Raw genomic sequence first — 72,089 nt, 5'->3', positions numbered from 1 at the left:
AAATTTCAGTTATAGATTTAGAACGGACTACCTAATTGTATACGCTGCTTAGACTAGTCTACTTTCGTTCGTGTAACAATGTTTGTCGGCGCACGCAGACATTTCGGTCAATTGTTAATTGTCAATAACTAAAAACTAGAACAGAAAACACAATTTTTTAATTCTTGATTTTCCCTTTATTTTAGCTTCAAGAATCATCCCTTAAAGTTTTTTATAGCTGTAGCCGAACACTCTGCATAATAATTTGATCCTCGACGAAATCTAGTTTATTTTCAATTTCAAAGTTTGAGTTAGGTTCATTTTAAATATTAATGCTTAAAATTATTGATATTTAGTACTTTACTTTAAAAATTAATGATTTTACATAGTAATAATAATTTAAAAGTTAGTTATAATGTTTTTTAAATTAGTATTAATTATAACATTTGATAACAATGACTGGCTTATCTTAAGCATATCATCAATTTCTCTTCGAGACTATTACTCAATCTCATAAATATATTGTCTTCTGTTAAATCTCTCTGCACTCTTTTCAACAGATCATTAAAGTAGATATTGACATATTATTGAGATATGTATAATTTTATGTGCTAGACTAGATTAGCTGCATAGTAGTGATACATGTATGTGAATATCAGTGTGTGGAAGTATGTGTGTACGCGACGTCTCGAAAACAAAGAAATGTAAACGGTTCAGTCGGTTTAGGTAGGGTATGGAAGAAAGTGCTGAAATGCGTGCAAGTGTGTATCGATGAATATCTTTGAAATAGTTTATCAAATAAATATATAACTATTCTAATATAAATTCTAGGTGTAAATTTAGTATTCCTATACCATTATTTCGGCTATTAAGATCCAAAATTCTCAACACATATGAAAATAATTAAAGTTTTGTTTCATCTCTTTTTAATTGATACATGAGAATCTGATAGGAATCCAATTGATACAGTACTGTACCAAATATCTTCTGTTGATCCTTTTTCTACGACGGTAACACCGAAACCTGATGAAAAATGTATTTACATCCATTTTTCCGACTGTAAATAGTAGAATAGACGAACAGACAAAAGAAGTAAGCATTTGCGTGAGAGATGGATTTTCAGTAAAGATATGGAATTATATGAACGCTGCTTTCGGCTCCGTAAAATTACCGAGTCGGTCAGAAAACCGTATCGTCCGAACAAGCTGCAAAAGTTATAAAGATAAAGTACGTGAGTGAGCTTTAAAAACGATATAGTAATGGAAAAAGAACACTGCATAGAGATCCCTTGTGTCCTTGTCTAATAACGCATGCACATTCATATCCTAAATAAGGAAGTGTAATACCGATCAACGAGCGGCATCAGTCTTCAGTCTGTATGCCTGATTAGACGTGTCAAAAGGGTGTTCTATGCAGCGTTCTCTTTCTTTTTCTATATCGCATTCACTTACAGAATAGTATGACTCGCGCAATCCATCTTCAAATCTATTAGGTCATCCCATAAGTTCGTGCCGACTTTTGTGTATACATTTCATGTGTCGATTTATAAACATACGGCAATAAGGGACCAATGCACTAACCAACAATGACCAATGACCAACAGGCTAGAGCAGATTTTCGTGGGTATAAGATCGTTATATAGTGAACACAGTGACTTCTAACAGTAAAAAAACATGAGTGAAATGCGTATCCATTTTCGACATCTCATGTTATATGAATTTCGGAAAGGAAGTTCTGTAACAATTGCCACGAAAAACATATGTGCTGTTTACGGAGAAAATGCGCTTTTATCTCGCACCTGTAGGAAGTGGTTCAAACGTTTTAGAGCCGGGAATTTCTGTTTAGAAGACGAGGAACTCTCCGGGCGTACTCCTCAGACAGACGAAGATAAAATTCGGGATCTTGTTGAAAAATCACGAAGTTTGACAGTTCAAGAGATATCAAATGTTCTGAAAATACCTAAGACAACGATTCATAGGTCTTTAAAAAAATGGGAATGGTGTCAAAGTTGAACGTTTGGGTGCCCCATGAACTTACGGAACGGAAGCGTTACAAAAAACTTGTCTGAATTTAATTGGAAAATTTTACCACATCCCCCATATTCCCCAGACATTACCCCATCTGATTACCACTTGTTCAGAGCATTACAACACTTTTTAGTAGGTAAAAAATTTGAAAATATTGACATTCTCAGACGAATTCTCTCGAGACGGAATAATGGCCGTACCAGAAAAATGAGAAGAAGTTGTACAACGAGAGGGGGATTACATTTTTTCATGAAACTGAAAGGTATGTAAATAATCTTAACATATATAACCGCTCGAAAAACGGCACAAACTTATGGGATGACCTAATACATGATTCAACCAATTCGGAATTTATTAATGTCAGCAACTGTCAGCAGCACGATAGACTTTCTTTCGAGAGTTTAACAAATGAAAATGTTTCGTAACGACATATTGGTATCTGTGTACATATGTATGATGTACACATATATAATCAAGCTGAACATAATTCCTATGTTCGCCGTAGCAAATCGCAGAGGACAAAGCACGAAACACTTTGACCTTTTTCCAGGTCACTATTTCAGAACCTACCAACAAATTCCGCTGCTGAGTAATGTGCATAAATAGTTTTTCTCCTCCTCGTCCGCAAAAAAGTGCGGTCGCAAGAGTTAGGTTTTGGACGTTTAACCTTGAAGTGTGCTTTTATGGGCTAGATTTAGAACCTTCTCGTGGTGACAAATCATTTTCGAACACCCTGCATGACGCTTTAATATTTTATTTCTTCAACAAAGACAAACAACATTTTAGTACCCATATTCTTCTACAAGAATATAACAAGAATAAAATATTTAAGAATAAAAACGTTACTAAATACTTTTGTTAAACTTGTAATATACCAACTTATGCAACATGTATGAGATATGTAATATGATGTAAGTGTTACATGAATTATGGCGGTTCTGTTAAGTAAAAATTAATCACATGTGATTCGTACTTGGCTAGATATTTCATCGTTGTTTTAATGTGCACTGTTGTCATTTCATCGATTACATCCTTATAGTGGGCTTGTTACTAAATTTATATTGAAACTGATGCTAATATTAGACAGCGAAAAAAGGAGCATTTCTAACTCTCCATAATATGGCGCGTAGATTATATTATATCATATGAAACGTAGATTTCTCGAATGTCAATCTAAGGTAGAGGAATTGTGTAACGTGTTATAAAAATGTAAAATGAACCTTGAATATGAAACTTAAAATCGAATCAATTTCCATGATTTTACATCGTATCAGTTTCTGCTGATATGTGTCACTTATGACATAAATATTAAGAATCTATAACAGTAAATAATATAAAAATAACATTAGTATATGTACCTGAGCTGTAATATGTAACTAAAAAGAGGAATTATTTAATTTGATTTAGTAATAGAAATAAAAAGAAAGCAAGGCGATGATATAATATACGATATAATGTTGATCATAATTTCCAACTTGCTATCACGTCAATAACATTTACTTCTGTTGTTCTGTAGCCTGGCAGAAAAAGATTGTTAAAAACATGATGATTGTTAAAACAAACAGATAATGAATGAATTTAAAAACACATACATATATTGGAATATTGTGATTTACAAATGATCACGCGACTGGTTATTTCATGTACTACGAAAGTTCGTATAATGAAGGTGGCCATGGGGTTCGAGCATCGGAAATATTGCGTTTTCTGGTCAGAGATCGGAAACAACAAACAGAATCTGTGACCAGTTGAAAATTTTTCACCGACAGAGAAGCAAAAAATAGATTCTGTTATCGGAAACAGCAATAATCCCGTGGTTGACGTGCATTCATCCACGCGTGCATACATATGAGACAGAAAACGCGTGTGCAAACGCGGCCATGGCTGCGGTGTGCGGTGGTGGATTACGAATGGAGCAGTCTAGATCTGTCATTCAGTTTAATCGTTTCCTATGCACTTCGCCGTACCCATTGTCGACCAGAGCTCTATAATAATTTAATGCCAGATATAATAAGTTACTTGCTGTCTGGCCGGCTGCCAAGCTTACCCTATTCATTCCTCTATGAAAGCTGAAAAGCGGCCGTCGCTGCCGCCGAACAGATGGAGCGTTAACTTATGGAGCAGTGCACGCCGTGCCGCTCGCGGTCATGCTGTTCCACTGAATTTAAGCCGACTCCTCACCCGATCTTAATTGGTCAGCCTCGCTAATTGAGACGATCATTATAGGCCATTAACGCGCGATCAACTAACTATTAGCATTTTTCTGGCCGGCATGGCAGAGAAACAATAACGTCGATTATCGCTAGGATCCAAACGGTTTTCGGTTCGTAGGTTTTTAAGGAAGTTGCCGTATTCTACTGTCCAAGCTGGACCGTAAAGTATCTTGAGTTTGATGTAGATTCTAATCAGTAGAGTTAGTATGTCAGTAGCTAGGCGAGAATTAACTTGTGCTTTGAATATTTATAGAGAGATAGATGAGATATCGAAACACGAAATTAGGCTATTAAAAATGAATGCGTGATGCACTTATGTTACTTATGGTACAAGTATAAATGTATGATTGTCTGGCTGGCAAGTTTAAGATCTGTTATTTTCTTTTCTTTGTCTAATAACAAATGATTTAAAAAAAAGAACAGGAAATAAATATAATCAAATTTCTTCCCTTTCTTAATTATTTATACTAGCCAGCATTCTGCAATGCTGTTATTAAGGACTCTATAATCTCAAGTAAGTTCCTAATCACTGATATCAGCAGAGTATGGAATACGAAACTTCTAAGTAGCTCATTAATACTTCTAAATATTAATTGTGGTTAATTCAACCTGCATTCATTTATAAAATTCCGTAATAATTGATTCCGTAACTGATTAATTTTTCAAAATGTATGTTATTTTGACAACGTTCGGAGAATGCTTGGTTCAACCATGGAACAGCTTGAGTAGCTTTTAATACATGACAGTATCCGGAATGCATCTTCGCATTAGACGGCAAACGGTCGGAATTAATATCAAGAATCTGGAAATTTGTCGGCAAGAGCGTAAAACATTTTAATTACAGCAATTTAAATTCAATAATTTTGGTATTTTGCTCGAACCGGAGGGACTGCACAGCTGTTCTACGAATTAGCATACTAAACTTCATCACCAACAACTCGACAAAGACGTGCCAAGACGGCACAACTAATTTCGAAGATAGAATAAAGCTGGAAGCGTGCGTGCTCACAGTTCGTTCTTAGCCACCTTCGGAAATTACAACTTAAGGTAAACTATCCTTCTTATTACTATCTATTCTTGCTTGGATTCCACGTTCTAATAAAAAATCTTTCACTATATAACTGGATAACGCTGCTAAAACAAATTCGAAGCTATAACATTGGCTGGGCAATTCGAAACTATTATAAAACATTATAATACGGCTGAGTATGTCACGTTTCGCATCGAGACACGTCGGTTCAGAAAATTTTTTCGTCGGATTTATTTAAAAACTCTACAATTGCACGAAATGAAACGAGTTCACGTTACAGGAGAAATTCCATGAAATTTGGTCAAAGAGATTTCGATGTAATCATTTATGAGCCTCTAAATGTTTTGTACGCATCAGGCTATAATTAACATATAAATATATAGCGTCAAATAAATTATACCGAAGAATTGCAATTCTCGACATTTCGTTACAATATTAAAATTTGTTAACCCCAGGGATAGCGAACAAACAAAAACGGAGTATATAAAGAGAATAAAAGACAGTGAAACAAACAATGTAATGGCGAATAAAGGTGGGACAGAGAAGGAGAGAGAAATAACTTGGGAAATTCGTATTGAATTTCAGTGCAATTGTTTTATTTTACTCAATGTACCTGCATATATTACATCAGAAAACGTGTCTGACCTTTCAAACAATCTTTGTATTATTAGTACGGTTTTACAGATCACGTGGAAATGAAAAAGTAATTCTGGAAGGGAGGTCGTTGCTACATATGTGCGCGCTTTATCCGCAACCACGAAGATGCCACGGATTTTCTTCTTCCTCTTTCCCGTCTTCTCTTTCCAAGGATTAGTGGAACGCTCGAGGTGTAATAAACGACACTACTTAATGAGTTACCTTTTCATGGGCCCCTGTATATTCCTTTAGAAGCGATAGTAAAAGGTTCGACGGTCCAGCCATCCAGAACTTATCCCCAACTTCCATTTTATTCCTATCACTTTTCGCGCCGAGACTCTGATTTTGTTGTAAGGAATCGTAATTCTGATTTGAAAGCAAAGATTATAGTTTTTAGACAAATTTTGGTTATGTCATAACGGATTCAAAGTTTAGAGTTTCAAGACAACAATTTTAAGTAACTTCACATGACTAAATGAAAATATATATTAACTTAATGGAAAATACATTTCCATCTATAAATCACCGGCATCAATGTCATTCGCGGAATCCCCTTTCATGTGCATATTCATATATGCTTTTCTTTATACACTCTCACATCGTTTCCTATTTCTTTTAATACCTCAACTTTTCTATTTATATATGAAATTGTAAGATCTGCGAATTTTAGTTTTCTATTAAAAAATAAAACTGTTGCCGAAACTATAAATCGTTAGGTGTAATAAACAACATACAGAATACTAATTTACCGAAAATAGTACAACTGACTATAATCAGAAAAATTATTTACATACATTGGTTATAGATAATATATTAGGAAATGTAATAATCCTTTCTTGTAATAATTATTTCTTTATTTAATTTATATTCGAGGAAATCACGTCTGTATTACAGATTGAACTCTTCAAAAATTAATAAAATGAAAAGAATATCGACGTCCACTCATACTAAACAAATGGTTGCTATGTCATCCACCATTTATCTTACAGTCTATGTTCAAAGATCTTTGAACACATTCTTATAATTTATGCTAATTAAATATCATGTCGCTTGAGCGACAAATACAATACTTAAATACGTGACTCTATACGCATTAAAACTTCGCGAGATGTGAAAAATTAAAAGAAAATCTTGCAATATGTAGCCCAGGGGTACAACATTTACAAGGAAATAGCGCATAATGCTTACCTTTCAGTAAATGCAATTAAAACTATTTATATTGTACTTCGGGAAAATAAAACTTATAAGATTCGTTAACTGATTTATGCGGGAACGAAAAAGCAGAAAGAAAAGAAGAAGCAGGAGAAAAAAATAGAAAATAAGAGTCTCCAACCATGCAGACTGCCACATGGGGCAAAACTTTATTCCGATTTAATGGGATTATCAATATAATTTTACTGACATTTCAAGTCGTATAACTCTCAACTATCTGATCCGTAACAATCACTTAGACTTTAAAAACCAAAACCATGAAACGTATCATGTAAAATTGGCCAATTCGTTCGGGATTGGAGGAACCATCGTCTAATAACATAGCATTCAGTGACATTTTCTTTGTTAGAAACATAGTTTTACACCCAAATTGAGATAATTATCCAAGCATATACGACGAGCATAATTTCAGTTATAGTTCCCATAAAAATAACATTCAAACATTATTTTAAATTTTTCTCCTATTTTTCTGTTCGATGTAACAGGACATTTCTAGGATATTTCATTTCATAGGATAGTTCATTTCCACCTGGAAAGAGGGGAAATACCATAGCTTTAAAAAAAGACCATTTTTATTTCTATCGCCACTTTTAGTCCGGTCAAAATAGACATTTCAAAGAACAAAAATTCCTACAAAGCTAATTTTTGGCAGATACCTTGAGTACACCTGTAAAAATAAAGTGCTAAAAGTCCCCATTGATTCCATGTATGCTAAAAAAGTTATTCAAGGTCAAAGTCAAAATTTTCGGATTTTAAAAATTTTTTTTGAAAACGGTAAGTTTTATTGAAAATATAGCCCAGACAAAAATTGTAGATCATAAAATTATCTACAAAAATGTTCCTCATATCTTTTTTCCTAAGAATGACCATTCCTAAGATATCGCCATTCTAAAAGTTGAAGGAGTTACATTCTACATATGTACACATTTCCGCACCACCTATGAGATAGTATACTTGGCGCTTTTTTTTCCACGATCTGTTATGACGGAGTTTTATGGGAAAATACTGTAATTACTGCATGATGATTAGTGATATTGATATTGTGATATAGGTGATTATTTTAATCTGTAGTTCTACTTTATGTTAATATTTTAATCTGATTCATACTCTTCAAATTCGACTTCAACAGTCATGTCTTCTTCGATTTCTTCTTCTTCCTCTTCTTCTTGCTGGATTTCCATAAATTGTTCAACTGAAGATGAATCAGCTGTCCCTTCATCGATATCACACGAATCTTCGTCTATAGGATTCGATTGAACATTCGAGCAAGACTGGCTTTGGTAATTAGTACACGCTGGTGAACACGACAACCCTACTCTTCTACAGCCACAATTGGCACTATAACCTTTTTTACAATTGCAAAAAATAGTGTTTAGGAGTTTTTCCGGAGCAGGTGGGAGGATAGATTAAATCGGTTCCAAAATATTGTCTGTTAATTTCCAACCCCAGTCTTCGGGGTTTAGTTGATTACCTAGCCATGCCTGAACTTGATAGAATGCTCGATACAAGTGTTGATGAGCAGAAGCCGATGTTGGAGGAAGACAAGATAGTTGTACTTGTTTCTTGTTCCGTGTATTTTTTACGGAAGTTAAATATCTATACTTGACTATACATTCAATTTTCTTTGGAGCTCCATAAACAGCAAGGAGAAAGCGAATTCCTTTTGTGATTATCGTTTATGGAGAAAAGTCAATTTCTTCAAATACTTTACCGCAACCAGTTAAATCCTTTTCTTCAAATAATTTTAATACTAATGCTTTACTTCTTCTGAACATTGCTGATATAGTATCGCAGCCGGTTATCGCATGTAAAAATAAAATATGGTTTTGGTATTTTGGATAAGCAGATAAACTTTTTGAAGAGTATATTTTTGTTTGTTGTATCACCTCTTTCGATACTTGCATCGATCAAAGTTTTCATTCCACGACCAACTGTAACAGTTTTACCTTCCGTCAAAAGTTTATTGCAATTAAAGCACAATTGTGACATTTTTTTTTAATATTAATGGGTACAAACTGTAATAGTAGACGCTAGCAATAAATACATGTATTCACTCGAAAGGAACGTTCATAACACTAAAAGTATTTCGCTTACTTTAGAAAAGCAGAGCATCTCCACGTGAACAATTATAGAGTAGCCAGATGTTGATCAAGGCCACGCGGGTATATAGAAAGGATTGGCTAAGGGACTGAGCTTCTTTTGAGTGTATTTTTTCAAAATTGTACAGTTTAAACATATAAGAGATACAAATAGGCATTTTTACTTATATTAAATGCCTGACTATGTATATATCTGGTATTTCTGTGCATATCATGTAGAATGTAACTCCTTCAACTTTTAGAATGGCGATATCTTAGGAATGGTCATTCTTAGGAAAAAAGATATGAGGAACATTTTTGTAGATAATTTTATGATCTACAATTTTTGTCTGGGCTATATTTTCAATAAAACTTACCGTTTTTAAGAAAAATTTAAAAAATCTGAAAATTTTGACTTTGACCTTGAATAACTTTTTTAGCACACATGGAATCAATGGGGACTTTTAGCACTTTATTTTTACAGGTGTACCCAAGGTATCTGTCAAAATTTAGTACTATTGGAATTTTTGTTCTTTGATCACTATTTCTATGTCTATTTTGGCCGGACTATTTTGGCTCCCTCTGCTTCATCCTATCGAAATTAATTGTGTATGAAATGAAATAAATAGGCGACAAGTTACTTTACACTTCTATGCCTAAAGAAGAAGGTAACGAAAAATGCAGCATGATTACAGTAATTAAATGAAAATTTTATTCATTTAGCCGCGTGAAACGAGAAATATCCGACATTCATAAAACCACGTGCTGCCCCAAAATTAATGTACATGAATTAATCACTGCAAAATCCTGCTTAATAGAATACGGTATAAAAACGAAAGTAGTAAGCTTAAATCGGTGCTATCAATGCCTAAATTATCAATGTTAAATAATTGTATTTATATAACACGTGTAGGATAAATTATTCAGTAGGAAAGTGTAGAGTATTTCACAATATCTTTATCAAGCACGGTTATTCAATGAATGGAGATAATAATATTGCATCGTTAAAAATACTGAAAAATTGTATTAATATGATGACAAGGATATAATAAATTATTTATTATTTAAGTTATTTATGGTTAGTTGAATATAAAGTAGTTTACACATTGTCTCTTTCATCGTTATTTAATGGACTCCGGAGTGGAAGTCGAAAGAGCGTCGGAGAGGGATTAAAAGTGAATAAAGGGTAAACCGTATTTATCCGACTAGCGGAGAATCCCCAAAGGCTATCGCGATATCACGCGTATCAATAACGATTTCATGAGCAACTTTATTCTCGCCGTACAGTTTTATCGGGAGTGCAATTAATGTTGTCAATGTATAACGACCAGCGGAGCAGAACATTACCGGAGCCTATCCTTTGTGCATCAGCATCTTTCGTTTTTGAAGGCTTATCAAATTCTCGCGAGGTTTACACGCATTACGAATTATGATCTTAATTGATTCTTAATTGAGCACCAAAAGAAACATTTAAAGAGAAGGACAATTTGATACGATATCTAAATAATACCATTGTACCTTTTTCAAAGAAATTTAGTTCGAAATGCAAGATACTTTGATTTTTAAATATCCCATTAATTCTTATATCTATAAATCTACATAACATAACTGACGATCACTAGTATTGAAAGATGTGGTCTCTTACATTAGTCTGAAAGCAGCAAGTCCATCTAACTTTCTTCGGGTCTGTTTTATATCCCGACGAAAGCAGTAAATACGTTATACGCTTATTTGGGATTCAAGTAAGTCAACACTTTGTATAAATGCAATACTTCCCGCAAAAAATTTAACCGGTGGCATTTCATCGTCGAAAAATATTAGTACATATATTCAATGTAGAAATAGAGAGACATAGGCAACTAGAATAAATATTGTCGAAATATTGGTCAAATACTTCGCAAATTATATAAATATATGTTCTGTTATATAATTTTTTAACAATAATCATAATTTATATATATATAATAGAATATATAGATTTTTTTGAAACCCGTTTCATTTTTTTTCAAAGATTAATTGTCAGTCTTATCCTTCAAACAAAAAAGATAAGTTAAAAATTTTTGTAAATAGCAAACTTCGCCTTTTTACGTATTTATTCCTTTTTTAAACTATTATCTATAATCAAAATCAAAATATTTCTCAGTTTTTACTAATAAAATAACCTAATAAATTAATAAAATGGTCACATTCTTTAGAGTTTCATATTTAAGTAATAATAGGTATGAACGATAACTAAGAAATCATAACCTCGACATTTTTCCGCTCGAGATGCGTACGCGTACTAGCAATATGTGGTAAATAAATGTTAGCGCTACGTCTGTGACTGACTATTACTTGTTACTACGTGGCTGGAACAAGCAATGGTTATTAAAAATTACACTTTCATATCATATCAACGTGAAACAATAATTGCTTTTAAGGGAAAACTTTCCTATGTCTAAAGGTATTGGCTTTGTAAAAATATGAAGCGAATAATTTCGAAATAATAGTAACGTTTGAAAATTTTAATTGGCGTTACTTATATATTTGGTGATGTAAGTTATATTATTCAAAATACATACTATATGTTTCACTTCAATGATTATAGGATATAAATACGAGTAAAAGAATAATATATTAGAATCATTTACTTTTTGTAGAATTGTAAATTACGAAGGAATTTGTTAAAATACAATCCAAAATATAAATATGACAAAATATTTTTTTGCTAGAATGCCAATATTATAAAATATATTTGTTTAATAAGTTATTAGAGAATTAAATTCTCCTTCAATTGGGAACAACATCCATAAGAAAAGCAAATTTCTGGACTTAATTAGATACATATACGCATTATTAGATATACAGCATTAATTATATAGATATCATTATTTCATAGCGGTACACGGCAAATAAATACATTTTTCTAACAAATGATTTCATTATTTCTGGTAGGATAACAATAATTCGATATAAATATGCATGATATATAGCTGATATAGCTATTTAACAAACCTATTAAGGATCTATATCTATCTTCTACCATTATACTTAATTATAATGCGATAAAGCAACATCAGTGAAAAATTAGCATAACCCGTCCGCCGCTAATACGACCAGCCAACCAACAGGCATCGAAGGGAAAACGTCGTGGCGGCTGTATTGAGCCAGCAAGAAGGGTAAGATCGTTTCTCGGAACTGAGTGTATGCTTATACGTATACGTATGTGTCACCTTAGGTGTCGTCGTCGCATCAGCGTGGCGTCGCGACGTCTTGCATACTGTTGCAATTGCGCACAACCTTCGGTATATAATTGGGATGAATATTGAGAAGTTGGCAGTGAAGTTGTAAGTAAACTTGAATACCTCGGGGCGAGCCCGCTCCGCTTGAGAGCAGAGACGTGTTGCGGACAGATCTCCTCTGCTCTCCTCACGTAAACCACTCCTGATTCACCTAGCGTCTACTGCCTTCTGCAAAACTATACGAATATTCCAGATTATCTAGCCCAGAAATGAAATAGTATTCGCAGGCATCAATATTCTTGCCTCTATTCTTTATGGGGATTGTGATTATATAAAATAGAGATCAAACCTACTTTACCTGCTACATTTTCCTTGTTCACCGGTTGAATATCATAAGATTTTCTATAATTGAATTAGTAAGAAGGAGGGAATCGTTACACAATTTGAAGAATTGGTCTGGTAGGCATTGAAGTATTTGGTGCTATTTTTTAAACAAGTCTATTATGAATAAATTGTCCTCTAAATTATTCTATGAAAAATAAATTCAGGAAATTCTCTGACTAAATATACAATTTTATGGAAAATTGAAAAACAGTATATGTATCAGTTTAATGAGAAAAGGGAGGGCAATTTGAATACTCGGGAATTTTCTATAAGTATAATGTATTTATTAATGAAATCCTTCTTTCTCTTCTTACTATCAACATAATTACTCGAACATGATTATTTACATTTCCTCGATATAGATTTCTTATTTTTCTTATTTTTCTTTTTCTCCACTTTCTCATTTTTTTATTTTATCTTCCTTCTTCCTCAGTTTTTGCAAAGGCAAATACAAAATATTTATACTTTACAAACTGAAACTAAATTGGTCATTAAGATAAGATTATATTTATTGATCACTAAGATTTCGTTTCCTACGAAACGATATATATTGTCGTTCAGTCTAATAGTTCTTTTTCCTTTCTTTATATCTTTATCGTTATTTTATTTTATTTTGTTTTTTTTTTTCTATTTTATCGGATGACAACAATATTCTGGATTGCCCGATTCTCTGAAATTAAAGTAAAAAGTTTACCCTCTATACGTGCTTTTCCGCTGCACGTTTTCAAAAATTACAGAATGAAATATATACAATCCTGTATGATTCATCAACGAATTTCATTATGGTAATTTACGATACTCTAGAAGAATTTATTTTAAATGGCATGCAGTCGCTACAAAAAGTTTTCGACCAAAGCATAATTTTATTATATCTTCATATTAAGATACATATAGTGTTGTCAATGTTGTATCTATGTCGTAGGAGTACGGTATCTAATGTTACGAATGTATAAATGAAATTACAAGTTGAATATGAAGTAGAAACAAAAATTAAAAATGAAATACAAAATACAAATAAAAATGAAAGTTATAACTGGAATAGAAAATAGAAGCAAGATTATAAGTAAAAATTACAATTTGACCGAATGTTATTAGTAACCTCGATTGGTTAAAAAACCGTTGAAACTAATTTTTGAGATAAAAACAAAAAATAATACACGAGAAACTATTGTAAAAGGATTCTAACTTCCGACAAATGATCCATTTAAATAACACAAATGAAATATATTTCTAGTGATGGATGATTTAGAAACTTTATTGAAAATAGTAAAATCATGTTTACATTGATTAAAATTTTTTCATAATAATAATAATATTTGAACAAAAGTTCACGAAAGATTAATACAGAAAAAACCGGAGAAAAGAATTGGTGCATGCAATGGATGAAATAAAATTAGGTGGGGTGGTACTAGGATAATATATAATAAATTGGGATAGCGTTATCAGAAAAAGTTAAATGTAGCCCCTTCTTAGTTGACAAGGGGATTAAATCATGTCATTGTATTGAACTTACGTCGATCATCAATATCATAATTATATAGCACTGAATTAAAATATTAAATTCCATAACTATTACTGCTAGAATATTATACCAAACACATACATTATTTGATTTAAAGTTTTCGATCACCAATCTTCACACACCTTCGTCTGTTTCAAAATAACAATCAGTATATTAAATATTGGAGAAAACAAATAATTTTCTCCTATCCAAATATGTTGAAACAATTATATTCCAATAATTTATGATCCAAGTATTTATCGTCCATAGTAAAAGCAAAGTCAACATAAGCGATGTTGTTTGCATTGAGAAAGTAGCTCTATTCAAGATAAACGAAGTATGAATACAAATTCAACTCGAGCACGTTATTGGTCTCAATTCGTAATATATGTTTGCGTGTTTTTGAATCAAAGCATTTGAGTTAAGTGTATCTATTATAGTTGTACACATTCGGTTAACTTTATATGCATATATTGTATTTATTCGACGTTTTAAATTTCCATCATCGATTTTATTTAAACCTTTGTATCGCTTATGCGTTTGCATACTTATCATTTTTTATTTGTATACTTTCATTTCTTTATTTGTGTACTTATTGTATACTTATTTGTATAACTTATACTACACAAATTTTCAACATGCATACGATGAATTCTTTAAACACGTTACATTGAACAGTGAATAAAATTGAACAGATTTTCATCGAACCTATCATTTAGTTTTTAGATATTCAAAATATATTTACAAAGAAATGTTTAAGGCGGATCCCTATATGTTATAAGAAATCTTATAATAATATATTTGTCAAAATTCGTTATGGATAAAATTTGTGAAAGGAAGAAATGGAAAACGATTGTGATACAAACAGCTTATACAACATATCAGGTCTGTAAATATGAAACCGGAATTTGCCTATAAATGGCCCTAGCTGATAATGTAGTTATCACTAAACTGCGTCGTTGATGCCAAAAGTCTTTGTTGACATCTCACAAACATTTTCGACTCAAAACAATACAAGTTTCATACAACAGCATAGTTTGTAATAGCGTTGAACATGTCGAATTTTGTGCCTGGAAACTACGATTTGCGCACAACATTGATTTTCTGTTACCATTTGAAGAAAACTGCTGCAGAATCGCATCAAATGCTTGTTGAAGCTTACGGTGAGCATGTTCTTGGTAAATCACAGTGCTTTGAGTGGTTTAAAAAATTCAGAAGTGGCAATTTTGACGTGAGGAACGAAGAACGTGGAACGTGGAACGTGATCTATTATGAACTGTTAAAACCTGGCGAAACCGTTAATACTGAGCGCTACTGACAACAAATGATCGATTTGAATCAAGCTTTGCGTGAAAAACGACCAGAACATCAAAAAAGGCAACACAAAGTAATTTTGCTTCATGATAATGCACCATCACTTACAGCAAAACCGGTCAAGGAAACGATTGAAGCGTTCAGTTGGGAAATACTTTCACACGCGGCTTACTCAACAGACTTGGCTCCGTCCGATTACTATTTATTTGCATCGATGGGACACGCACTTTCTGACCAGCACTTCACTTCTTACGAAAATGTACGAAAATGGCTCGATGACTGGTTTGCCTCAAAAGGGCGACAGTTTTTTTGGCGTGGCATCCACCAATTACCAGACAGGTGGGAAAAATGTATAGCTAGCGATGGGCAATACTTCGAATAAAATATTTTTAATCATTTTCATACAATAAACGTGTATTTTCTATACAAAAATTCCGGTTTCATATTTACATACCTGGTAATTTGTACGAACGAGGTACGAACAATGCGTGAAAAATTGATAGTGATCTTGCTGCTTGAAAGCAGAGACATGTTGCGGATAACTGCTGCTCTGCTTTTACTCAACTTACCCATGTTATTCACCTATCGAAGATCTCGTGCGAAACTATGCGAATATTCCCGATCATTTGACGGTCTGATGGAATTACTTCGCCGCGCATTTTGCGTACTTCGCGCATGGCATACTTGGAACAATAACGAATAAAGTCAACTAATTTCCTTATTCCATTTTCCATTCTTTTATCTTACTTTCTTCCTCTTTCTCTATGCTCCTATTTTTCTCTATTTTTTCCTCATTTTTCCTTTTATTCCGCTTTCAGTTATGTTTCAACACGAATATGTATAAATACAAGACATAAGTACATATACTCGTATAATATCGCATATACACAGTCTAACGGAGTGTAATATTGAATACTTCACCGAATAATAATTTTGTGGCGCGGCAGGTTATCGATGACGTGTTTCGCGTATGTGTATGCACAGCTTGTATATTACAGAAGGCTGGGCACAATTTATGCGATGAAATCAATTACGTGAATGAGAAGTGAACCGTTCGTGATACGGGGAATATTAGGGAACATTAGACTATTGTATGATTAAATTAAATGAACCAAGATGTCGGTAGCATTCTAATCCTTTAACAGTTAAAACTATGTAATTTTCTTCAAGTTAGTACCTGACAATAATGAATCAATATATGTAAAGATGTTAATACTATTTATCGGACAATATGCTTAATAAATGGTGGAAAATTTCCCTCTTTGTTTTTTTTCTAATGTCACTTACAACATAAAGAGATATAAACTAATTGTTAAAAATCAAGCAGTATATCATTTTTTGTCAATAATGTGTATATACATAATGCGCGTGTGTCTATTGCTCAGTTTCTGCGTAAAATTAATAAGTAAAAAGGTATTATAAAATATTAACAAGTATAAATTAACAAATATACTTAAAACCCAGCTACCTATAAGCGAGTTCTTGATTTCAGAGAACCATATTTCCTACAGCTGTTGTACTGTTAAACGACGAGACTACTAACAGACGAGATATAGAGTTGACATGACATGCAATGCTTTTTCATAGCGGTAGATTTTGGTAAAAATTTTTAATCCTTGAACACTGATGATATCTAATAAAAAAGCTTTCTTCAGCTTTATGCAAAACTCGTGTCTAGAATGCACCAAGTTTCCAAGTATAAAGCGGTATATAAACCCAAAGCGAGGTGGTGAAGAGTATACTTACTCAATATTCACATACCGGAAATTTCTATTTAGTTATCAAAGCGTTTTTTTTCGGTGCTTAACTGAACTTGTTGCTGAATTTCAAGCCTGCTATACGATAGAAGTCACCCGTCTCCAATTCGCTTCATGTGTTATCAAGTGCTCCCAGAACAATCGCAATCAATAAACTTTAACTACAGGAATTGGACACCGCAATTCACGGAAATAATTGAAAGTTACAGAGATACATAATACTTGTAAAGATAAAGAAAGATTTTAAATAACCACGCGAACAGAGTGATATTTTAATTTGTAATGAAACATTATGTGGATATTAAAGAACTTGAAAGTAAACATATGATTTTGCGATAGGTATAATGAATTCTAGTTACAGAATAATTTTCTAAGTGAAAAATTGAAATAAGAAAGAATTCGTTTTTAAATATATACTTAAAGTCATGAATTTGTATTATTTTAATAAAATTGATTTTTATTATATTATATTTATTCAATAAAATTGATTTTTGATTTAATTGATTTTTACTAATTTTAATAAAATATCTCCTCCATATAATTGGAAACAAGATGTATGTAATCATTTCCTCCGAAGGTAAATATTTATTTTTGTATTCTAAATTTATAAATTTGATCAGTATTTTTGATGATAATGTCAATATTCCCCGAGAGATTCAAGCTAAAATACATCTACCAGAAAAATCGACAGTACCACTCAAGTTTCTGTCACAAAAATATATAATAAATAAATATATAATAAATTTTACGAAAAATGAAAATATTCACGATTTCATGAGCTGAATAAATGCTGTTTAGTGTAAATTTGTTCCTTTCGATGGACAATGTTAATCTCATGGTTCAATTGCTTGCGATGTGTGACTCTGACATCGGTTATAATATCAAGTACTTATAGTTGCAGAGAGTTAACTCTACCTCGTGAGTGAGTAATTACTAACTAGACTGCCCAATTCCGCGCAATTTTCCGACACGTGAAAGTTTATGAAAATTTCAAAGAAGATACGTATACGTCACTCTTCTGCCTTCACGATAGAACTTATCCTTTTTCTCTATTGGCCCTGTAGCGGCACGCGACAGCAAACTTTCCAACGGTTTCTGTCCCGTAGCTCACTACACAAAGACCCTTTCCTTCGGACAAGATGATTGCCGGATGTCGATACATTCTTACAGAATATTTCAGCTAGCTCAAGGACCCGCTGCAAATCTTAGGATTTATTTAGCTAAGGTCCTCCAAAGGGACAAATAGTTTTTGTCTTAACAGTCTCTATACATACCACCCACTACGGAAAGATACTGGAAATCTGCTTTCCTCGTGTACGACGCTTCCCGCTAGCAACTTTCTCTCAAGGGTGGTTAGCATCCTTTTCCAACCACCAACTCAAAATTTGGCCAATTAATAGCGACGTCCATTTTCCTTACTTTCCGAACCAACGCTTTCCTCAACGAATCCGATGATTTCGTATCCTTAGACACACCTAATCATAGTTTTCCTAAACAGCATCGTCGTGACGGAAAGTCAGTCGTTAGACGCCTGTCCAAATTGTTAGTTGGTAGTCGGCAGTAATAACTGTAGTATCGTGAGGAAAAAACTTGGTTAGAAACTAAGCAAAACAAAGTCGCCTGTCCTTCGGTTATTAGTTTACATAGAAAAAACCTATATGGCCAAAGTCACCTAGTTCTTGCGAAGCGTTAACAGGATGGAAGAGTAGAGTTGTTAGAGTTAGCGTTGTCGAGTTGCGTTGTTAAGAGTAGAGTTGTTAGCGTTGCAGAGTTGCGTGAGTAGCCAAGTTAGAATAAGATTGTTACTATTAGTTCCATATTAAACAACCATCGTTTTCTGTCTCACTAATATCTGTATAACTAATTTAAAATAAAATTAATAGTATCAAGGAAATCGTATACCTAATATTTCCGCGATATTACATAACTGATCCGAGTTTGTCGACAACTTAGGCAATCATCATCCAACTTGAATCGCGCATCGAAGCGTATCGCGTCGAGTTCGAACTTGCAGCCGCGAACCGATAATAGTAATCGCAAGTTCTACCCATAAGTGTACACATAGAATATATATATCAATAAATATTCATTGTTAAATATATTCGAATGTTTCTTCTGCACCTACCACGTTCATCAACTCAAACTGGTGACCCCGACGTGATCTACAGTGACAGAGGTGACTGTGATAGTGCCACGGAGATTTCAATCAACGCGATTCTAAGTGTGTCGGTGCTATGGAAAACAGGAATCAAGGAAATTGTGCCAATCCGACGGTCAGCATGTTTCCGTTGCTGCCCACAAACACCAAAGGATGGTTCGTTCTGTTGGAGAAGTAATTCGACGTAGCGCAGATCATGGACGACGAGGTAAAGTTCGTGACTCTAGCTAAATGCCTCGAGGGCCGATACCTACAGCATATCGAAGACATACTCGAGAACCCCCCAGCCACCGGGATCTACGAGAAATTGAAACGCGCGCTTATTCGCGCACTAATCGATAGGGACCGCTCGGGTCAAGAAGCTGGTGGAGTGCGGTGATGGAAGCCATCCCAATTTCACCAACATCTTAGGAAACTCGCGAGTCCCTCCACCTCCGACGATTTCATCCTCTCACTGTGGAGGACCCGATTACCCGCTAGTATAAGGCGAATCCTCGCAGGTGTTGACGACTCTGACCCGGAAAGGCTATTGCAGCAAGCGGACCTCATTGCAGAGGAGTTTGGGCCGGATCACCAGCGTACCGCCCGAATAGCGACGCTAGCAGGCCCACCACCTCATAACTCTGGAACTCGCATTAAGGGCCGATATAAATCAACTAACAGCAAAAATAAATGCATTGAGTTTCGGTCATCACCCGCGTCGGCGAACGAGAAGACATAGCAGATCAAAATCGCGAGAAAGATCGCAGGACCCCGACGTTCGTTATTATCACCGAATATACGGGAATCGCGCATATAAATGCCGGTCCCCTTGCAAACGGAAGCAGGAAAACGGAACCAGCCGTCCGTAAAGGCGGCAGACGACGACGGCCTGAGATCCCGCCGCATCTTCGTTACAGGCAAGACAACGAAGATTTCCTTCCTCATAGACACCGGCGCCGACGTCAGCGTACATCCCCGCAGCAGAATACACGGACACGCCAATAAAACCGCGTACAAACTATTCGCGGCCAACGGAACGCGCATCGCAACGTATGGTACCACTGCGATTTACCTGAACCTGTACCTTAGACGAGCCTTTAAATGGAATTTCGTGATACCAAACGTTCAAACGCCTATCATCGGCGTAGATTTTTTGCACCACTATAGTTGCTCGTGGAGTCGCAAAATAAACGACTCCTCGACACACCAACTTTCAATTGTCATCAAGGGGATATGTTGCCACGACCGAAGAAGTCTCCATTAAAACCGTAATCGGCGAATCGGCCTACCACCGACTTTTGGCGAAGTTTCCGGATCTAACTCGTCCACCGGTCTTCGTCCTGACCTCGTCCGCCCTTACCATCAAATTCCGATCGCTCCCAAAGACGTCAAGAAAACCGCGATTACGACACTTTTTCGACTTTTCGAAGCAGCCAACATGATGTTTGGACTTCAAAACGCTGCACAAACGTGCGAAAGATTCGTCGACGAAATCACCCGTGGTTTAGATTTCGTGTTTGCATACATAGACCATTTCTTAATAGCCTCCGAAACCGAAGAACAACACCACGAACACTTACGGATTTTGTTTGAACGTTTAAACGATTACGGCGTAGTCATCAACCCCGTAAAGTGCGAATTTGGTGTAAACGAAATCACAATCTTGGGATACACCGTAAACGCAAACGGGATAAAGCCGCTAGCCGAACGCGTTGACGCCATTGTAGAAGTACCGCTCCCCGAGACTCTTAAAGCATTACGCAAGTACCTCGGTATGGTTAACTTCTACTGACGTTTTATACCGGGGGCCGCAAAAATTTTTCAACCTCTTAATGACCTTTTAAAAGGAGGAAAAAAGGGCAACGCGCCCATCGGGTGGTCGGAGAAATCTGAAGCTAGTTTCCGCGAGTCGAAACGCGCCCTCGCTAATGCCACAATGTTAGCGCATCCGATACCAGGCGTGCCCGTTAGCCTCGCGGTAGACACATCCAACTATGCATTAGGAGCGGTCTTGCAGCAACGCGTCAACGTCTCTTGGCAGCCATTAGGTTTCCTTACCAAATCGTTGCATTCCGCGCAGCGAAAGTATAGCAAGTACGATCACGAACTACTTGCTATATACACTGCGGTCAAGCGATTTCGACACGCCATAGAAGGGAGAAATTTCGTAATTTTCACAGATCATAAACCCCTTACGTACATGTTCAATCAAAATCCCGATAAATGTTCGCTGCGACAATTCCGATAACTGGATTACATCGGAGAATTCACCACCGACATACGATACATTAAGGAGCTAGATAATAATGTAGCCGACGTTCTGTTACGCATCGAAGCGATAGGAAAGTCAGTGGACCATCGAACTCCCGCCGCCGCGCAAGAAAACGACAACGGACTAAGCGACATCGTCAACTTCGGTATGTCCGCGTTACGGTTAAAGAAAATACGTTTCCCCGACCACGACGTAGGAATATATTGCGACGTATCAGGCGACATCGTACGACCGTACGTACCGAAATCCTTGCGGCGCGGCGTATTTAATTCGCTCCACGGACTTTCCCATCCAGGGATACGCGCCACTCAAAACCTGGTGACGACGCGTTTCGTTTGGCTGTTCATAAACAAGGACTCCCGAAATTGGACACGACCATGTATCCCGTGTCAACAATGTAAAGTCACCAGGCACGTATCTTCACCCGTCGGAACATTCGGAAAGCTAGCAGGTCTCGATTCGAGGCCGAATCGCAGATCGAGGCTGATTCGAGCACATTCACATAGACATTATCGTGATGCAATATTCACAAGGCTACCGATATTATCTAACATGTATCGAGTTTGTAACATTTGTAACATTTGTTTGTAACAATGTAACATTTTTCGCGTTGGCCCAAAGCCATTCCCATCGCTGACACAAAGGTGGCAACCATTGCTTCGGCCCTCCTTTCCACGTGGGTATCTCGTTTCAGCGTACCTTTAAAAATAACGACCGACCAAGGACGCCAGTTCGAATCAAACGTATTTAACGAATTATGCCGGTTGCTCGGCATTAGGCATTTGCGCATGACAGTCTATCACCCCGCGTCCAACGAGATGGTAGAGCGCCTGCATCTACAACTAAAAGCAGCAATCAAATGCCACGATACGAAATTGGGTAGAAATCTTACCAATAGTTTTATTAGTCATGCGAACAGCTATTAAGGAGGATCTGAACACGACGGCAGCCGAAATGGTTTATGGCACCGGCATATGATTGCCGGTAGAATTCTTTATACCAACTAAGCAACATGCCAACTCGGAATACGCAAGTCGTCTAAAAGGGCGAATAGAAAAGATCAGGCCTCACCGCGAAAAGAAACATCGCCATATGTATTTGTACGCCATGATGCGAGTGGAGGCCCCTTACAACAACCCAACGATGGACCTTACCAGGTTATACAGCGTGGAAAAAAGACTTTCAACATCAAAATAAATAACAAAAATGTAATAGTCTCCTTAGATCGACTGAAACCCGCTTTTATTGTATCCGACGACATCGAACAACAGCAACTAGAAAATAGCACAGAAATGCACGACGTGTTTATACCGCTCAAAACCACAAGTACGCAAAAAGCTGAGCGGGCACAGCAAGTGATAAGATTTACGATAGTGAGCTTGGGCTCGAGACGACAAGTCGCTGAACGTAGCCGCGGTCACGGGATGAACGTTTTTACCTAACATAATTGGGTCTGCGGATCTGGTCCGTCGTGTCTAGTAGTTGGGTGACTAATGGGTTGTGGTGGTTGTTGTGTTATATCTGCTTCTGGATTTGTGTATTTCATCTTTGACTTTCGCTGGAGAGTGGATGAGACTATTGTATAGAATAGAAGGGGTCCGAGGACACGGCCTTGGGGTATGCCCGCTTCTATTGAGAAAGTTGTGGTAATGGCGTCTGCGTGTTCAACCATGAATTGCCTATTGGTTAGGTAGGACTTTAGGATGGAGTAGTAAGTCTGTGGTAGGACTTTTTTAAATTTGTAAAGAAGCCTTTCGTGCCATACTTTGTCGAATGACTGTTGAATAACAAGAAATACCGCTGAGCAGTATTTTTTCTTTTCGAGGGTTTGGCTGATATTGCGTGTTATTCGGTGGATTTGCTCTATTGTGGAATGCTGCTTCCGAAAGCCGAATTGATGATCTGGCAGGGTTTTCAGATCCTCTAGGAGTGGAAGGAGTCGATTCGTTAGCAACTTTTCGAATAGTTTTGACAAAGTGGGTAGGATACTAATTGGGCGATAGGAGCTAGTTTCATGTATTGGTTTTCCGGGTTTAGGGATGAGCGTAATTTATGACGTTTTCCAGGTTTTGAGATAGTATTCAAGGCAAAGAATTGTGTTGAAGATTGAAGAAATGAGTGCAATCCCTTTTACAGGTAGTTCCTTAATTGCTTTGTTACTTATTTGATCATGTCCCAGTGCTTTCCTGGGGTTAAGACGATGGATTAATTCAGTAACCTCTAGAGAAGTGAAAGGTATAATGGGGGGAGATATTTGGAAGGGAGAATGCAGGTATTCTGTTATTTCCGGAGCGGTATTGGAGGAATGGGGTTTAAGAACGTTGGATAGGTAGTTGCCGAAGAGGTTGGCTTTTTCTATAGGACTTCGTGCCCATCCGCCTTGCGAACAGCGAATTGGTGGGATTATTTGGGGGGAACGCGTGAGTTTCCTGGAAGCCTTCTATAGTGAGTAGTTGGAGGCGGCAGAGGAGGACAAATTGACGAGGTACTTTTGGAAACAGTCATTTTTGTATTTTTTAATGATTTTGGTTAACTTCCTGGTTGCGTTGTTTAGCTTGCGTTTGTTGTCCGGTGTTCTATGAGTTTGCCATACTCTTCTTAGTCTTCGTTTTTCTGTAATTTTGTTTAATATGTAATGGGGATATTCGTGTTTACTGATAGAAGTCTTAGTAGGTGTTGAGGGGCGGATGGCGTTTATTATGCTCGTGTTTAAATATTCTGTGGCAGTTTTGATATCTGCCTTTGTTTTTAGTGAGATTGAGGCAGAGGTTAAGCGGTTAATGATTTCTCTGAAGAGCTGCCAGTTGGTGAGTTGGTTGTGAATAAGGCCTAATGGCCCACCTAATAGGTGGGTTCTCGATTATTGCTGAACCGACTGTTGCTATTACGGGGGAGTGGTCGGAAGAGAGTTCAGTCGAGGAGTTGATTTGGACATATCTCGGCGAGATATTTTTGGTTATGAAGAAGTCGAGTAAATCGGGGATTTTGTTAGTGTCAGTGGGCCAGTATGTGGGCTCATATATGGTGAGGTAGTTGAGATTGTTGGTGGTTATGCTTTTCAGGAGGTTTTTGCCTCTTGCTGTGACAAGTCTGCTGCCCCATTGGGTATGTTTGGCGTTATATTCTCCTCCAGCCATGAATCTATTGCCTAGGGCGTCAAGGAAGCTGTCGAAGTTCTCTTTAGCAATCGAGTGTCTGGAAGGGCAGTATACTGCTGAGGCGGTGAGTGTACCATGGCGGTCTTCTATTACTACGCTTGTGGCTTGAAGGTAGTCTTTCTGGAATAATGGAAGCTCGTAGTGCTTAATGCTGGATTTGATGATGATCCCGGTTCCGCCGTGTGCCTTTCCACTAGGGTGTTGGATGTGGTAGAAGTTGTAGCCATGTATTTTGAGGTTGTTTTTGTCGGTGAAGTGGGTTTCAGATATGAGCATTACGTCGATTTGCTGTTGTTTTAAGAATAGTTCTAGTTCAAATTTGTGCTGAGCTAGACCGTTGGCGTTCCACAGAGCTATTCGCATTGGTTTTATTTTGCTTCTGTGCATATGAATTTGTCCATGAAGAGTGTGAGTAGTGACAGCAAGTTGTTAATTTGCTCAGTTTGCTTCTCGATAAGTTTTTCGAGTCTGGTGAAGTTGTCTGTGTTTTGTGGGGAGGGAACACTATTTTCTGAGTGTACACTGTGGGTTTTCGAGTTGTTTATGTTTCCTTGTGTTGCCTGAGCATAGGATATTGATGGTGTGGTGAGTTTTTGGGGTCTAGGTTCTTGTATGGTTATGTCCTTGGGTCTCAGTTTTGGATACTTGATATTATGTAGTGTTTTATAGGCTGAGCACCCTTTGTAGTTCGTAGGATGCTGTCCTTGACAGTGAATGCACTTCGCGGGGGTTTCTGGGGATTTAGTGCATTGGTCAGTGGGGTGACTACCTGCACATTTTACGCACCGGAAGTTATGATTTCTGCGTGTGGTCGTACCTTTAGCACCTTTTTCATTGTACTATCTCTTTCTTTACAAGTGGTGGTTCGAACTTAACTATGGAGTTCATCAGCCGTTGTAGATTTCTTTGTTATTTTCTTTTTGTTTTATATCTATGAAAAATAGTGATAGTAGATTTTTTGAGATTCTATGTTTTATGTTGCTGATGTTGGTTACCTCGTGACCAAGTTTTTGAAGTTCGAACTTTAGTTCGTCTAGGTCGACTGAGTGGTGGATATTGCGTAGCACCACTCGAAATGGTCTTTCTTGCTTGAGTTGTTATGTGTGGAAGTTGGCATTCAGGTTTTTTAACAACTTCGTTAATTTTCTGTACGCGTCTGGGTTGGCCGGCAGGACTTTTACGCTGTTTTTGCTGATTTTCAATTTATATTCGTCCTTGCCGATTTCTTTTTGGATTGTCTTTGTCATTGATGGAATGTCAATGACATCATCGATGAAGATTGGCAGGAGAGGGGGAGTTTTTTGGGTATGTTGTGTATTTACCGCTTCGGTTATGTCCATAGCGTCTTCTGTTGCCTCCAGTATCGCGAACCTGTTGTGGGTGGTCACTTGCCTGGCTGGCGGGATTGTTCGCGTTTTGCTCGCATTGGTCCTGCTAGCTTCGAGTTTGCGTTTTTTCGTAAGATGGTCGTTTGCAAAGAGGGGTGTGTAGCGGCACTCGACAGCAAACTTCCCAACGGTTTCTGTCCCGTGCCTCGCTACACAAGGACTCTACCTTTCGAACAGATGATTGCCAGATGTCGATACACTCTCTCCGAATATTTACAGCGAGCCTAAGGATCCGCTATAAATCTTAGGATTCATGCAGCTAAGATTCTCTAAAGGAACAAATAGTCTTTGTCTCAATAGTCCCTACACATACCACCCACTACGGGAAATCTGCTTTTCCTCACGTACGACGCTCCTCGCTAGCAACTTTCTCTCAAGGGCAGTTGTCATCCCTTTCCAACAACCAACTCACGATTTAGCCAATTAACAACGACGTCCATTTCCCTCACTCTCTGAACTAGCACTTTTATTAACGAATCCGATGATCCCGTATCCTTAGACACACCCAAACACAGTTTTCCTAAGGAGCATCATCGCGACACAAATTCATTCTGTTCTATGGCGAGTCGCGAGGCAAATTGGAAGACGCCTATCTGAATTGTTCGTCCGCAGTCGTACGTAATAGCGAATCTGAATTCCTCGACATCTGTGCAATCGTCTCGACTTGAACCACCGCGTAAAGTATCGCGCCGAGCTTGAACTTGTAATCTTGAACCGATAATTGTACCGTGCTTTCGGCGCGCTAGTGTATACCACGAACACAAGCAAATAAACAGTTATTGTTAAACAACACCGAGTGATTCTTCTATACCTATCACGAACATCACCTCAGGTGTATTGTCCCTTTGCCACGGGGGAAGAAGAGCGGCGTTGTTGTAACTAAGCTCCGTAGAGCCCGTTTGGGATGATTGGGCCATCGTCGATCTAGTTAATTCAATATGAAATAACTAGTCGAGAGGCTGAGTGAACACTTGGCTAGGTTTGTTGGATTCGCTTTCGACAGATGGACGTCACGTGTTGTTTTGTGAACTTCACAGGGCACTGGACACACGTCTGCACGCTTCGACACTCACCGGCAAACTGTGACTAACATAGGGATGGAGTAATTCTATAGCTCTTCTTAAAAAAAAAAAAAAAAAAAAAAAAAAAATAGTTGTAGCGGTACGCGACAGTAAATATTCCGACGGTTTCTGTCCCGTGGCTCGCTACACACAAATCTTATTCTTTGGGCAAAATGAGTACCAGATGTCGAAGCATCTTCACAGTATATGTTCAGCTAGCCTGAGGAGCCGCCATAGATCTTAGGATTTAATTAAACAAAGTCCTTCAAACGGGCAAACAGCCTTTATCCTAACAGTCCCTAAATCTACCACCTACTACGGGAAGATACGGGAAATCTGCTTTTCTCACGAACGACGCGTCCCGCTAGCAACATTCTCTGAAGGGCGGTTAGCATCTTTCTTCAACCACCAACATAGAAATTAACCAATGAACAGGGACGTCAATTTCCCGCACTTTCCGAACGAAGGCTTTCCTCGATGAATCCGAAGAAGTCGTGTCTTTGGACACACCCCAACATAGTTCTCCTCTGCAGCATCATTTTTTTTTCTTTTTTATTTATTGAAATTCACAATTTGTCCAATTTGGACATTTGGTGGAATTTTTTAACAGTTATATTAACATGTTGGTGGCTACCCCCAGCGGGGTACCATCCTCGTGTTTGCTAGGTTATGTCCTTTATGAGGTCTGCTGGGTGCTTCCATTTTAGTCTTCTGTCCATGTTTATGGTTTTGTACGTTTCCGCAGCTAGCCGGTTTGGGTGTGTTGCTATTCTTGATTTGTATTTTTCTGAGTATCTGCTAATTTCTTCTTTGACCGTTGGGATTCCCAGGTCCCTCCGTATGTCTTCGTTTCTGACGTACCAAGGTCCGTTTACTATTGTTCTAAGGATTTTAGATTGTATTACCTCTATTTTGTTTATATGACTCATTGGTGCTGTCCCCCATAGTGGTATTCCGTACGTCCAGATTGGTTCTATGATCGTTTTATATATTTTTAATTTATTTTCTATACTTAATTTGGATTTTCGGCTTGTTAGCCAATGCATTTGTCTCCTTGTTTTCTGTATTTTTTCTACTATTGATTTGATATGTAGTTTCCATGTGAGTTGTGTATCTAAGTGGAGTCCTAAATATTTGACATGCTTTGCTTGTGTTATATGCGTGCCGTTCAGTAGGATGTTTGATGGTATCTTTTTTCGTAGCGTGAATGTAATGTGGTTGCATTTATTGGGGTTTGCTTTTATTTGTTTTTCTTGTAGCCAATTTTCTATTTTTGTGATATGTTCTTGTAGTATTTTGACTGCCGTTTCTGGGTTAGTATGCCTGATTAGTATAGCTGTGTCGTCCGCGAATGTTAGTACTGTGCTGTTGGTAGTTGTTGGTATGTTCACCGTGTATAATGTGTATAGTATTGGGTCTAGGACACTTCCTTGTGGTACCCCTGCCTTGATGTCTGTATTTTCGAGCTATCGCGGGGAGACGCGGTCGCGAAAATACGCGTCAATGGGAGTCGTAAATTCCCGTTACGATTGCAATAATCGACACCACGAATAGTTCGATCCCCTGATTTCGGTTAGGATAATAGGAGTGATTCAGTTAGTATAACACTGTGGTTCACAGAGTTAAAGTATGTATTTCCAACACTTAGTCTACACGATTGGATAGATATAAACAATTAACAACTTATCGCACGAAGTAATAACGCCGTTGATTAAGATACAGATAACGAAAAGAAGGATTATTCTTACATGAGAGAGTGAGAGCCACAGGAGACTCTTAGCGATATAGGAACAGTGAGAGCTATAGGGAGTATAGGAACTCTAGGCACCGTGAGAGATGATGGAACTCTAAAGTTTAGTCTGATGTGAATACGGAGGAAAGCTCGGTATGGGTGTGCCCTTTGAACGAAGAACGCGGATTCGTTGCTTACGTTTTTAGTTAGGAAAGTGAGGGCAATGATCCGCGATGCCGATTGGTTATGACCAATGTTAGGAAGGAAGAGAGGAGAAAGAAGCCTCGTACCAACTTGGGTTCTAGGCGACATTGTTTATAGGGAAACTCAGATTTTCCGTTAGGTATATCTCCGCTTTCTTCGTTAGGCAGTAGCCTAGTGGGTAGTAACCCACTTTCTCCGTAATTCTCAAGAGCACGTAATAAACCCAAGGACATTTCTAAAAACCGGCCTAAAACACTTCTAAAATTCGAGTCTTTTCTGGCAAACAGATTGACTTAAACCATATGTGCGAACAATGCAGTTAGGATTTCAACATTATGGTGGGTCCTTGGGCCTATGGAGGGTCCGAAGGACGGCACGTAGACTGTTGGCTGTCAAGCCGCATGGGATGGAGTGCACGTGTGTTGCGCGGCAGAACAATGTCTTTAACTTCAGAAAGTGTGTCCTTGATTTTTATTACGAAGGTTCTGCTGCTTAGGTAGGATTTTATATTAATAAAATGGTGTATTTGCTCCGGGAATTGTTTCCTAATTGTTTGTAGTAGACTTTCATGGTAAATTTTATCGAATGTTTTCTCTGTGTCCATAAGGAGTGCTGTGCAGTATTCCTTGTTTTCTAGTGCTATTATTATTTCGTTTATAAGCCTGTGCATTTGCTCTATCGTGGAGTGTCTGTTTCTGAAACCAAATTGGTGATCCGGTATTGGTTTTTTTGTCTCTATTATTGTTTTTATCCGGCAATATATTATTTTTTCCAGTATTTTGGAAAATACTGGAAGCAGTGATATTGGTCTGTAAGATGCAGTTTGGTGCGGGTCTTTGCCTGGTTTATGTAACATTTTGATCTGTGCTAATTTCCATAGTTTGGGGAAGTATTGAATTCTTAGAATTGCATTGAATATTATTGTCATTAGTCTTATTGCTTTTGGCGGAAAGTTCTTCAAGATTTTACCATTGATTAGCTCGATTCCTGGTGCTTTGTTGTTTTTTGTTTTATCAATTATGTTTCTAATTTCTAGTACTGATGTTTTAGGTATGGTGTATTCCTTGTCGATTGTGGTAATAGTGGTTTGTGGATCCTCCTCCGTATGACTTTTGAGGTTGCTGTTGTCGATAATGTGTGGTGTGAATGTGTTGCAGAGGTGGTCGGAGAATTCTTCAGCTTGTTCTTCGTTGCTTCTTGCCCATGTATTATCTGCTTTTCTGATTGCTGAGACGGGTATTATTGGCTTCTTTATTTTTCTCGTGGCTTTCCATAGGGAGTAGTTGATGTTCTCGTGTGTAGAGAGCGTCCCTATGAACTTTGTGAATTCGTTATTGTTCTGCTCTTTTATTTTGTTTTTTATTTCCTTTGCAAGTTTGTTTAGGTGTTTTTTGTTTTCTCGAGTTCTGTGTTTTTGACATTTTGTTTTCACTTTTCTTTTTTCTCTAATTTTGTCGAGTATTTCTTGCGGAATTGTTATTGTTTGTCTGCTGGTTGATTCGGGTGTAGTGGTTGTCCTTGCTGCTTCTTGAATAGTTGCCGTCGATGTTGCTATTGCCTGTTCTATGTGTTCAGGAGTTTTCAACGGGGTGTTGCAGTTTATTTTGTTCTTTATTATTTCTTTGAAAGTTTGCCATTTGGTGGTTTTATTGCATAGTGTTTCTGGTTTGCTATAGAGTATTGGTTTGTTTCTGTATTCAATTATTATGGGTGTATGATCGGAGCTGAACTCGAGGTTGGTTGTCATTTTTAGTTTATTTGTGTTTATTCCCCTTGTAACTGCAAAGTCCAGAAGATCTGGTTTTTTGTTCAGGTCAGTCGGCCAATATGTAGGTGTTCCTGTGGATAATATATTGAGGTTATTATTTCTAATGTATTTTTCCAGTGTTCTGCCCCGAGGTGTAGTGTTTCTTGATCCCCATAGCGTGTGCTTTGAGTTGTAGTCTCCCGCTGCGATGTACTTGTCCCCTAGGTCCTGGAAGTATTCTTCCCACATTTGTGATGTTATTTTGTGTCGCGGAGGCATATATACTGCTGACAACTGGAAGTAGTTACTGCTAGTTTGAACTGTAACGGTGGTTGCTTGTAGATATTCCTTATTAACTTGGCTGTGTAGATAATGTTTGATATCGTTTCTGACTATCACTGCTGTCCCTCCGTGCGCTTTTCCTGAGGGGTGTTTGGTATCATATATGGTGTAGTATGGTATTTTCATGTAGCTTTTTGTAGTGAAGTATGTTTCTGAGACAAGTAGTATGTCTATATTGTTATTGTATATGAATGTTTTAATTTCAAGGGCCCGTTGTTGTAGGCCGTTTGAGTTCCAGGCTGCTATTTTTAACGTGTCCGTTTTTATTTTTTACTGAGCACGTTTGTAAGCAGTTGTAGCATGACTGTGATTTGTTGAGTTTGCTGTCTGAGTACTGCGTTTTGTTCGCTTATCATTATGGTTAGCATTTCAGTGTTCTTGATGGATTGTTTGAGCAGTTCTTTGATTTCTGTAGTGTCGTTGTTACTATTGTTGTGGTATTGGTAGTCTGAGTGTGTCGATTGGCTGGTTACTTGCGCGTAGCTTCGACTACCAAAGGTGTTGGTGCTAATGTGTTTAGTATTTATTGCGTGCTGTGTATTTGGTATTGTTTCGGGTTTTGTGCTGTCCTATTAGACTTGTATGTTAGTGAATGACCTGTTTCGTAGAGGCGGGAACAGTTTGCTTTATAATTGTTTCCTAGCTTCACAACCTTTATAGCTGGCTGGATGTTTTCCGTTGCAGTTATAGCATCTAACTTCCTCCATTTTTCCCGTGGATGGGCAGCGTATCGTTAGATGATTTTTTTTAACGCATGCCGGGGTTCTATTGCAATAGTTTTTTGTGTGGCCGTATTGCTGGCACCTTATGCATTGTGGGATACCTTTTTTATGTCTAGGTGGCTCCACTTTTACTATTGTGTTTAGTAATTTTTCTATATCGTATATGTCTTTGTTGTTGTTTCTAGGTTCTAGTTCGACTAGGAATAACGGTAATGGTTGTTTGGTATCGTACTTGTTAATGTTATTAATTGACCTTACCTGGTGTCCGATTTTTGCAAGTTCTTCGCTTATTTTGTCGGTATTTATTTTTTGGTGTAATCCCCTGATTACTGCTTTGTAGCTTTTGTCGGTTTTGAGCTGGAAGGTGTGATACGCTGCGTTTTTATCCTTTAGTAATCTTGTCACTCTTCTGAATGTTTCTGGGGTGTTGGTTTGCACTTTCACCTGGTCTATTTTTATCTGTTTGATAACATAGTTATCTTTCCCTGCAGTGTTGTTTAGTAGTTCGATGAGGGGGTCAATTATTTTCGCATCTATGTATATTGGTGGTGGTTTAGGAATGCGGTTTGCCGGACTTTCCGTTGGGCCCGTTGCTGCCTCTTTTGGCAGTGCGCTGAATGGATTATGCAGTTTGATATCTTGAAGCCATTGTTTTTTTTTCAAGTGTTTCAGTTTTCCTCGCGCTTGCGACCGGGGTTACCTTGCGTTTTTTGCTGGAAGTTGCCGCCGTCCAGCTTTCTTCGTGGTGTATTGGTTCATTGTCCTCTCCGTCGGAGTGTGTTGTTTCCATGTTATCATCTTTTTTCTCTACATATGTAGAGTCTGTAGCTCTATTTATAAAATATGTGTCTCCTGAGTTGGTTATTTTTATTGGTGGAATCTGCATGATTCCACGTTTTGTCAATGGGCGTTTGCTTTGACGCTTTGTCTTCCCTCTTGCCGCACTTTCACTGGAGCACTGTTTCGCACGTCCGTTTAGGTCGCCTGCACAGGCGGAACGGCAGCATCATGGTGACGAAAAGTCACTCTCTCGTGAGGTTACATTAGCGAGTTACATAGCGTCTTTACGATCGGTGTACATTCTACGTTTTAACAAAGAGTTAATTTAATAATACTTGTACCGTAAACAAGCAAGTTGAGTACAACTTGGACTTTGGAAGAAAGCGCATTTCGTTATCCCGTTGACCGCGGATTCGTTATTGAACCTAAGATCGTTGTCATTAGTATCTCGAGTATTTAATTACCACGATCACTTGTCAAATTCTGTAATAATCGTATTTGCGCTAGTAAATACCTTCTCTATTGCATAACAACAATATCTAATTCAAATGAAGATTCGCTTCATGTCCCTAATTCCAATCATAATGTGAACCCGACATATATAATATTTTATTATAATATTATTACAACATAACACACATAAAGAGAAAAGCAGCTTTCAGTTTAGAAAATTTTGATGAGAGACATGCAAGAAAACGTTTAGCTTCGGACGCTCAGAGCTGTTACCTGGATTTCATTATCCGAGGTACTAACTAAATGATAGCGAAGAATTTTGAGAATGTTGTAAATTATACTCCCTCCCTTCCCTTACATTATGATGCAACGTTCGTTGTTAATAGGCACAGACTTCCTAGATACCGTCGAGATAAACATGAAGGGAGGAGATATCTCCATTCGTAGAATAAAGGACGAAATTCCGATGGGTTTCCGGAAGTCCTTAAAATAAACATAGAGACGGGAGCGCGTGAGGTAGATTTATCCCATGTCGAGAACGTGCAACATAAGCAGGCAGTTGTAATTCCCATGAGTGCTTGTCTCGAGGACACCGTCGTAATGAGCAAAATTTCGTTAGATGAATCGGTTGCGGCGAACATAACCGCATAGCGTCGGGTGGAAACGACACGGACGGTTGCGATGAAGTTTTTTGTAAGATGCACCGAGTATCGTGCGAATTGTAGAGTCGTACAAACAAGTTCTGTCGCGAGTTCTAAGAAGTGAATCAAAAGCGAGAATGAGACGGCTACAAGAGAATTTGAGGTAGTGCGAAGACCAGCTATCAATCCGACCTCTTGTCGGCGAAGGGCGTTTAACAAGAGACGCAAGAAGGCGACAATATACAAGACGGGGGATCTGGTACAGGGCGGTCCTGGGTTAAAGCTGCATTCGAAGTTCCTTGGACCGTACCGCGTGATGAAAGTCCCTGGGAATAACCGCTACATAGTGCAACGAGAAGGCGAACACGAAGTGCCGCGTACAACTTCTACTGCAGCCGACCACATGGAGTGGTGGAACGTTAGTATTAGTGATGTAAGTGAGAACAGTGATGATGAGCACATCTGAGGGCAGATGTGGTGGTCAGGAATAGCCGAATGTAGTATCGTAAAAAAAGCCTGATTAGAGATCGATCAAAGCATTGTCGTCTGTCCTTCGGTTGTTAGTTTACATGGGGAAAAAAGCCTATGTGACTAAAGTCACCTAGTTCTTGCGGAGCGTTAACAGGATGGGATTAAAGAGAAGAAAAAATAACGCTAATGGAGGGGGATGATTTGGATTCAAAGACTGTTGACCGAGAGGTCAAAGTGTGTGAATCGAGAAGTGAGAGTGAGTCAAGAGGTCAGAAGTAATCGAGGAGTCGAAGAGTAGAGTTGTTAGCGTTGTCGTGTTGCGAGAGTTGTTAGAGTTGTTGAGAGATTGAGTGGTTAGCGTTGTGGTGTTGCGTGAGTTACTAGCGTAGCTGAGAGATTGAGTTGTTAGCGTTGTCCAGTTGCGAGAGTGGTGGAATTAAAGTAAGATTGGTACACTTAGTTCAAGTTAAACAACCATCGTTTTCTGTATAATTAATCTAACTAATATCTGTATAATCTATTCATTGTAAATAAACTATAAATTCTATATAGTATCAGGGAAAAATCTTATACCTAGATTTCCGCGATACTACAAGTCGCAATAGTCTTGCAACTGCGACACCGAGTATAGTCGAGTATTCTGTGTCCCCATCACTAGTAAATGGAACAGACTATCAAGTATTCTATCATTCTGAAACCGGAACGTGTTTATATAAATAATAGATTATATTCCCTTGAAATTTGCTTACAGAATCTGCGCTCAGACATTTATCGAAGTACTAACATGTAATGTCATATAAATTCATATATAAATTGCAAAGCAAGAAATTCGATATCAGATGCTGAAGCTTAAAATTTGAATCCTATTTAGTTCAAAATATGCCACTAATTCGTAATGAATAAACACATCGTGTTCAAATTGTTTTATAAGCAGATAACAAATTGTCCATATAATTTCTAATTATACTCTATTTGACTGTAATGCAGAGTAATTGTACAATAATTAAAATTAAGCAAAGAGTATTATGTGATTGAAAAGATCGAAATATATCAGATATGATGGTAAGGTATACGTATTATGTTTGTAAGTATAAATTGGATTCAGTCATGAATTTCTATTTTGGCAAGGATATGGAAGAAAATTATTTATTTTATAACACATATTTGCCAACATTATGGATCAACGTCCGCATGATTCTAGAATATTCTACATTCTGGAAGCTTGCTCTAAAACTTGACGCTCATTGGCCGTTCAACGAAAAATTATCCAAGTTTAACGATCTCCCATCTAATACTGTTGTCAACAAAATTCCGACAATTTTTTCGAAATATGATATTTCAATTTCTCTATTCCGACAAGCAGACATAGTTAACAAACGAAACCAAAAATAACATTTTGTAGTATCGTGGAAATATTAGGTATACAATTTCTTTGATACTATTTATTATTTGTAATTTATTTTACAATAAATTAGTTATACAGATATTAATGAGACAGAAAACGATGGTTGTTTAATATGGAACTAATTGTAACAATCTTACTCTAACTTGACCACTCACGCAACTGGACAACGCCAACAACTCAATCTCTCAGCTACGCTAGTAACTCACGCCACTCCACAACGCTAACAACTCTACTCTCAACAACGCTAACTCCTCTCGCAACTCGACAACGCTAACTCTAACAACTCTACTCTTCGACTCCTCGATTAACTCTGACCGCTCGACTCACTCTCACTTCTCGATCAACCGATCTTTGAATTCAAATCGTCCCCCTCCATTAGCGCTATTTTTTCCTCTCTCTAATCCCATCCTGTTAACGCTCCGCAAGAACTAGGTGACTTTGGTCACATAAGCTTTTTCTATATAAACTAATAACCGAAGGACAGACGACCTTGTTTTGGTTAGTTTCTAACCAGGTTTTTTCCTCACGATACTACAATTGCATAATTCTAGAAATTTTTTACAGAAGAGAAATGATTCTCTTCTTTTAACGTGTACATACTACATATACGACTTAATATTCGCCGGAAGCTCGTCACCGTATAGATATAAAATCCGACCAATATTCAACGAAGTAAAACCTAGATGATTTTTCTACTAAATATCACCTCAGAGATTCAATGTTCCGGGGGTATAAGGGGCGAAGGCCTGGTACAAATGTTCGACTCGACTTCCAAAGAACGTGGCGGAACTTGTGCGATTCCTTTGTTCGATTGATGTTCAATACGGGAAATGTGACAGCCGATACTTTACCTTCGCTGTGATATTCCGTCGGGATAAATGTCGGCGAAGATCGCGGGCGGGTATTCAGAAGACAAATATATAGACGGACAGTGAGACGTTTCCTATTCCTGCTAGATCGCAAATTCTATGAAATTTCAACTTCTGTCCGACTAATTGACCTTTTTTTTATATGGTATACGAGAAATTTTAACATATCTTACGGTAAAAATTTCCTATCAACAAAAGTTGATATGTATTTTTATACGTATATCTATATGTACATGTTTCTTTATTCTTTTAAGTATATATGTATTTATAGTTGAGGAAATTACCATTTATTCTCCCTCTCAATGTTCAAACATGGTAAACATTATAAACATTATAGTATTTAAAAAACAAATAACGCAAATAGCAAACTTAACTGACATTGATAATCCTTACTCTAATATTTGCATCCTTTACCGTTTCAAATCATCGATTTATCATTTATCAGTGGAACATCACTTTTTAACATTGCATTTTTATTCTTGCGTTTCAGTAACATTTTATGTCATATCGTTGTTTAATACCGCCCTTGATTTTAGTTGTACTTATATTTTCTAATTGCGTCGCGTTCAGTTTCGATAAAGTGAAAAGAAATTGAGGCTAGCCAAGCTGCCTCTGCATAGTGGTTGGATTCAGAAACTTCCACGGCCTCGCTTTGGAGCATTTAGTGTAAGTCTATGTAAGTTTCCGCATACCTATTCCCCATTCGTTCGAGAAACAAGTCATTGTCTTTCTTCCCAGCTAGACCACTCTCCCATCCCTTAACCAAAGCAATGAGTCGTTATAAATGGGGATCATGGGCTCTGGATGCGACTTTCGTGGTCACATTTTCCAGTGCTGCTGTTAGTGTCCGTGGGAATAAACATTGGGACTGCGCGGACTCTTTTTGTTACATGCGATTTCCTTTAAAACGCGTGAATCACTTTGCGGGATTTTCTTGGACAAAATTCGTGGTCCAGTGACGTAATTGTGGCGAGTATTGGATTCGCATTTTGCGAAAATAAGAAAAGCAAAGAAGTTATAAAACGATGTATGCGAAATAGGATGTAGAAATAAATAAGAGGGCGAAGATATGAAAAATCTAATCAAATTTTGTTGCTGGGCGTGTATTGTGTAGTAGAATTAGTAAAGTGGCTTTCAGCGTTTCTGGGAATGTTATTTTACTAGGAAGGTAGATATTATTGCTTAACATAGAGTAATATATAATTCATTCCTCCATTAAAATGTTATTATTAAAAAGAAATGGACCTTTTGTGAAAATGAGAACCGCGTTATTGTAAGAGTAATTAGTTTTATTAATTAGATGAGCAATGAGATTGATCAATTAGTCAAAAATTATATAAAATTATTATAATGGAATTATTCAGTTTGGATCAAACGGGTAAAAAGAGTCCACTGGAGAGAGACATTAAACACAGGATACAGTAACTCGTGTATACATACAATCACGACTGAGCGCAATTACACGTAACCTACATTTAATGATAGGCGTCATTACGAAGAAGAATTAGGCGTATGCAGAGGCATGCGCTATACAGCGTATTCTAATAGAGGGCACGTGTATAAACGGCGGATAATAAGTCACTTACACGGATCCTGGACCAGGGGGTTGGCTGCACGCCAGTTCTATTCGCGCTTCGGTTGTTCCGATCTATTCTATACCGTGCACGTCACACGCATGACGCTCTTAACTAAATTATGGACAAAGTAGTCCGATTCCACGGTTTAAGGGGGCATTCGCAAAGTTCCTCTCTCAATGGGGATATCTTCATCGAGAAATATCGTGAACATGCGAACGTTGTTGATTTAGAATAGTGAATCGTTACGTGTACGCGATATGACAATGTAGCTAAAAATGTAAGTATTATGAAATGTAGGATTTGTTGAAAAAAAAGCATACCATGAATTAATCTTTAAACGATTAATTAAATTGAATTAATTTGTTTTAAACATATGGATTCTTTTCAATGATTAACCAATTTTAAATATGATTCAACATTTATAAAAGGTATTGTATCCTGCACATTATCGTGTATTATCATTTCTATAGAAACAATATTGATTTTATTTATTCACCAACGCAATTCTTTATTAATTTCACATGTATTTCATCAATTCGTTTGAAATAAATTTCGTTTCTGTAGAAAGTTGTAGGAAAGATCATAAGAAATAATAATGAACCAACTTGCGTTGGTCACCAAATACGTAATGACGTTTATATATATGTACGTACATATTATCTGATACGATGGTATTGGCATGTGCTTTTCATAACAATCTTTATCGGGTTATTATTTCAAACGTTATTCTACATTTTATATAGTATAAAACTAATTAAACTTTTTCCGATTTTGAAATCTTCACCAGACAATTCATGTAGATTTTAGTGAGATAAACACGAATTTGCAAACCGTCATTCCCCATTCCCACAGTTTCCAAAAAAATAAATTTTTTCCAAATTTGCGAAATTTTGACTGCGAAACTGTTTTATGTCTTTACAGTAGGAGATCTTAAATTGCTATTGACACGAAATCATTTTTTGGACTCTCCTAATAAAATGATGTAAATTATTATGGCATTATAAATATATAAATATGTTTAAATTTTGATCAGAGTGAAGAGGACATCTAATACGTATTAACTTTTACTTACATTTATTTCAAAATCTAAGGACCTAGCGGAAAATCTAACCACAGGACACGATAGAACAGAATAGATAGAAAAAAATCAAGAAAAACTGCAAAATCGTATATTGTTTCTCGTATGAAAATGAAGCGCTTTGGCAAAACGCGCGGCGCAATGATAACGATTGCGTTGTCATACCACTTGGCCTAACGGAATCGTTAAATGCATACAGCTGTTCCCCGATATATGACAGTAAGAGAAGAGTATACGTCGAGAATGTAAAAAGGATTGATAATAAATTATTAATTATGGTTATGAGTTCGTAATATAAGGAAGCCTCGTTAATGTGAATGGAAAACTATGAAAGGAATGATATTTAATAACTTACGATGTAAACTCGTGATATTTGACTGTTGTATCGAACAGAAATATGCAATGTGGTGGGATTATTTAAGACATAAGAAAAGTTAATGGATGAAAAGAGCAAATACAGTCTCTCATTTATTATAATATTTTATACTTTACAAGAATCCAACTTCTTAAAGAATCTATATTCATGAAGAAAAGTAATCAAACTCGTGAATTTTAAGAATTAAATTATGAGCGTTTACCGCGATATCAATGAGTAATGTTTTTATATCTTTTGTATTTTCAATTTATTTATTTATAAAAAATCACACTCATTGTTAGTTTTTGATACGAATATATTTTGCGAAATACCTTATATAATCTATAAAAGTCATTTGGATGCAGTCTTCGGCGTATATATTATGGTGAAGTTTCACGTTTCTTCGCTCATACGTTTTATCTTCGTTTCCTGGTAAAATCGCGAGAAGCAGAGAGGCAAGTTAATTATCACGGTTCGCATCGATTCGCTGAAACTGCTGGAAGGCACGAAAGAGATGGGGGTGCGGACACGACACGCGTTTAACGGTGAAATTTAAGCAGTATCATTAAACCGAGTGAAAATTTGGAAATGTAACTGGATAATTGAGATAGACACAGCCTGACGGTGACATAATTACTGTCACTGGCCGATTTACCAGGATAATTTCGTGATACGTGCTCTGGCAATTTCATAATGGCTGGCTCTCTGAACAACGCAAACCTGAAAAATGCAGATTAACTCGACGATGATTAAAGAACGAGGCGATAATGGTTCGCTACAGATAATTTTTAATCTTTACACGTGCTGTGTCATTTTATACAGGGTGCCTTAAACAGACAACTTAAACGGACAAACCTACAAGCAAAAAGAGACAGAGGATGTTATATAACATTTATCAATGAACGCTTTGTTATAGAGTTTTTTACAGATATTTTATGCATAAAAATGCAATTATTGAAATTGAGTAAAATTCTCAAGAACTGCGTACCGTTATTAATTCCATGATTCAGCGATGTCAAGCTTGTCCCATCCGAGTACAACGATATCACTTTGAAATGAGAAATAAAAAATACTGATTATTTTTTATTATATTATTATATTTTATAACTATTAACGATTCGGAATTGTTAGTGCAAGATAAAAATCATTCTATGCTGGCACAATAAGACAGTTAATTTCTATGTGCTGTACTGAAAAATGCGTCGTTACCTATTTCATGCATACGATATTTAAATACCAATAAAAGTCTGTAACAAAACGTTTCTTGAAAAACTTTATATAACGTTTCTCTTTCCTCTTGCCTGTAAGTTAAGCTCCCACAGTTTGTCCATTTAAGATGCGACACCCTTATCATCCTGTCTATTTTCTTCTATCTTCTCTTTTCTTCTTGTATCTTCTTTCACTTTGTAAATATATGATCGTTATAATCAGGAGGGAAAAAAGATCAACTTTTTTTTTTAAATGTGATTATGTGCATATTCACGCGCTGTACGCGCTAAATATCCGAGAATAAGGTTTGTCAAGTTTCGATGAATTTTTATTTATATAATAATATAATAAAGTCACATAGTAAACCAACCAAATTTTCTTACACTTTATACACAGTGGAATTAGTGTACATTGTAATATGTACGGTCGAAGTCCAATGAATATATATAATATATTCCCTTCCATTCAACAAAATACTATTGGCAAAGGAGAAACAAATCACGAAAGTGAGAAAGTAAAGAAGGGAAATGTAAAGCGTACCAGGGGAATGGATTTTCGTTTCTAATTAAATATTAAAAAGCGACCATAGCAAGTTATAATATCACACCTTTCATTATAAGCAGCTTTCCAATATTTTCTATCGAAGCGACGTTGTTGCTTTTAAATTATAAAAACGCAGAATATACGCTGTCACTTAATTGAAACTTTTCACAGGATTTCAACGAGCAAACTAAAAACATTGAAAAAATTATTCATCTGCTTTTTAAAGCTAATAAAGCAATGATTGTTATAAAAAAACCATTTGCCAAGGAACATTTTCACGATAATTTAATTAATTGTAAGCCGAATTAGATCTAATTATAATTTATTTGGTGAACAGTACCATTTCATTTTCTGTTGGGAAAAACAACCATTTTAATTAATTATTAATTATATTAAATAAATCACTAGAAAAATAGTAGTATTAACAAAATCTTGTTGCATATTTCTCCAAAAAGGTAGCATTCTGTGACAATCCTTATAGCACATCTAATCAATGATTTTTTAAATTCCTTTACAATTTATAATTTATTTATTTCCTATTTAAAAAAAAAAATTCATATTTGCTCCATGTCGTGTTCTACCAAACAAAATAATACATATATAGCTAAATTTTTACCAAAATATCACTATTTTCTCAAATATTTTTTGCGGAATAATTAAAAAACAAATAAACTTTACTAAGTGCTAACAAATTCCTAAATCAAGCAAAAAACTTATATTCACAAAATACTATTCTACGTTTAATGTAAGATCGATCAACATGGTTAACGAAGCTAATTATGATCTAGCCATTTAACTCATAATCTAACCCAAAACTATTGAAGGAGAGCACATCTCGGAATACCTACCTACATAATACAAACGTCCTCGTCATTCAATTCATTACCGTGCTCAAGAGTACTCCTATTTTCTCGGAGACAAAGACTGCTGTCACAAGCCACCTTCTTTTCATATCATTGCATGGTTAACGAAAACCATATTCCTGGACATGAACAACGCAACAGCATTATCTACCGAGACACGTCACGTGACGTCGGTCTAAGTTTTCCGGATAGCGTTCTACAAACAGCTCAACTTTCTCCTTCAATTGATACTACGGACTAGAACATTGTGGCAAGCCATCAAACCAGAAAATTTTGCATGGACGCTTGAGCCAGTCCCGCTATTTACAATGATGACTACGGCGCCTTTGTCAGAGTCCCCACTATGACCTCCTTGTAATTATCTGTAGTGGTGTGGCCAGTAATTTTCTTTAATCACAGAAGCTCTCTAAGTCGAAAGGATTCGACTTGTCGGACCAAACAGGCTCTCCTGGACACCACAATATCCGTGGTCGGTGTACCCAAAGTGCTAGCCGAAGGACAAAGCGAACAACTGGCCGGCGGAATAAGAGAAATAGAAGGAAACTGTAGCAAGGTGAACTGATAGACTGGATTCATTGGTAAAAAGTAAGAGGGTTTATCAGGGGTAGGAAAACCGAAGAAGATGGACACAAGTACACCAATGATGTCGACGGCCTTTGCTCCGATGAACTGAGTTAGAGTACTAAGACACGCGTAAATGTAAAGGTATCGACGTGCGAATGTATGTACATGTATGTGCGTGTGTGGGTCGGTGAATGTAGGAGTTAAGTGCGTGAATAGAAGGTTAAATAAACATGTGCGAATTGGTAGATACGCGTGAATGCAGTTGTGTGTTATTGCGTTCAGTTGTAAGGTCTTATTCGACAACAGGAGACGATATAAAATCTTCTATTATATATATATAATACAGGATATTTTAATTTTAAAATAGCATAAATCGTTTCCTTGTTATTAATTCATGCAAAATGAAATAATATTTACATGTGTCAAAAGTTTCTTTTAATCTAACATCAAGAAATGACATTTTGTCATCCATCATATATAATACAACTACATTCAAATGGACATGGAAACTATAAAACTACGATAACTATATTTTGACAGCAATGATAATATTCATGTATGTAGTAACTCTTATATTTATTCCTAGCCTCAATATGAACATTCCTTGAATAACACTTCCATGTTTCCAAATGTGACAAAATTAGTCAAATCTAACCACTTAGCTTTCTCATTTCTATGCACGAAACGTTTCTCAGACGAACGAACTTTTCGAATTTTAGTATATAGGATTATAATTGGTTAATGCAAATGATTACGTTGAATAAGAGGTTCTCACTGTCCTGACATTAATTCCATTGCTCGAAACACGACGTGCATCGATGACATCTGCGCGCTACTGTTACGACGAGGCTTGCTGTACCAGCAACAGTTTCTGCAACCGGAACACCACGATTATCCAGAACATCTAACGTTAACCACTTTCTACTGACGTGGTTCTACCGTGATAATGAAACGCATTACACGCGAGAAAGATCTCAATTTCGAGAGTGTCATCCTTTGAATTAAAATCCTCACAGGATTCGTTCTGTGTGGTGAATTAGTTCCGGATGACAGAATCGGGATGAAATTGTTCGCTGAATATTCGGTTTGTCGTGAAGACAATGATGAGGTGAGCAATAGGAAGATTACACTTATAAAATTAACGTTACTCTTTTATGAACATAATAGAACAAAGAAACAAACAGTTAGTATAAGAGCCAGGGTTTAAAAAATTTTACGCTCGAGTAATAAATAATAGAGAACATTTGTATGAATGTACAGATGTATATTCAAATAAATAGTAATGTAGCTAGGTGAGTGAATATTAACCAATGTGATCAAAGTTTCCAATAAACGTATGTGCGAAGAACATAGATCATCATCATGATATCGCTGTGTGTTGCTGCAGCGCTAGTCCAAATACTGTAATGGTATATCCAAATGTATGATATATTGTATTGCATTGTATGCCATATATCGTATTGTATATCATATAAATCTCAAATTGACTTTTGTGAAAATACGATTTGCTGAAATTAACATCCACTGTCAGGCGACAAATGAAAAGAAGGAGAAGAAGTAGAAGAAGAGAAAAAAATAATTTTTGCGGAATGCGTTATATTTCAATAGGAATTTATACGATTTCGATAAGGAAGTGAAACAATGAGTATCGTGATGATAAAGTTACTCGAAATTCAACAAACAACAGTTACGATAACTGAAGAATTGTAGAAATTCATTATGGACTGGGAAGTTGATCTATGCTGAACTTTCTATAAGAGATGCGTGCGCATACTTTCTTCTCGAAATGGAACGTATCATAATTTATACAGTGTATAGCACGTTGAAAGATTCGTTACTTTGTGCCGTAAATCTATTTAAGATACCATTCGATTCTTAAACTTCTTCACAAACAATCTTCTTCCCTGAAAGTATAAACGAATTTTCTACACGAAACCCATCATATTCACCCGAGGAGCTGTATAATAAGTTTATCTCTATTTTAAACATGTTCTTTGAGAAAAGAGACGCGAAAGAACAACACGCGCCCGGGTTGCTCGGAAATTTCATGACACACAGTAACCCACCTCTGTGCCCTTTCCACCGGCTGTTCAAGTTTTCGCAACGAAAAACTAATTAGCATTACTCAGGTGGGGACCGAGTGGCCACACAAGGCTTAATCAAACCTCAAAGTATTCCTGAACCGTTGTCCCAGGTAGACGACGAGAACTAGTCCGTAGCTAAACCCTAAACTCTTCTATCCTTTCCTCTGTTCCCTTTTACAAACGATACCCAATTTTCTGCGCCGTTAAAAATACTGCAAAACTTGAAAATAAAGGATACATGCAATAGTGTGAAATTGAAAATAACCGCGGTGAATGATCTTTCAGATTCTTTCAAATTATTTGTAATTCGTATATGTAGTAATGTGTACGACCGTTCGCAGAGAAACGCAATCGCGAGGAAACGCGTCAGCGAGAAGCGTAAATTCTCGCTACGATTCTGATAATCGACGCCGTGAATCAATCGTTGTCCTGTTTCGATTAGGATGACAGAGATAGTTCAGATGATTGTAACACTGAATTAACAGGGTTAATATAGGCTTCTATTTCCAACAATATTTAAAATTATAATTAACATGTAACACTTATTACAAATAAGTTAATGATGATGCAATTAGTTTGTTATTATAATTCGACTCGGTTTTATGATATTTCTCGATGTATTCATTTGACTAAGCGACCTTGATTTTATTCCTCTGAACCTCTCGGTGCATTCAGTTTGAATCCTTAAATGACACTGACTGCCCTTCGATTTTTTCTTTGTCTTCTCTGGGAGACGATTCCCATCACGCTCGGGTCTCGCAACCGTTCGCGCCTATGATCACGTATGCCACTTTCTTTGTGTAGATAAAATAACGTACCGAAGACGAATCGATATTTCTAAAACTTGCTGCTTGACGACAACTATGCGCCCATCGCCAACTGTGTATATTTCACCGGTCATGTAAGACGATTCGTCTGCGACACTGTAGTACCAAGGGAGATGGTTAGGAACACGGCTTATAGTAAGCCTCGGGGCGTAACATAATGTATAACATATGAATACAGTATATAATTTATTCTCGGATGAAAATTTAGTTATAGTTTATTCTATTATACAAATAATTATAATTTCCTAATGCTTGTAATTGCAATACCGGTAGTTTGTTTTCTCAATCATCCTATATATCACTCGGTATATCTATTATTTTTTTTTATAAGTAATAAAATATAATAAAGTAATAAAAAATAAAGTAATAAAAATGACTTTATATGTTATGTCATAAGCTTAGTTCGTAATTAATTGCAGAAAAGTATATATTCATAATAATAATAATAACAACAACAACAACAATAACAATATCACCAACAATAACAATAACAACAACAACGATGATGATGATGATGATGATGATAATGATAATGATAATGATAATGATAGTAATAATAATAATAATAATATTTATATTGAATTTGATAATTTACATCGAGTTTTTCACACTGAACTTTCATGGCGATTTAAAACATTTCATATAGTAAAATTTCACAGGTTTTCTCTGCCACTAATGATTTTTCGCTCAAATAATGGGAGTTCACGTTTAGATAAATACATAAAATCGGCAGGAATTCATTTAATTGCGCACTAACTAAAATTATAGATCAATAAATGGAATTCAAATGAACGAAATTCTACTGTGTTGGCACAAAATTGATGCATTTTCTGAACTCTTTAGATGATGCGATACAAATTTGAATTTTGAGATATCATAAAGCTCTTTTATGCAATCAATTGTGAAATGACATCCAGATAGTATTACCAATTTCTTGTCTCTAAATTTCATTTAGGTGTGTGTGAAGATAATAAAGCTTCTAAAGCCTGTAAATATGTTGATTATGTCTCCTAAAAGAAATTAGGATAATTTTGGGCATCGTTTTAAAGTTAATTATAAATTCTGCTACATCTGTCTGCTTTATGGATTTATTGTCCCTACGTGCTTTTCTAAGAATGATACGGATTTTAGAAAATAGTTTAAGGATTTTCGAGTATCAGGATGATAATATCGAATATTTTCTAATATATGTATCACTTTTAGAACTTTAGAACCAATTACTTAAGGGGATGTGTAACTATGTTGAGTTTAAATTATCGAATACCTTTGGAATTTTTTTAAAGTTTGATATGTGTAGAGAATACTGTGGTAAAAGGACATTTTGATTCTAGCAAATAAAGTTCTAGTAAAGTTATAACACTGAATACGGACGCATTCTTTTATTTTAAAGAAAGATTAACTTGTGAAACGCGTTTTTTTTGGAACTTTGTTTTTCGATTTTGAATTCAATACATCTTCGAAACTCTTCGTCCGATTGATTTGAAATTTTTGCACATTATCCTGCGTAAAATTATCTACAACGTAACGTATAATTTTCTTGATATCTTAATTTGTTGAATTTTTACAATCACTTAAAGTTGATTTTTCAGCGAAAAATAAAATTTTATACTTAAAAACCCGCAATTTTCTTATTTTCCAAAATTATATATTATCAATCGTAAATCCACATCGGAGATAATCTATTTTTGTATAAGTTCGCATTGAAATTTTTTACACCTTACAACTTAGTCACATTTATCGCTGCATACGAGCAAACAAGGTTCCGCATATTTACGTAATAAGAAGAATATGAATACAGAGTTAAGATGTTGGTTCCTATAAATATCTTGATCCTTTACGAAATACTTGTAGGGAAAAAGATATTAATTTACCCTATCTTTTTAGATCTCCAGGTTCTTATATTCTCCTTAATAAAGTTCGAATCATCCGTTCATTTCATTTTTCTTACTAAATAACGTAGGATTGATTTCCTATAGATACAATTTATCCAGCTCCGATAAATAGATCGTAACGTTTTTTATGATGGCTAAGAATAAAAGAATATTTCAGTAAAGAAATAGAAGTATGAGTCTGAATAAGAACGATGCAGTCATTCCGAGTTTTAAATGAACTCGTAGCCATTAGTTTTATAAGAATATGTCAAGAGACGTGTCAAATGTTATGATGAAAATCGAAGAAAATACATACGCATAGTAAAATTATAAATAAATAGTTTACAGAACGCCTGTAAACAAGACCGGAATTGGAAAAGCAGTGTTGAAAAAAATCACAGTTTCGTGGGCGTTTTTCATGAAACAATTGGTTTCAAATTCTTATATGAGTTCAAATTCTTATATCTTATAATTATCGAAAGTAGACTAAAAAACAAATTTTAGCGAAAAGGTATTTTATACAAAATACCTCTCTTGTAATGGATATATAAAATATTTCTATTGCATTTGAGCAAAAAAAAAAAATAAGAAAAAAATATTCATAGTAAAAAAAAGTGATTAATGATAATAAAAGAAACTTATATATACTATGTACTCAAAAGGTACATTCTGGAATTAGCAAAACAAATTCATTATTATATATTTCATTCAAATATGATTTATTAAAGCTGCGAGTGTGGTCAAAGTAGCCAATTCGTTCATAGACATTTTGTATATTTATTACAATGCAGTTTTGAGGATTTGAGTGATTTTATGCAAAATTCATGCTAGGATGAAGGCTTGCCTTCCCTCTTTCATTGTTTATTTTGTCATGTACCCTTTGATTTATTTGATACAATTTTTATAGCGTAATCATGGGTAGTTTATCAAATATAGAATTTGGCCAAACTAGTGTTAAAGGAAATGCTACTAAAGCAAAAACGAACATCGATAGCAAAAATAAGAAAGAATCGACGCGTGCCGTCATTATTATAAATGAGATTTACACTGGCTGGCAGACGATCGAATATTTCAGTAGGCAAACCAATATATATCGTCGTTGTTGTGCGCGAGTCAGGGCGCATGCAAATAACAGAGATTGGCCAGTACGTGGCAAATATTTGTTTTGACTTCTCATCGGGGACGAGCTAAAAGATCCTCTCCTAAAGGATATACACGTCGCTTTCCACGGGAATTCGCACCAGTTTTAATATCGTCCTGTATTTACACGACATTACTTGCAATATACGCACCGAGGGAGATGCGGCCTCGAGCGTTTTACAACAGAGATGCACATTTTACAATTGTACTAACTGGAAACTGCGTATGGTAAGAACTAGGGAACGCTTTACGCTTTACGCTTTACGCTGCCAGACTAGCGATACTACGTTTCAATGATGCCGCGCTGGAAATTTCACGCGCAATATTATCGCGTTTTTCTCGAAATAATAAATGCGGCGTTTTAAGTCAGCGTTACCCAAGGGTACATTAAGTTTTTACGCTATTCTCATCCGCCAAGAAATGGCAGGGTTGCTTTACTGTTTGTCTACAGTAGGTAACGGAAAGGGGCGCCAATTTTGCATGTAGATACCTAGCCAATGGAAAAAATATAGCCGACTTGTAACTGCTTCGGGAACTCGACAAATAAAATGTCCCGTGACTTTCTCGAAATGAATTTGTTTAATGACATTTTATATCTTTCTTTCCTTCAACCGACGTTGAAAACGTGTATGATAGGTAAGTTTTGTGACTAAGAGACACCTGCTTTTTCATGTATGAACATGTTTGTTCTTAATACTTTTGTTGCTATTAACGCAATCACATCGCATTTCATTGATTGTTTAAATTGTGCTGCTAACATGAGCATTGCATTATTTTTATCGAATACTCGTTGCTGTCATATCTTGACACTTACAGATAGAAAAGACACTTAACACTTGACAAGATAAAAAAATTATTATTGGTCTTGAGGAAAGAGAATATAAAATATCGACAACGCCAAAAATGATAAATTTATAAAATCACAATCCTCAGTCGCTTCAAAGATACAGTGCTCGATAATAAGTGTCTTTGAAGCTTATAATGTTAATTAAATCCAGAAAACAATGCTCTAATTCCAACAAACGAAATCTCCCGTAACCCTCTCTTGTATGGAATTCATTTTCGGTAATCTTTTCCTTCTGGCAATCTCCATCGTTACACTACGTCGATCTAACGTAATTAGCGCAAATTCTTTTGCAAACAGGCGTCTCATATTCTAGAGATGGTGTGTTATTCCACTGACGATTAGATACAATTTGTCCGGGTACAAAACTTCTTCGTTCTGTCATTTTCGTCCTGTTTTTCGAATTAATGTCTATCGTTTACAAAATGAGCTAGCATCTTCACACAACGTCTTTTCCTCCCTTTCATCTACTCGTTTCATCTATCGTTTCAATATCATACAATGTTATAATACAATAGAAAAGCAGCATTACAGGTAATATTTGAAAAATGCTATATTCTTACAAGGTTCTTATGATTTTTTTTTTTTTTTTTTTTTTTTGCGTGGGGAGGGGAAAATGCTATTACGCATGCCCAGTGACCCGCATCACTGGGTTATGTGGGAGTCGGTCGGATGTCGTTGCCATACCCACTAAAAACCCCTCCTCCTTCTTCCTCCTCTTAGAGGGCAGACAACCCCGGTAAAACCTGTCGGCAGTCATCAGGGTTGTCCTTTCGTGCCCCGTTGTATCTACTTCTTCGGGCAGTTACTGCTCATGTCGTCCTCTCAGCCAGTTCAGAATACTGGGCTGGTCTCCTTCTGCGGTTTTTCGTTGTTTCATGTTCTTGCCCTCATTGCTCCGCGTAGTTGTTGTTACGCTCGTTCTCCTCCTTGCCTCTTCCCAGGCCCTCGCTGTCACCCTCCTGTGACACATGACGGTCTTGCAGAATTGCCTGAATTTATTCCAGCTCTCGTTCTTGGCGGTCAGATTGCCCACGTCTATCTTCCCGCCCAGAGCGTTCTCCAGCTCGATCCTTCTGTCCGTCCACTTCGGGCACGCGAAGAGGGCGTGCTCTGCATCGTCGTTCGGGTCTCCACAGTCGAGACAGTTGCTGTCGCTGTCCCTGCCAATCCTTTTCCTATAGACACCGAAGCTCCCATGCCCGGTTAGCAGCTGCATGGTGTGGTGATCGATGTCCATCTTCTTTTTGGTAAATAGCAGCGCACTCGGTATTAGCTTCTTTGTGATATTTTCCTTTTTGTAGTTGTTCCACTCCTTCTGCCAGTCCTCTTGGGCCTTCTTGCGAATCGCCTCCAGTTCCTCCTTCAGCTTGGAGCCGTCATCCGTGCCAATCCTGGACCCATGGATCTTGTTCCTCTCGTAGGTCTCTCCGAGCATCTTTATCTTTATGTAAATCGGGAGATTCCCGGTCAACACGCAAAGTGCCGCGTGGGAGACGGTACGGTATGCCGTCGTTGTTATGCACAGGGCCGTTCGTTGTGCTCGTTTCAGCTTTTTCCTGTTCTTATCGGTATTCGCTGCTCTAGCCCACACCGGTGCTCCGTAAGTTACGATGGACTCCCACACATTGTAGTAGAGCCTACGAGCCAAGCTGGGCGGCCCGTTGATGTTGGGTAGAATTCCCCTAAGGGCTCCTATTAACTTGTCGGCTCTGTTACACACCATCTCGATATGCGCACCGAACCTCCGACTGGAGTCGATGACGACTCCGAGATACCTGATGCGATCGACCGTTTCGATGTCCGAGGAGCCCAACCTGAGTTTCACCACTCTCGGCACTCGCAAGCTTGTGATGAGCATGACCTCCGTCTTTTCCCTCGCCAGGGTGAGCCCGACACTCGTGCACCAATCGTTGGCGATCCTTAGCATCGTGTTGACCTTGACGGAGGCCTCTTCGTTCCTCCCGACGGAACATGTGATGGCCAGATCATCCGCGAAGGCGGTTGCTCTGACCATTAGCATGTTGTCGAGTCTCTCGAGCAACCGGTCGTATACCAAGTTCCACAGGAATGGTCCGAGGATGGATCCCTGCGGAACTCCCGCCACCACCTCGTGCTCCACCGTGCCGTGCTGGTTGCTCAGGATGATCCTCCTTCCGGATAGGTAACTGCCGATTAGCCTTTTGACCTTCCATGGCAGCTTCCTCTTGTCAAATTCCTCGTATATGCTCTTCCAGCTGAGCGAATTGAAGGCATTGCTAATATCCAGGGTGATCATCACGCATATTACCTTCTTCTGTTTGCAGATGTTGGCAAACTTCATCATCTGCGTGATGGCATCTACCGTACTCCTCTTCTTTCTGAAGCCATATTGCCTACGATGGAACGGGTCCATCCCGATGCATCTCTCGATGATCTTCTTAAAGCATTTTTCCCAGATCTTGCTCATGGTTGGGAGTATGCTTATCGGCCGGTACGCGTTGGGGAGACTGGGATCCTTTCCCGGTTTCCTTAGCAGTATTACTCTGGCCGTCTTCCAGCAGTCTGGGATCCTTCCTGATTCGGTGATGCCGTTGAACGCCCTTGTCACGAGCTCGCTCCTGCGACTCGCTACCAGCTTCGCGATCTCGCCCGGCACGCCATCGACTCCTGCAGCCTTCTTGGTGTTCATTCTTCCGGCGGCATCGACGACATCGCCTTCGCCGATGGCGACGCTGAGGCTAATATCTCCTTCTTCTTCAGTCTCTGCCTCTTCGCGGCCCTCATAATGGGGGGGTCCGTGTCCCAAGGTGAATAGCCTCTGTAGGACTGCCTTCACCATGTCGATCGGCATGTCGTTTGTTGGTCCCTTGCTTTTACATTTCTTCATGACCGTGCGATAGGGTTTGCCCCAAGGGTTTGCCTCTCCAGTATCTTGCAGTATTCTGCCCAAGCTGTTTTTTTGCTGCGGGCGATCTCCTTTTTTAACTGCCTTCGGATCTCCTTGTAGGCGTTGACGAGGGGCTCGGTGTTGCCGGCATTCTTCTTCCTTTCTCTCGTCACCTTCCTGAGCGCTTTGTGCGCCTGCGCTCTCAGTTCCGTGATCATCGGGTTCCACCAGTAGTTCGCGTACTTGCGGCTCGCCGCACAGTTCGACTTCCTTAGCATCCCTTCGCACGTACCTTCGATGCTCTTTTGCAAGGGCTCGGCCCCATCCTCTCCGATAGCCGCGTTGAGGTCCTCCTTCTTCAGTGTGTCGTCGAATCTGCTCAGGAACTCCTCCGGCGACATGTCTTTGGTCACGTACCTGTAGAACTTCGATACGGTTCGGGTCTTCCTCGTCTTAAACCTGTGGAGCACGTACAGATGGTCCGAGGCCGAGTATTTGTCCAAGACCGCGCTTCCGGCGTGTATCTCGCTGACCTTGTTGGATACGCTTATTATGTCGGGGAAGCTCGTCTTCCCGTTCATGAAGAAAGTGTACTTTTCCTTGAGCCTCAATGGAAACACCCGGTGGCCGCTTAGTGCCTCCATTAAGACTCTCCCTCTCTTGTCTGTGGTCGATCCTCCCCAACAGGTTGACTTTGCGTTGAAGTCTCCGGCCACGACGACCTTGTCGTGTCTTCTAGCAACGCTCTTCGTCATAGTCGACAGCGTGTCTATGTATTTGGAGTATGCTAGCTTATTTATGTTGGGCGAACAGTATCCGCTGAAGCAGAAGACGTCGCCGACGCGGACGCCCACTATCCCGTCGCTCTTGACCTCTGTTGTTTCATCAGGCAGTTTGCCATCGAGGAGTGTGACCCATATCGAGGCGTCTCCTTTGGTGTCATTAAACCAGTGCGGTAGCTGCTTGTTCGGCTCGGAAATTATTATTATATCCGGCCTAAGTTCGATCACGCATTGCTGCATCATGTCCTGCGCCAGCTTGCATCTGTTGAGGTTTATCTGCAGTATCCTCATTTATTCGCTTCCAACCGCCTTCTATATTCTGGACAAGCCAGGGATCCGGTTACGTGGTCAAATTTGACTCCTTTCTCCTTGCTGCAGATGGAGCAACAGGGTGCGTTGACGCAGGCAGCTATCGTGTGGTCTTTGGCTCCGCACTTCCTGCAAATCTCCTTTCCAGGGCTTATCGCCGTGCACTTGTTCGCGATATGCCCGAACATGTGACATCTGAAGCACTTTACCACATTGGGTAGTGCCTTTATCGAGGCTATCGTCAAGCCGGTTCTGATCTTCCGGCTCGCCCCCTCTTTGGCCAGATAGGCTTTCGGCATCGTCACTATTGCCGATTGGGTGCCCCACGGCGCCATTTTTAGGGTCTTTACTTCGACCTCAGTGATGTCGCTTATGCCCAGTTGCAATACTATCTCCCTGGCTAGTTCTTCCTTGCCTACGAGCGGGTCTATATCCCTGATCTCTACGGAGGTCTTGTCGCGCATTGGTAGCGCTCTCACCTTGCCTCTTAGCGCCGTGTTCATATCCGCCGCGGTCTTTTTGGCGTTGCTACCTGCTTTCAGCTCGATCAGGATGTCACCTGTTCTGGTCCTCCTAATCCCACAGCTCTCTTTTAGGGTCTCCCTTGCCCCCATCAAGTCTTTGTAGACCTGGATCCACTCCTTGTCCTGCCCTACTTTGACGAGGATGGCTTCGGGTCTGTTACGTATCCTCTTCGGTCCCTCCGGCCTCTTTGGCTTGTCCAATGCCGCCCTTCCTGCGTTCGCCTTCCTGACCACCGTCGGGGTGTCCGTTCCTTTTCCTCTCCTTCCGCGGACAGGGATCCAGTCTTCCTTTACATCGCTGTCCCTGCATTCCGTAGTCGCTTTTGCCGAGCTGTTGCCGGCACAGGCTCCTGCGTAGGAGGCCTCCACGGTCGTTGGTCTCTTTCTCTTGGTGTCGCCCTTCCCCTCGACGGGCGATATCTCCTTCCTTTTTCCTTCCTTCTCCTCACTCCTCCCCGGAGGGGTGGTCATCCTGGTGGCCGTGACTGTCCTCGCGTTCCTCTTGAGCCTCATCTCGTCCAACATCGAGTGGAGCTTGATCGCTTTTTTACTGATGGCGTCCCTCCTTTTCTTGATGTCGGTATCCTTTTTGCTCATGAGGTAGAGTCTGCTACCTATGCATTGGATTTCGCGGAAGACTTCTGTGATGATTTCCGTCATCGCCTTCCATTCGCTCATCTTAATGACGATACTGTCCTCGTCGTTGCATTCGGTCTAGGCCGTTGCTCTGTTCGCCATGGCCTTCCTCCTGAGACATTCCCTTGGTGCCGCCGCTTCGCTGCCGCTGTCCGACATTTCCGCCGGTGTGTCTAGCTCCGAGACACTGCTGGCCGCTTCGTCCCTCGTTGCCCTCGGCTGGTTCCTGGCCAGGCTTCTCGTTGTCTTGCACGCGCTCCCCTCCACTGGGGACTTTCTCATATATCTGGTGATCTTGTCACCTTTGAAGATTTTTTCCTTGGCGATTCGGGTCGCCTTTTCGGTGGGTGGTGTCTTATCCTTGAGTGCCTGCATTGGCATCTCGACATCCTCGATGATTCCCGCGATGTCTTCATCAAATTCGAGGTATCTTCTTGTGCTTTTCTTGCACATCTTTTCCTCTGTGACAACTGTGGGTGTTTCTTGGTCCCCGGTCGTGTTTACCGAACGAGGGGAGGCCCTGGGATCGACCTTCCCCTCGCCGTTCGTCCATTCGTTGGGTGACCGTCGGGTCGAGCCTGGGACGCTACTCGAATCCCCGACGGGGCCTGGAAGCTCCGAAACCCCCTGAACCGTGAGTTTACTTACCTTATAGTACTTGTCCATATTGTATTTGTGTCTTTAATATACATATATATGTCGGGTTGGCGTTAGGATTTGAGTTAAGGTTGAGGGCGTGAAACGAATCCCTATTGGCGCTAGACGTGATCATTATGCAATAGAGGAGATATTTACTAGTGCAAATATGACTATGATGGAATTGGACAAGTAATCGCGATAATTAGATACTCGAGAAGCTAATGACAATGATCCTAGGCTCAATAACGAATCCGCGGTCAACGGGATGACGAACTCTACTTTTCTTCAGCGTCTAAGTTGTACTCAATGTTAATGCACGAGGCAATCACTACGTATCTGAGAGTTACTTGAATCGTCTTTGAGATCGTACCGGAGAGTGCCTCTCCATCACGGTAACGCTGTCGAGGAAAACTATGACGGGTGTGCCTAAGGGCACGAAATCATCGGATTCGTGGAGAAAAGCCTTCATTCGGAAAGTGAGGGAAATTGGCGTTACTGTTAATTGGTCAATTCCCATGTTGGTGGTTAGGGAAGGGTGCTAGCCGCCCTTAAGAGAAAGTTCGAGAAGAGGAAGCGTCGTTGGTGAGAAAAATAGATTTCTCCTATTTTCTCGTAGTTGGGACGAGGACTGTTTGTCGGTTTGAAGGACTTTAGTTAAACAGATCTTAAGATTTATAGCCGGTCCTCGGGCTAGCTGAACATGTACTGTGGAGACGCGTCGACATCTGGTGATCATCTTACTCAAAGAATAGAGTCTGCGTGTGGCGAGCCACGGGACAGAAATCGTTGAAATGCTTACCGTCGTGCCCCGTCCTAAGTATTTCTTTTAAGGAGAGCTATAGGGTTACTTCATGCCTTTGTTAGACAAAACGTTCATCCCTTGACCGCGACTACGTTCGGCGACTGGTTGTCGCCTCGAGCCCGAGCTCACTATCATAAATCTCAAATAAGTACAGTCGAATCGAATGACAACAGTTTCTTAATTCGGCTATGGTGAAATCTAAATTACAACACTAGGGGTCTTCCCAAAGTTCCGAAGGGAAGGTTCCAGTATTGTTTCATCTCCGACATATATATATGTATGTTTGAGATGGATGTCCTTCGACGTAGCCGGTCGTCGTATAATCCCACTGTATCCTTCCGCGTGTATGCGATTCGTGTCCTAAATAACTTGCCGATGTCGTCGTAAAGTCGCCAGTCTTTGATGTCATCAGTCACCACTGATGACCGGATATTTCTAAAACTCTCTATGTCACTATCACTGTTCGACGCGGGGAGTTTTGACTGGCCCTCCACGGGGGCGCTCTCCACCACTCCTTGGTTACCCAGGTAGCCCGCACGGTGGCGCTTCGGTCGCGAGACCCAAGATGGCCCCCGCTCTGCCCCTAACGTCACTTTTCACACACAGCACTTTCAATCGTTTCTCTCGCTTTTATACCAGCGAGCTCCCCTATTTCTTGTGTTCCCACTCATTCCGGAGCACTAGAAACTTCACTTTCGTGCACTTTTCCGCCCGAATTCTTTAATATACCCAGATATTTCGGTTATGCCTACGGAGCGACGTGCACGTGTCCATTCTGCTTGCCGCCATCATTTTGAAGGTTCTTATGATGAATGAGATGATTATGTTTATTTCTACACACATCATTACTACCGATAGCAAAATTTGAGTCCAAAAAATTAACCTTGATATTTAACCTACCTACGTGCGTTCAGAACGCGCATGATTATAGAGGAGACTAGATCAACCTACGTCATCATTTTGCTTTAATAAGCTAGTAAAAATACTATTTAGGTTACTTACCTTCAATGACCTTAACCTTCTTATATTTTGTCAACCACCCCTTCTAGGATGACGCTTCGAAATTTTAGACTTCGTTCATTACTTGTTAAGAAGTTATTAACAATATAATTTTTATAAGTGGACCATACCTTTTCGACACTGAGTACACGTTTAACCCCTTAACTTACAGCATCGTGTGAGAGACGTGGTACGTCGATGTTATTGATTTATTATTTACTTTAAGATAATAAATCTTTCTTGTTTAATGATCAATTGGTAGTAATAATTTACCCAACATCTTGCAGAATAAAATTAGTTGTACCTTACATATGCATTTATATATCAAACGACATGTGTGATCTGTACAACTTCGAGCACTCAGCCAAACCATGAAATGGCTCGATGTATGACCGACCATGTTGTTGCTTATGGCACGCACTATTTTAACTTAAACAGTAAGGCAAGGGGTTAAGGCGCCAGTATGTGATATATACAAATGTGTTGTATACAAATATTTCCACGCTTACCATTCTGTTTCGGTTCGGGTCAGTTTGCTCATTGCTGGTTACACGGTTTAAATTATTGTCTAACCCCAACTTTTTCCATATCAGAGAAAGAAACGCACAAAATCCTAGAAACTGCGGTTGAGAAAACATAGAAGTAAGCCGAAATATATTACAAACTTCAGCCGAAAACGCAATGTAATTTCTGGTCAATGCTCTGAATGCCAACGTGGAGAACGACAAGATAGCATGGGTAAACTACGACAGTAACTGTGAGTCTCCTAACTACGTTATCATAATTAGGTTTGGGTTAAGTTTAGGCATTTTTACCTGCCTGACCTATATAGAATAAAACAATTATGTACCTATAGATCCAATATTGGTACCTCCCTTTTCACACGAAGTCTTAATAGCCCTTTAACAACGAGAGACGTCTAAAATGTTCTGAAGATCACTCAAGAGGATGACGTTAATAACATGTCAGGATCAAGGTCATTGGAATGGGTTTCTTAAACAACCATTTTTATCAATGGTTTCGTTTTGTTGCTTTTGTCAAATATACGTCGCATCAATCAAAGGTAAGAACTAGTAAGAAACAAAAAGAAATAAATAAAACAATATGGACATCTTCTCTAGGTACTTTTTAAGAACATACCGTAAATTGGGAGGATATTATCTGTACAGAATTATTTTTACAAGAGGGAATCCACAAGGTTCAATTCGGTATCTGCGCATGTTTCGCTAATTATCCATATGAATTCATGAAACAAAAGATTTCGCTATTTTTTTCAAAAATTCTCTAACCATATGTATTGAATGTACCCGAAGAACGCGTGACGTCATAAACCTAACGGCGCTACACACTTTCTTAACTCCGACAATCGGCACGCGACACACCACCGCATGGTCGTGTAAGTACCGTAGTTCATGAAAGTATACGAACACCCTTCAAAACAAAATAATTCTTTTAAAAGCAGACCAAACGATTTGTATTTTTTTGGGAGGTTAGATGGATTAGTTGACTAGATAACGTGTAAAAGAATTTTGAATAAATTCAATTCGTCGGGATCGCGAAGAAAATATTGATAAAGGTCGCTTCCTACAACTTTTTTCATTTCGGCTTGTACGGAAAATCTAAACAATAAAATTTGAAGAGTTATGTCGGATATGCACATGCTGAGAATTTTATCGAAATCGATTGATGCAGAAACAAACAACAGGCATCGAGATATAGACAAAAATGTAGATTTATTACAATTATAAGCCGAAAGTCGAAGAAAGCTACGATGTTCATTATTTTTAACCATTTGTAGTTCGTAATAACGTTAACCGATTTCGATGAAATTTTCAGTTGATAGCTATCATAGCTCTTCGAAATGTATTGGTTAAATTTGCATTACAGGTCCAGATAAAAGATTTGAAAGAAGTGAGTTTTACTATTTTCTTCGCGATTTCGATCAATTGCGTTGTTTCAACATTTCTTTTACACGTCATCTATTAACTAATTCTCCTCTAAACTCTCAAAACACTTAAGTCGTTTGATCCAATTCTTAAAAGGTCATTCTATTTTGAATATCTTTATCGTTCGAATAACTTCGTGAGCCATTGTATTTGATTGTGCATCAAATAGGCAGAATCGAAACAATTGTCACAAAGATGATGGCCAAGAAACACCTGTATCTACGCCGCCAAAATATCAACAAAGTTGTAATTTAATTATTTTGATTAATAAGTAGACATATGTGACGAAGATATGAATTACCAGTTTATAATAACCGAAACTTTTGTTTTCAGCAATTTTTTTAATTATAAAAGAAATTCAAATACCGAATTCCGAATGACGCAACAACCATCGCCTCTTTCCTCGTTTTTTTTTCTTTTTTTTTTTTTTTTTTTTTTTTGAACATCAAACCTTGCATATAACCCTTCCAAATTTACGTGTTTCTTGTTTTGGCCTTTAAAACGAACTCTGAATGCATCAGCATTTGAGGAGAAATTGAAACGTATACTCCAAGAGGATTTGCTGTTAGGCACACGTTTTAAATACACGCTCTGTATCAAAATACATTTAACATTAGAATAATGGAATATAATGATTATGAAGTATTATAATATATAATCATGTTTAATTTCTTTTTCTTAATTTTCTTTCTTTTTCTCTTCTTCTTTGCCTTTTGTTTTTAGTTTTTTATATTTTTGGTTTTTTTAACCCCTTATAATTTAAATACCAACAGCGCGTGCCGTAATCATCAGCAGGGTCGATCAGACGTCGATACAACTAATTTTATGTTGCAAGATGTTTGATAAATAATTACTATCAATTAGATCATTGAACAAGATTTTTAAGGGTATCTTTTTAATATTTTTCAAGAAAATATATCTGCACGTCCGAATACGGCCAAGAACAAAAAATGTTCGTCGCATGTACCCCGAAGGACATAACACGAGTCTAATTCGTGTTTCTTAAATTTGGCCCGAAGAATGTACCGCGAGTCTAGCTCGACGTTGTAGGTTAAGGAATTAAATCATTATGACGAATTGCGACCAATACACGATGCGTTTTATAGATCAGTTACTTTATTATTAAGTTTTTTTATTAACTCTCGGCAGGTTCCCCCTTTTATACTTAGCCGAATGCGCGGACGCGCGCTAGACCGTTGCCTTTCTTTTATTTCGCGCACGGAATGTATCGGCCAGATAACAAAAGCGGCGCGGATTTTTTGTTTCGAATATCCCGTTCGATGACGTGACACCATGTGTCAAGAGACATTTTATTGCATTTTTGCGAAACAAGCACACACAACTCCTCTTCTCCATTTCAAGCCGAAAATGTTTGACCGACATTGCTTTCACGACACCTCGTACGATTACACGCGTAAAATATTGCGTTGAAGAATGGTGTTCGCGCCAAACGAAGTTCCAGTCGAAGCAATTAAGATTTCCTGCTACAGTGAATTTTATCTTGAGATATATATGCTTTTTTTTAATTTTATGCTCTACTTTTAGAGGTAATGTAACGAAGAGGTTAATTAAGTTGGGGACCTACATTTATGGGAAAATTAAAGAAACGAATTTGATTTTCAGATGCGATACAAAAGCAGCAGATAGTTCATTAGATAGTATATTAACAAGTTCAGCAGATAGTACATTAACAGTTTTCCAATGCATTCTTATAATACACATTGCATTATTGATAATAAACGAACATCACTAATTATCCCACATAATATATGTAAATGTCCAGCTTCACATGGTCAGGTTCTTATTGTACTATCAAGCTATGTATAATTTTATGTGCTGGACTAGGTTAGATGCGAAGTAGAAATACTTGTATGTGAATATCAGTGTGTGGAGATATCTGTGTCCGCGGCGTCTCTAAAACTGATGAATGTAAACTATTCAGTCGGTTAACATCCGGGTATGGAAAAAAGTGCTGAGACGCGTACAAGTGTGTATCGATCAATATCTTTGAAATCGTCCATCAAATAAATATATAATTATTCTAATATTAGTTCCAAGCGTAAATTTAGTGTTCCTATACCATTATTTCGGCTATTAAGATCCAAAATTCTTAAAATGTACAATAATGTGTCACCTAACGATATTAATTAATTGACAAAGAACAATTGCTAGATTAAATATTTTTGCTGTACAAACAATATATGATAAACAACTAGGGTGAGATTTGCAAAAATTCGCTCGGATAATAATTAATTATTTTCATTTGCATCATTATCTAACTTATTCTTGTCATCTAACAGAAATTATAAATTAATTGTAAAATTTCTTTGGTGTCTAGTTCGATTACACAAGAAAGTCGAGATATTCGATACCCATACCCTATTTTAAAACTTAAAAATTACTTTTAAGGTACTTTTTTGTATATTACGTTGATTTAATATTATACGACTAAATGGTACCGAATCAACAAATTCGTTTATTCACGTTATTCGTTCATTATCAGTTCAATGGAACGATTAAACTGTAAAATCTTTTAAGCAGAAAATATGGCCGAGCATGTTCAAGAACAATCGATTTGAACGCGATTAATTTTGAAATATTAGGATAGGCAGTTCTCTCGCCATTTTCAAATTTTGCAAATTGCATGATCTCTAAATGTTCAGTGCTTTTTATTGCCTTGTCATCTGCTTTCTATTGCCTCCTTAGAACGATGATGTATATACCCTATTTGAAATATTCTCTAAAAGGCAAAAAGGTAATTATTTTAAATACAGCTGTGTTGGATAATCTACTAGAAAAATTTCCTTTTATTTGCAGAAAGAAACAAAAATTTCATGTTAAATTAACATTGCTAATATAATATGAGGGTGGTGGCACAATATGTAGTGGGCAACAATGGGCTGACTCCTTCGAGATTCCTCGTTAATCAGCATAACATCCTGATCCCTCCTGAACATTAGGATGTTCTCTACGTACATCGCAGCTCAAACCTCCGATATGTGTCACTCAGGTTATACCGCGTTATCTCTCGCGCTGGCATACTACATAGCATTATGGTGGTCGTGCTGCTCCTTGTACATAGGGGCCGTTTAGGTGCGGACATATTCCACGTACAGTAGTTGCAGCAGGAGATGTCAGACTGCGATAGACGATCCAGTTACACATGGCGTCAAGTTTCTAGGATGATAAAAAATACGACTCCACTCCCCCTTAAACGGAAATAAAATGCATAGCCAGTGAGTGGAACAATACTTCCATAAATGTGTCGAACAGGGTAGTAAGGAATGAGGAGCGAACGGTGCTTTAAGGATAATGACAAGTGTTTTATAACATTTTACGAAATCGGCCGTACCTTTGTCATCATTGTCCAAAGATGAACATTCATAAGTACGGTACTGATCCTTTAGTTGCCTTTCAGAAAACAAATCCTTCCCTGTATTCTTGGCCAAGTCTTTTAGACTAATGTGTTATATTTTATACTATTTACGTTCCTACAATTCCAGATTGTTCTAATTAAGTACAGAAAAATATGTAACGCGTAAAAGAGTACTAATATTTCATCTAGTTATAAAACTTTTAATTGTTTTGGATTATTATCGGGATAAAATTTTAAATCTAATACAAGAAGTAGAACGATCAAACTTTCCAAAATCAGTGTTCACATATCTTTTGTCACTTAATATTAACTATGTATCAAGTATATCAAAAAACAATTTTAAACTATTAAATTCGTTTCCACGAACCTATTTCAAGTATACACATTAATCTACTAATTTGTGGAGAACCAACGAAAAATCAGTGGGAATCCAGAAAGATTAATGACACCGTTCGAAAAAATCGAAACTTGCTCCTTCGGTCTCCCCTCTATCAGTTCTCTATTTTTATCTTTCGTGGCTGCACAATTATGAAAGTTTGGCCATTAATTATTTTCGTGATGCGCCTGACTATATATAATATAAGTATATAGGAAATATAAATGAGTAGTCCACGGAGGGCGGGTCGATACTTTTGCCAGTGATGCCACATGTGCCCATCTCTTAATAATTCATATTTACAAGTTATTTAAAAACCACTCTCCCGTTTGTAGGACACATCATAGAGGATGTAGCAGCCCCAGGTGGATCCTGGTATTCTCCTGTCAGACCGAGTCCTATTAATTTTGTTTTACTAATCTCCAATCTGTGTTTCCTTATGTCGCAATCTTAGAGGGAATCCATGACCCTCTGACAGCCAATATTCATAATAGATTGTTCTATGTCTTAAAGAGGGGTTTTGGTAGTGAAAATCTCGATAAAATTATTGGAAAATATATAGTTGGAAGATAAAGCTGATTGTTGTTTGAATGTAGGAACAGAACGTAAGTAGAATAAATTCCATTCGTAACTTTCCTTTCTAACTTCGAAAAAATTCAATAAGATTATAATTCTTAAAAGTTTTAATAATTTCCAATAATTTTCAGATATACAATAAGTACGATTCTAATATGTTTAGAATCCGTGTTACACGCAGTCTGTTGATATTTGGCACACCAATTAATAGCACATACATGTGTATATGTACAGAGTGTCAAAAAATTATTTGTCATGGGTTTGGGAGATGATTCTACACTTTCGAATCGGTGGAGATTTGCTTAAGAGATGGACCATAAAATTGACTGAGCATGACTTTCACGGTCAAATTTTTGTCTCTTGTATCGTATAATACTCACTACGAGGAACAAAATTCTCACAGTTACAGTGGGACGCGAGAGATCCGATTTCTTGGGAAAAAGTGGTTAAATTGTCATCAGTCCTTAAATTGATTGTATTTATTATATTGTGATAATATATTAACAATAAAAGATAATTTTGCGAAATCTCAGCTAACTAGCGACCGGTCAGATCAACCGATCGGTTGATATCGCGAATCTTGAATGAATTAACACTCAAGGTGGGGGTATATTTAATATATCGAATGTCAGTATAGTTTGGCACTTCATTTGCACTTTTAGTATACAAGCAGAGTTTGATGTTCTGATCACGACGGTTGTACGATCTTATTGAGACTAAATAAAATGTAGTTTTTCACGACCGGTAAGACGCTCTGATGAAGACTGTCGTAAGATGTTGTGGATACTGCCCCCGGAAGCTTCATCTTGTCCTTATATATTGATTTTACGCCCCCGGGTTTTCCATGGTTTATTGTCCTTTCGTGGGCGCATATCCTCTGGTATTGCCAGCTTTTTACCTACACCCTGACCCATCGGTACTTAAGGTACTTTTTAGCCTCTTAATGATGTCCGCAGCATATGGTTTACAGCTTGGGGAGGTAGACAATTCGGGCTTTCCCAAAAAAGGGAGAGGTGCTGTCCGAGTCATAAACGGACGACCACTCCAAATCTCGAACAGATAATATAAGCATCAAAGTAAATAAATTGAAAAGTAAACTGGAACTAAATAAATTAATTAAATAGCATAACATAATATAATGGATGCAGTAATATGAATTATTCTCTATGTGAATCTAATGTGAATTATTCTTCATTCTGTGATATGTAATATGTATATGTCGGAGATGAAAGAACACCGGAACCTTCCCTTCGGAACTTTGGAAAGACCCCTAGTACTGTAATTTAGATTTCACCATAGCCGTATTAAGAAACTGTTGTCATTCGATCCGACTGTACTTATTTGAGATTTATGATAGTGAGCTCGGGCTCGAGGCGACAACCAGTCGTCGAATGTAGTCGCGGTCAAGGGATGAACGTTTTGTCTAACAAAGGCATGAAGTAACTCTATAGCTCTCCTTAAAAGAAATACTTGGGACGGGGCACGACGGTAAGCATTTCAACGATTTCTGTCCCGTGGCTCGCCACACGCAGACTCTATTCTTTGAGTAAGATGATTACCAGATGTCGACGCGTCTCCACAGTACATGTTCAGCTAGCCCGAGGACCCGTTATGAATCTTAAGATTTAGTTAACTAAAGTCCTTCAAACAGACAAACAATCCTCGTTCCCATTACGGGAAGATAGGAGAAATCTATTTTTCCACGAACGACGCTTCTCGCTAGCAACTTTCCCTCAAGGGCGGCTAGCATCCTTTTCTAACCACCAACATGGAAATTGACCGGTTAACAGTAACGTCAATTTCCCTCACCCTCTGAACGAAGGCTTTTCTCCACGAATCCGATGATCTCGTGCCCTTAGACACACCCATCATAGTTTTCCTCGACAGCGTCACCTTGACGGAGACTCGGTACTCTTTCGTACCGAAACGAAGTATCGTTCTTACACGCAGTGATTACTCCACGTTTTAACATTGAGTACAACTTAGACGCTGAAGAAAAGTAGAGTTCGTCATCCCGTTGACCGCGGATTCGTTATTGAGCCTAGGATCATTGTCATTAGCTTCTCGAGTATCTAATTATCGCGATTACTTGTCCAATTCCATCATAGTCATATTTGCACTAGTAAATATCTCCTCTATTGCATAATGATCATGTCTAGCGCCAATAGGGATTCGTTTCACGCCCTTAACCCTAACTCTAATCTTAACGCCAACCCGACATATATATACAATCGGCAAGAATTAATGGAAGATCGCAGCGTCGAGGAGAAGTTTTACATAGTTATGATTTCCAAAAATGTTCGACGATGCACTATTGTTACACCAATTTCTTACTTGATGGTCCTCGTGTCCATTGGCGCAAAAAAGAGCACATACGTGTCACGTATGTACCAATTAGTATGTTTACAAATAATAGCTTATCCGAGATCAATAGGGATTTCACAGGAAGCAGTGAAAAGAATACTACGTGAAGGTCTACATCCTTACGTTCATGCAAGTACTTCATAAGATATATTATGCTGTTCGAGAAAAATTTTATCGCTGGATGTTAAGGAAGTTAGAAGGCAAACCACCTTTTACGGATGAGAGCAGTTCTTATAGCAGTAATCATCTCAATCGCCAAAATTTGGGCGTATAGGGCTCAAGGTCAATTTTGCGTTCCACTTTCTTAAACAGATCTCCACCGATCCGAAACTGTAGAATCGTCTACCAAAGCCACGACAAATAATTCTTTGAAACCTTGTACAGAGCAAGGTACGTAATCGGAACCACTTTAATTATTGCATAAGTAATGATATTACTGAAATATGTTTCAGATAGAAGTTGAATGGTTTCTAAGGAGACATAATTTGACATAATTATCTTCTTTTGCAGGATTTTTAGATTCTTTTGTAGATTACATTTGCTTTTTTAAATGGAACTACAATCTCTTTTTTATGTATATCAATTCTTCGGAACATTTTACGTCAAAAGGTATTCAGGTATAATATTAAAGAAATCAACAACTCGTGAGATATTTTAAATTAAAAAGTAAAATATTGTATACAAAAATCTCAAATATCTCAGGAATTATGAATTTTATTGACATTGTACCGTAATAATAAATTATGCAAAATATTCGAAAGGGTTGTTGCATAATAATAAATATACCGATCTCTTAAAAAAGCAGAAACTTCATCTTTTTTATACGAAATTGAACAAATTAACTTTTTTCATACAAATCTTCTGTTATTTTCTATGACAGATGTGTTCCTCGAAACATCCTGTCCTACAAAGCATAAAGATGCAATGTCAACAAAATCAATAATTCATAAGATATTTCAAATTTTTATATGAAGTATCTTACTTTTCAATTTAAAATATCTCGAGAGTTATTGATCTTTTTGATATTGTACTTGTCGGCGTAGAATGTTCCGAAAAGTTGATATGTACAAAAGGATATATATTGTAGTTTCATTTAAAAAGATAAACCTGATCTCTATATATCCTCTGCTCATCCTCTTTTAAAAAACGCCAAATTATGTTCCTCTCGAAACCAGCCAATTTTTATTCGACGCATGTTTCATTAAAATTATTACTTGCGCAGTAACCGAAATGGTTTCAGTTACATGCTAAACTTTGTGTATATATATTATATATTACTACATACTATATACATAGATATGTTGTAGCTAGTTAGCGTTAGTTAGTGTCTAGTTAGCTCCAACTAGCGACATGGTATGTGATACTATGTATTAGGTTTTCTTAAAAGTTTCTCTCGTTTTATAAAGAAATAATAAATGCACATTTTTGTTTTATATTATTTTATTGAATTTTGTATGATCCAATACATGTATTTCAATAGAACAAAATTAATCGTACCAAATTTAATAAAACAATATAAAACAAAAAATGTTGTGCCTCTATTGTTTCCGTATAAAACGAAAAAAACGTTTGATGCAACCTAATATTATAAACCGTCTTCTACTCTTGGGAAATGCATGTATTTATAGAAAATTTAAAAATATAAAATGCCCAAAATATAAGTGAATTGCTCTACACAGTTCAGAGAACATTTATATCTAAGCACATATGTTGTCTTGGTGCCGCCCCATTTGATGATCGACGCCGCACCACGCCGCACCGCATCACATCCTAGATATTTGTCGAAAGAACGAATAACAAAGAAACAACAAAGTAACGAACGATTATATAGTGTATTCACATCCCTCATCGAATAAAGTTGTCGCGAATACGGACCTGATCTCTTTTTTCTTTTCGTGTATTACTTCTCTATAAATGTATCTCTATAAAGTGTATCTTCCCATCATCATACATACATCTCTTTTCAACCCCAGCTTACAATGTATTGCAGCAAATATCGATTATACTCGAAACTTACGCTAAACAAAAACATAATTGCGATTACTAGGAGTTGATAGAGAATTTTGCAGAAAAAAGGTCAAGTCTTAGTTTGTGTTAATGCTTTTATTCATTAAACTTTGTAATATACATGTATATGTGTATATAATTTCTCTGAAAGTACAATCTTGATCTACAAAAAATCATACTGTATGCGATTCATACAATTTCGGAACATAAAAATATCTGAAACTTGATCGTGTCAGAAGCTAAGCCTGGACCGCGCTCGAAGTCTAAATACGGTAATCGAAAACAAACCATACAGCAAAGAAGAAATACGATGAGTAGGTGAACGTTGAAAGAAAATTGGAACAAACGGATAACAGGAAGTTCGTTGTAAAACGTGTTTAAGTTTGTGGCTCAGGGTTTGATCCAGGATCTAATGACGTCCACGTCTTTGAAAGGATGGTCTCATTGTTTTTCACCCTTAAACCGTGAAATTTTCGCTTTACAAACTCCATGCGGCAGTTTATTGAATTATTCACTAGATAACAAGCCACCGCGGTTCGTACCACTAAGAGGGAAGACAATTACCAGGAAACAGCTCGAGATAACAACAACAACCGACATCCCAGACCCGATGGTGTCGCAGGACTTTGTCGTCGGATATGGTGCCGTGACTACTTCAACAACAAGCTTGCATAGCTGCTTCCCATTTACCCAGTATAGAGAAAGAGAAAGAGAGAGAGAGAAGTACCTCCTTGCACTGGCATATACTGTTATCTTTATAGTACGGCCTCTATATCGTGATCGGGAGCGACTGTTAATTAACGCGCTTCTTTCATTAAACACAGTCCGCGCGCTGCTGCGCCGATTTCTTGCGTTTCTCGTCCACTTCCCTTAGCAGTTCCGAGTCCACCAATTGTTCGACCGTGTCGTCGCTCCTTTGGTCCTCCGGGTATTATGGGATTCGTTTCCATTTCATGGACAATCTTAGATCTTTTATTTCCCTTCGTAGAGAACGTCTGCTTTTGACTGTGCTCGGAAAACGAATTTCGGCTCTATTTCGGAATAGCTTCGAAAAGGAAGATTGATGTTGAGAATTTGTGGCAAATGGTATCATTTTATTTTTCTATAATCGATCAGAATCGAAGAATTGAAGAAATATGAATGACAGGGAAGGACACGAAGCGGTGTTCTTGTGTTTAAATTGTCTCATATATTAAAAATGGTAAATTAAAGTCAAAATATCTGCTAAACTGGTAGTTTTTCGATATACATAGGTTAATACTTTTTTGTAGAGAATACAGAGATGGATCGACTAATGTATTTTAAAGTACGCATAATTCCATTAAAAAAAAAAAACAAAAGTGATCTGCGTGTCTCTTCTACGTATCCACTTGTCAAAAAACCACTATTAGCATATTCTGTACTCCTTTAAATCCTATAATGTTATGATACTTGAATACGCGCATTTCTCAATGTAACAGTTCATTTTTCGGATTTAATGATAATTGAGAAGTAAAATTTCTTCTGTAACTCAAATCTGACTTAATTTCATGACTAATCCCTATTCCCGTATACCCAACCCAAAGTTGACACAAGTTGATACAAATGTCCCAAACGTTAAAGATATGATGTACATATAATTTCGAATATAAATATAATATTTTTGTGAATATCTCGAAAATTAAGATTTTTCAACATATTTCAACGTGATCGTCATCAACATAAATATTTCATTTGTACATAATTACTCCACATTTCTTTCCAAATAAAATACTTCCTCCCTCATGTATGTATATGTATTTGTTATGTGAAGCGAACAAGTTCGATTTTAGATAATGTTTACGTTGTATATTTTTTTATCTCCAACATCTTTATAACATTTGGATGTCATAATACAATTCGGAACTTTTACGATTCGATGCAGTACCTTGGTGAAATATTTGATAATTTTTATTTGGATTTATGTTACGGTATACGTGGTCCAACATTTTGTTGCGAGTTGCGCAAACATTGAATAGGAATGTATATTATATATTCTGCCGTCATAGTATGGACTATAGAAAATTCGTTTTTCCATAAATATAGATCGAGCTTCGATCTCGCGCAACAGAATTTTATTTTACACTGCTTTTTGCATTTACGTAATAAATTCAATTAACATCACTCATTTATACCGTCCTACCGCCCCGTTAATATATCTAAGAAAATTTCCATCGTAGTCTAAAATGGATTTATTATATATTTTCCATTATTTTCTCACTAAAATACCTCCAGAATATTCCATTCTTCCAAGTAACAAGAATTATTTGTATGATCGCTAATATTTTGTTCATCTTTTTCTTCCTCCTTCACAAGAAACTAATTGATTGTTTTAACTCACTTCTTTATCCCATTGATTAGGATTCGATATATTGTATATAATACCTATTGCTACGTGTGTTTTCCATCTGCTTGTTGTTAACCATTATTCCTTCTGAACTTTCCATTTTTATTATTTAGATATTTTTCCAGTGTCTCCACATGTAACTGCCCGATCACCGATATTAAATTTACTACCTGTCAATAAATTCCATAATATTTTGAATAAATATTTTAAACAAATTTTCGATCGGCAGTTAAAATATACGACATTTCAACATGTAATATTATGTACATATGTAAGAACCTTTTGTCAAGCAATGTATGGAAATCTTTAAGTAAAGTTATACCTAAATGTAACAACAGAAAAAAAGTAAAATTTAAACAGAATATAAATAACGATCGAAGCAATGTGATAGCAATGTAATATTTATTTCGGTACTATTTTGTTTATTAATCGCATCAGGCTTCTTTTATTCCCTTTCTATTCAGATCGAATTATGATTATCAAATTATTCATTCGCAAGCGTTATCCTCGCGAAATGGTTGCATTGAAAATGTAGGCCAGGCCCGGGCCATGCTGAGACATGTTTCGAGATGCAGAAATATCGCATAACTCAGGATTACTTTCCTCAACGCACAAACCAGACAAGGAATCGTCTTATCACCGAGCCTGCGCTGGCTTTTACTCGCTGGGGAAGACGTTAAATTCAGCCAGCCAGTCAAATTTACGGTGCTTTATCACTGCAGCAGACTTTTTTTCGTATAAATCACGTCGCTGCAAAAAACGTTTGAAGATTGAAAATAAGACGGTCACGTATTTGTTTGGTTCTCGATCTGCGCTTTCGCGAACGAATTTTTATTTACATCGGGCATAACGCAGCTTTCGTGCATAATTTTTCGCTGTGTTGAGAAACGAAATACAAAACATTTATTTATTAATCAATCATGCAGGGACGATTTACCTCATTTTTCATTAATAATTTCTATTCTTTAACAAACATGAAAATTTCAATTCCGATATAAAATATTGAAAATATGTTACGCCCTCGACGATTTGGATAAATTTTGGATATGTTGTAGAAATTAACATTTTGAACAACTTTTTCCTATACATATGACCAACGGTCTCACTCAGTTTCCGAGGTACTCACGTTTACGATAATTGAATTAAGACTCGGTGCAGTCGAACGACATTAAGACCCGATGCAGACGAGCGATTTGGGATAAATCGCCGCAGCGGTAGCGGGTTGGGCAAACAAGGAAATACATATATATTTATTTTTCTTTTGTGAGACAAAGGAACATTGTTTCTCCGTTCTTTCAGCGGCAGGGCAACAGTGCGATACGATAAAATGTCACTCGCCTGCACCGAGCCTAAACGACGCCTAGACTTAATCTAAATCAAATTCTAATCTTTATATAAACTATAAACATATATCATGACCGCCATGAGATGAGCAACAAATAATACCGACGCATATTTTGACACAGTTTTCTGCAAATATGCCGAGAACTAAACGAGACCGCCGGTTATATGTATAGGGAAAAGTTGCTCAAAATATCGATTTCTACGCATGTCTAAAAATCATTCAAACCGGCGAGAACGTAATATAAGTTCACCAAATAGTAGATTGAATTCTTATGAATTATCTATTGTTCCGGATTTTAATCTCCGGTTTCTAATTTAGACAAACATAATATGTTTCACATTCAAGGATTACTGAATATTTCTATATATAAGCGTATAACCTTACTCAAGTTCTTCCAATTTATAGAGTTATTGTTGTTATTTTATATTTTAGAGGTAGGATCACGTTAGTTATTATTATATTATCTGGATAATAAATCCACA

Source organism: Bombus terrestris, chromosome 14 (assembly GCF_910591885.1).
Source record: "Bombus terrestris chromosome 14, iyBomTerr1.2, whole genome shotgun sequence".
Classification (NCBI taxonomy): Eukaryota; Metazoa; Arthropoda; class Insecta; order Hymenoptera; family Apidae; genus Bombus; species Bombus terrestris.
This window is presented reverse-complemented; position numbering follows the sequence as displayed.